The following is a 72,089-nucleotide window of genomic DNA, read 5'->3' on the forward strand; positions in this document are numbered from 1 at the left end:
AATCTGGGGATTACAGCACTCCCCAAAGGACAACTCATAATAACCTTTATATGCATCCACAGTATATACATTTCTACATACCATTCAACTTAACTGACAATCCGAGTTTTAGCAGTTGATTATGAAAATGCCTGCCCTTGAAGACTGACTGATATATGGAAATCATAGTGTGTTAAAAAGTCAACATAATTATTTATCAGGATGCTCTCTGGATTGTTTCTGGATTCATATTGAAATGATTAAGTGAAAGGCCAATGATTAGCTTGAAAAGTTCATTTGTTAATAAAAAGTTAATAAACTGACACTGACACATTTTTTTCTAATTCAATGGCCAAAAGGTTTTTGGAATGAATAAACACATGTTGATGAGTTGGTCTCTTAGGAATATTTTGATACCAAACATGAAGATTTGAATACAAATGAAAGACTAGTTTGCAAAATTCCGCTTCATATCATGTAAATTATTGCCACATCCAGCAAATTGGGAAAAAAAAAAAAAAAAAGTGACCCAGGGTATAGTTATTCAGAAAGTCCCTGAGAATCACAGTAAATAAAATTATTTTGTTTTTATGGCATTCTGATCCAAATTTAGACCTATAAATGTGCTGCAAAATTGCAAATATGCTGTTAGGACCACCAGTGAGTGGGAATCATAGGGCTATGTCTAAAAGTGTCTGGTGCAAAATATAAGCAATAGCAGAAAACTGAAGAAAATCTGCTATTACTTTATTATGTAAACACTAGCTCGTGCAGTAAACACTAGCAGCTATATCAAGAGCAAATGTAGTATACATCTTTTAAAAGTTATTGCTGTTTAAGTAAATAAAGCTTCACCCTGAACTGTTGATTGGCACATGGCAGTCATATTATTTTCAAATGTCAAAATGTTTTTGATAATTATTGAGGTTCAGATTCTTGCAAAAAAAGATTAGGTGAAAATCCCTTTGGTGGAAATGAATGGTTGGGGCCTAGAGAAATGAATGGTTGGGGCCTAGAGAAATGAATGGGTGGGGCCTACAGAAATGAATGGGTGGGGCCTAGAGAAATTAATTGGTGGGGCCTACAGAAATGAATGGTTCGGGCCTAGAGAAATGAATGGGTGGGGCCTAGAGAAATTAATTGGTGGGGCTTAGAGAAATTTGATTTCAATACAAAAGTCTGAAAATGGCGTCGGGGTGGCTACACTGGTGATTCTGGTAAAAAAAAAATATATTTTGAATTTAAATATGTCTTAATATATATAAGACAAAGACATTTAATATAATTCTATTGTAAACATACTTTTTATGCATTTCATTGATATCGACAACTTTGTAAATATAAGTAATTGAATAAATGCAATCATGTTGCTGATGCTTATTGATTGAAGTGTGCACTTTGCAAACTAGGTCTAAGGATTTCATTCAGTGGTCTCAAAATTGACCTTGACACTGGTAAATCTTGTAAAATGAGTTTGAATCTAATTAAAGTTCCTTTTCTGTTCTGAATACAGGAACATGAACAGAGTTAAATCATTTGTTAATACACTTGTTCATGCCTTCTTGTTGAAGCAGTCTACAAAGCCATCAGTGGTGCTAGCAGTATAGCAGTCACTGTACATGGCCTTATTTGTAAAAGCAGGCTCAGACCCTACAGATTGCCACTAGTGGCTAAATTTGTTGTGTATTAAACTATGCTTATATAGCTGGGCAAATTTAACCATGTGTTTCAATGTATTATTTGTGGAATTAAATGTGCATATCTCAAGCAAGGCAAATTTAATGCTACAAACATTCTGTGAGACGTCGTCGGTTAGCTTTATAGCTATGACTTTAAATTATAATCAGCTTTATATTTGACTTTTGTGGAAATGCTCGTTAAAGATAAGCTTTTAGAAAGGCAATGGGGAAATCGATGTACATCAGTCAAATGTGATGATAACTTTGGTTAGATTGTTATTGAATAACATGGATTTCATAGACTGTGAACCTCATTTTAGCCATTAAGGTGGCAGCATATTGAAATATGAGGAGACACATTTACATACAGGACTCTTCTATCAGTTTCACCTTTCCCCTGACAGGTCTACGCCTTTCTGTGAGAGAAGTATTGAGGTTCTACAGGTTCTACAGATTTTTATGGACTGTTTGTTTGTGTGTGTGTGTGTATGTGTGTGTGTATGTGTGTGTGTCTGTGTGTGTGCATGCCCAATCTGCCACATTCACAATTGCTAAATTTGACCCTGAACAATATCTTTTAACCCAAATGATGTAGAGGCTTTATAACATCAAATTGGTCATCTTTAATTTTATACATTGATATCATCACTGAGGAACTTTTCTTTTTAAAGCTTGTTTTAACATGTCTTTGCAATTGATGTGCAAGTAAGTGTCTGTGTGCTGTTTAGTGGTTTCGCATCTCAGAAGTGTTCTAAGCATTTCAAAGAATTTGCCTGTAGCAGGAAGTGCATGTTGAACACTTGGGCATTTCGTGTGGTTTTTTCAGTATAGTACAGAATGGACCAAATGAAGTGATAATGTGGCATCCGCTGATTTTCACTTCCACCTCTCCATTCTTTCGCGTGGTGTTGAGGGCTGTGTCCTGTCACGCCATGTCCTGAGTTTGTTCTGTTTGGGAACTTTTGGGCTGTGCCGTGTTCATGCTTCAAATGACCCATGAAGTGGACCAAGACTGACCTGCTCAAGGGATCTCAGGCTGCTGATTTGGTACACACCAGGACTCAAAAAGCAGCATTCTCTTGCTCTAACAAACAGCACTACTAGAGCAATTGCAACAGGGTTCATTTTAATCAAATAAAAGATATCAAGTCTGAACACACCCATAGATTTGACACAAAACTGAGGAATATTGTATTCTTCAACAGAAGATTTAAAGGTTTGCATGCATCCACAACAGGTATTTTTGTACAGACTCTTGTACATATTTTTACACCAATTTCAAGCAGATTGGGTGAAAACCCTAGGACTAGTTTGCTAAAGCAGATTTTATATATTACACAAATTAACAAAAAAATAATCCTCATGGTGGAAATGAATGAAGGGTTTAGAGCAATTGAGCAGAATTCAGGGATTAACACAAAGAAAAGATTTTTGAGTCTATGAGTGTGAAATATATAATTTCTGCATGAATGAAATTGAAAGAAAAGGTAAGATTCGACACTAGGCCTAACCTTATATTCCTTTTCACGTGAGTTGGGTCATGCAAATTCTAACAAATTTTCAGTCTTGAGATCATGTCATGTAAAAAGTACTGTTGTGAATATTAGACTTGCATCAACAAATTTGAAGAGGTAACATAATTTGAATAGATTCTTACAGCTTTAGAGGCAATTAAACAATCTAGCTCCATGTTATCATTTTAAAAATCGCAGTGCAATTTAACACAGCATGAACTTCCAGAAGGAAATAAATTTCACTGCTGCATACTGTTGACCCTCTGCTACTTTGAAAACCACTTCTTCACTCAGTCCATAAGTGAATTCTGTTGGCAAAAACCAATTACCTGAGCCATATGATCACAAGGACATCCTTATTACCCCGAGATTAGATACTGAATTTACGTTCTAAGTGCACAGTATTGAGGTGATCTTAGAAATATTGATCAAATTCTAAGGAAAAGGTGGATTTCGCTAAACGGAGACATGCTATGGTGAGACCCAGTGCAGCTCTGACTCTGTTCTCAATACAGTGCAGTGCCCATTTAACTGCAGACTGACCCTGATTGTGTTGTTTTGATGACTGCTGCAGCATTCTTTATATGAAACAGAACATCAGTCATGACATTCAAAGATGTCAGCAGCATGTCAGGTGTAATCTGAAAGAGTCTATTTTGGGGTTATATTTAGGACTATATATATATATCCCTTTTGTATTTATACATAGCCCTCTGTTTCATGGCACTAAAAGTAATCAAGCAAAACAACTGCTTGAAAACCGCACCCAACAGAAACAGACATCATGAGTTGCTGAGTATTTTCTCTGCTGTTGCTCATCCAGGCCTTTAATACAGGCGGGTTCCATTTGCCCCCTGTTTTCATTCTTGTTTTCATTAAATAAATTTCATGCTCTGGGGAATTCATACTTGCTAATTGACGGGCAGTAAGTAGCATTCCAACTTTTGATCCTGAGAAACACCACTAGCAGTATATTTTAGGTCATTGTATTGTTGGAAGGTTAAGCACTGTCCTGTAAGGAAGCATGTTTCACTGAAATAGAGCAATTTGGTCATTCTCAATGCTTTCATTAACCTGATCTTTTCATGCTTGTGTCTTACCACTGGCTTTAGTGGATAAACCTTCTAAGGTCTTGCTGGTGTGTTCTTCTGTTCACTTCTTTGCCATGTCAGTGCTTACATGTTCTTGAGCTGTTTAATTTTAAAAGGTTTTTTTCTTTTCATGACCGAACATAATTCTGCTGTCATAGTCATGTGCTGCCACTAAGCATCACACTCATCCAGTGCTTTACCAGGTGTTTCTGTTCACCATGCTCTGATTTTTCAGACATGTGATGGCCTATTTTACACACACACATGCGCGCGCGCGTGCGCACACACACATGCACACACACACGCGCACGCAAACACGCACACACATGCACACACACGCATGCACACACGCATGCACACACACACACGCATATATATATATATATATATATATATATATATATATATATATATATATATAAATGTACCTCAGCCCATGTCAGCTGTCAAACTACAGGCCGATCTCAAACCTTCCATTTATTTCCAAGATCCTAGAAAAAGCTGTAGCTCTGCAGCTAAGCTCATACCTAAATCAGAAGCATGAAGTCTTTAAATCACGGTTTAGGCCGCATCATAGCACAGAGACAGCACTGATTAAAGTAGTTAATGGCCTGTTGTGGACTCCTGACCAGGGTTATGTCTCTTTGCTTATATTGCTTAATCTGAGTGCAGCATTTGACACTATAGATAACAACATCTTACTAAATAGACTTGCAAATGCTGTTGGGATTAGGGCAATAGCCCTTTCCTGGTTTAAATCTTATTTAGCCAGTTGCTACCAGTTTGTTAACATAAATGGAGACTTTTCAGCATACAACAAGGTTAGCTATGGTGTCCAACAAGGATCTGTTGTAGGGCCTCTGCTTTTTCTTTATACATGCTACCTCTAGGTAACATTATACATAAACATTGTGCTAGTTTCCACTGCTATGCTGATGATACTCAGCTATATGTCTGAGCCAAACCAGAGGACATATATAATCTTCATATTATTGAGGAATGCATAAAGGACATCAGACACTGGATGATGGGAAACTTTCTCCCATTTAATCCTAACAAAATAGAGGTGCTTCTATTAGGCCCACAGACAGCGAGATCCTCACTCTCTAATTACTCAATGAACCTCAATAGCCTCCCAATCACATCTTCTTCCAAAGATCTTGGAGTAATTATGGAACCCAGTCTCTCATTTGAAGCTCATGTAAATAATATTTCTAGGATCGCCTTTCTCCACCTCAGGAACACTACAAACATTAGGATCATACTCTCCTCACATGATGCAGAAAAACTAGTCCATGTATTTATCACTTGAAAATTGGACTACTGTAATGCCTTACTATCTGGCTGTACCACTAAATGCCTAAACAAGCTGCAGCTAGTTTAAAATGCAGCAGCCAGAGTTCTTACTAGAACTAGAAAATCACTCCTATCTTAGCTACTATATATTGCCAAGGTACACTGCCAAGGTACATATATAACTGCAAACGTGTGTGTGTGTGTGTGTATGAGAGAGAGAGAGAGAGAGAGAGAGAGAGAGAGAGAGAGAGACAGAGAGAGAGAGAGAGAGAGAGAGAGAGAGAGAGAGAAAGAGAGAGAGAGAGAGAGGAGAAAGATAGAGAGAGACCGAAGTATAAATTAAGATGACTGAAGTTTCTTGCCCCAGTTAGTGAGTGCATTTACATTCACTCAATAATCTGATCCTTGTCGGATTTCTACAGTTATCTGATTATTCAAGTGCTCATGTAAAAAGCACACTCCGATTTCTTAGACCGGATTAAGGTCATAATCATATTTCTTGAAATCCGATAAAAAGAGGTCGATTTCAGCTCAGTAATTGGGTTTCCCAGTATCTACATACACAAATTTCTTTCAAAGTCCTTAGGTTGCGCATGTGCAAAAACACTCCTAGGTTGACAAAGCTGTACCAGAAACTGCAAACAGCCTCCTGAACAACAGCAGAAACAAACAAAAAGGAAACCTCTAAGAAAGGCAGCATTGCACACATGAAGCCATAAAAATCTGCAGGTCCTTGTTTGCTAGAGCAATGATTCCATGCTTTAAAAAATGCTGCAGAAGGAAGTTAAAAATGTCATCACATGCTACTTCTCCTTTGAGTTCACTGGTGGGCTGCACATCAGAAATCAGATTACTGCCAGACTCATGTCGACCCCGAGTTTTCTCATTATCTCATTATCTGATTACTGAAGTGCATGTAAACTAATTAATCGTATTACTGATAAAATCTGCTTTCTTGCCATTACCGAATTATTGAGTACACGTGCAGTGTTCTGTTGACCTCTGGAATGGACAGAATGAATGATCTGAGTGAATGTGACATGTTGGTGCCATAAATGCACCTCCCTAATGTCCTGAGCTTTTCAAGCACAACTACTCCAGGTACAGTTTACCGAGTGTGGTGTAAAAAGTAAAAAGTATCAGTGCATGATGATTTGTGCATGAAACTGCATCAGAGAGCTCAAAGGAGAACCACTAAATTCATGCAAGCAGACAAACCATGCCTGAATCACATCTGAATTCAACATCAGTGTGTAATGTAATCTCAGAACTCACATTCATTGTACATTGTCTTGAATGGGCTACAACAGCCGAAGTTCATGTCGGTTGCTGATCTTGACAGCATAGAATCAGAAATGACATCTCGAGTGGACCCAAGATTTGAATCAATTAGAACTTGTCACAAACAGCGTCTTCGGAGCCATCCTGTCGGGTGTCAACACCACAGACTGGTGGTGATAGAGTGTGATGGTGTTCTGGCACACATTAGGGCCCCTAATACTCATCAATGAACATCTGAACAGCACAAAGTATCTGAATATCGCTGCTCTGTGCATTCATGCTTTCACACCTACACTTAATTCAGACTCAGATCATGATGCACCCTGTTAGGAGACGTGTAACACTGTCACCATATAGTTCTGCAAACATGGCAGCATGTTCTGATTGCTTGAGTAGCTCTGCATCTCAGTCGTACTGAGCATATTTGGGAATGAGCTGTTTGCAGCAACACTGTTCAGCCATCCGGTTTGCAGCAACTGTGTGAGATTGTTATTTCTACATGGTAATATATACGAGCACAACACATCCTTGGACAATCCCTGCTAGAAAGCACACTAGTAGATAGGCAGACATAATAAACTGACATCTCAATATGTGCATACATATATATGATCATAAGGCAATCTCCAACTGACACTGCAGTACGTATATCTGACTAAATATAACCTGCTACAAACCTCATTTGGTTCAATTGAACTTTATCCTGCACAAACAGTGTTCAAGTACAGATGTGACTTAACGTTGATACAACATTGCAGTGTTTGCAGCTTTGATGTAGTCATGGGCAAGCTGCTGCTTTGTATGTCACACAGTGTGTAGTGAGGGGAGGGTTGCAGATGCAACACTTCTCGTTCTAGTATTCTTGTGGCACAAGCCAGTCACCCGGTGGTGCCACTGCATGCACCTGCTCTCATTAGCACGCACACAGGGTGACATATCTGACACCAGGCCTGCCTGAGTAGGTGGGGCTCCAGCTCGTAATATTCAAGAGTTCCACATAGTCAGAAATGTGTTAGGTGTTGAAAATTTGTTTTAAAGGTTTGGTAAGTGTGATATTATCCCTGTCATATGTGCAAATGCTTTTTCTAATAAAGCTAAACATTTTTTTTCCTTGCACCTTGTCAGGAGAAAGTGCTCTGCATGACTTTGAGCATGTGAAATTATTTCAGTAATGCCAGTGAAAGATGGGCCACACCACACACGCTGCAGACTTCTGGAAAATATCATAATCAGAGAAATTTGGGCCGTTGCATCACAAATGTTTGCAGAAGCACAAGAGGCACATGCAGGGAGCTCAGAGGAGTAAATGAAGGGCTGTGTGCTTGTTTTCCACCAGTGCAGGTAGAGCCTCCCATATTTGTATTTCCAGCAGGAGGAGAGGGAGCAGGGACTCATTAGGTTGGACTGCACAGCGGTGGTTCTCAGGCTCCAGGTAGCAGTTTGCTACCATCAATACATCTACTCAGCCAACCTGGCCTGGATTCTACTGAGAAGGCCTTTATGCTGAAGAGTGCAGTTTTCAGAGTTTGTGTGCATATGCATGTCTGTGTGCGTGTCTATACATGACAATCATGGATATACATTCATATTCATATATGCTTGCATATAATTGTGAATATGCTGTCTCATAGGAACATTTCTTGTTGCCAGAAATGTTACATTATACTTTAAGAAGGACCATGCTATGTTATCACAACAATCTATTTAGCAGCTCTTGACAGAGCCTAGCCATTAGCTGTCTGGCAGGAGTAGCTGGCTGCAGGTTACAAGCCAGTGATCTCACCACACTCTTCACCCTCGAGCGAGTCTCTTAGCTGAAGGAGGAAGGAACAAGCAAGAGGGATTTTGTTCTTAAAAAACCTGCCCCAAGCTACTGCCTTTTGCCGAAATATGCCTTTGTGATGCAGTGTTCATCCATTTCTGAAATTACCAGCTTGAACAGTTTAGTGTAGCAACGTGCTGGGCTTAATAAATCTCATTTAGTGAAATGCATATTGAGTGAATAAGTTAACAATACACCCAAAGAAATTAAAGCTTAGCACATCATATGAGTCAAGGAATTTGTTTCATTAATAATTTAGATCAAAAACCCACACATTTCCCCACACTTAATTTGTGAAAAACTGGAAATAAAGAGTAACAGTGTTACTAACATACATAAATATGTATACATAATATTTCTATATAATTGATAAAATACCCTGAAAACTACATTTTGAATTTTATGCAAAGAAAACACAGAGTTAACGTTAGCGATAGGTTAAAATACAATATAGAAACATGAGTCTAAAGTGCCATTTCAGAGCTTTGTTCTGCTTTATCCATCATCACACACAATCTACATTTTAATCAATAATCGGTTTTCACTGATGAGGCTGAACAGATAAATGCATATGTTTACAGTTTGTCAAAGTTGAGGTTTTTTTCTTTCTCATACCACCTCTTGGGAACATTTAAGCTAATTATTATTGCCAGTGGCCTTCCTTTAATTATTTGAAAGTTAATGGATTTTAAATTGCCCTGTCTGTTGAATTTTTAATTTCCAACTAGAATTTCCATCAGACTACAGAAAAAAAATAGACATTTAAGAACACCTCACCTGCAGTTTCTGCCTGGTGTTTTAAATTAGAGTTCTGCTAATTTGCTTAGGAGTCTGAAGCTGCTTTATTATCCTACCTGAACAGACTAAAACTTAAAGCCACTTTAATCAATTTTACAGCCCTTGCTAACTTATACCAGACTTAGCCACAGAAGCAGTTTTCTCTCCTTCAACCCTATGCCACCCAAACCTTTCTTTATCATCTACCCAGAGACATGTGTGCAAAGCCAACTTTGAATACACTGATTGGTGAATACAACTGAATCATGTTGAGCTTTTTAGCTGCTGATGTCAGAACCCAAATCAGTCACTGCTATGTTTTTGTTTCTTAAAGCAGCTAGTTTATTGAAAGCTATCAGGACTTAAAGACAGTTCAGCCTAAAGTTTTTTTAAATAAATAATTCTAAACATTATTCTGAGACAGAGGATGAACTATTTGAATGGAAGCAAAAACACGCACACACACACACACGCACGCACACATGCACACACATACATACACACACACACACGCACACACACACACACACACACACACGCGCGCGCGCGCATGCAGGCTAGAAATACACATACATGTTAACATGCATATTATTACAAACAATAAACAGACTGTTCTTCCCTGAAGATAAAAAAAAGGAATCAAATATATAACTTTTATTCCCAGGACAGCAGAACAGCAAGGAAAAGAGCTGTATCCACCATACGCTGTTATTAAAGCTTTTAGCTTTGGCACCTCCTGTGGTGAATAATTCAATTATTGTGCTTAGAATGCACTGCAGGAGTGGAAGAGTATGTCCTAAGACAACAAGAAACCATGATGGAGTTTCTGCATTTCCCAAAGAGAAGAAGGTTTTTGTGGGATTTTCCTTTTGCCTTTGGAGTAGTGCTAGACTTCATGGACTGGTTACACTGACTTGGCTATGTGTTTGATACTCGGGACATGAACTGAGCCCAGAACAGCAGGCCGGAACAGGTCAGACCGAATCTGCAGAGAGATTCAACAAAAGCTTTTTGATTCACAATCTGATAGGTCCCTGTTTTAAGGAGGATGTTTGACTTCAGGTTTATTCCACTTCTTTTTTTGGGCGGATAAGTGTCCACACCCCTCCTCTGCCCTGCCCCGCTGACACACACACACCACAAACACACACACACGCATACCTCACAAACACATCCCAACCAAACCACCCACCCCCCAATTCCCCCCGACACACCCCGCAAACACATCCCCACTAAACCACACACACAACACCAGACCCCCAACAAACCACCTACCTGCTCACCCCCCACACACACACACACACATGCACACAACCCCAATTTTAACAAATTCCTGTCTCACCTGTCCAGTGAGTTGTCATGTATTTTGCCTCACACTAGGGCGTATTTTTGCTGTTGCTATAATTGCGTTCATCTGGACTGAAATTGATGTTGTCAGTCCTGGAATCTGCTGCAGCCAGATCTTCTTTTTAGGGGTTGTAAACCCAAGTGCCCATGTCACCACGGCGACAACCTTGGTGTTAACCTTCCACATTGTCTCTATTTCTTCTTCCACTCCTGGCTATTTTTCCAACTTCTCATATTCCTTCCTTTGGATGTTTCCATCACTTGGGACTTCCACATCTATTACCACTGTTTTCTGATGCTGTTTTCTGCATCTCACCCACTATCACAATGTCTGGTTGGTTTGTCACTACCTGTTTATCTGTCTGGATCTGGAGGTCCCACGGGATCTTAGTCTTGTTGTTCTCCACCACTCTTTACAGTTCCTCCCATGTGGGGGTGTCCAGCTTGTATGCTCATATATATATATATATATATATATATCAGAAAAGGTGGTTCTTCTGGTTAAAGAGATGCATACAAAGAGCTGAATATGCTCCCTCCCCAAACACAGTTAGCACACAATTCACAACTTGAAAAAACTGTTGCTTCCTTTTCCAACGCCTTCGTTACAAGGGCGTTTTAATTGTATGAAGTGAGTCAGAAAACCTTTTTTCCTGAATCATTTTCTGAATGTACATCCCTATGCTGCCACCTTGTGGATGAACTAATGAACAGCAATTCAGTCTTCAGTAGGCGCAAATATTATGCAAAATATATTCATAGCTGAATCATCTCCCCGGAAGGTAAATGTAACATTTCCCAGAAAACAGAAGTAGAACAAAAAAAATGAGCCATGTGCTTGTGACGTGATTCTTAATAAAGTTTCCTCATCACCCTGTGCAAAAGTGATTGCAGATAAATTAAATCTAGTAGCAAATTTGCTATTCCAGTATACTAGAATAACAGCCATAGTAATATAGTTCTTAAAAGGCAGAAAACATAAACATTGTGAGAAAATGTGTAAATATAGTCCACTGTGACACTGAGGATCCTGTGTATTAAAGTCACACTGGACAGGCCTCATGACACACTTCATGTGTCATATGTGTAATAATACTGGATGAAAGCTCGAGAACAACAAACCTTTTGGAATCTGTCTGGTACACATTGTATCAGCCTTACAGCTCTTACTGTGATGGCTAAACATAAAATGAGCCCAAACTAACAACCAAAACCCAGCCCAGTCTAGCCACACTCTTTTAGCCTCTCAACCTGTCTGTTATAAACATGATTCTAAATAATTAGTGGAAATGAACACTTAAGCAATGAATATATAATCCATATAATAATTCAAAAGTCATTACATCATAATTAGCCATTTTTATTCAATGGTTTCATTTGATTAGCTGAAGGCTTAGTTAGCAAGCTAAGATACAAACATTCTATGAGATTTTGTCAGTTAATTTTATAACTTTAACCTGAATGTAGAACCTCACAGAAGAGGTATTTTCATTCTGCAAATGCAAAATAGTATGTGATCTGTGAATAGAGACAGGATAGGAGTCTGGGGAGGTGTAAATCATACCTACCTTCTTGGTCACTGATATCATGGATTTCATTAACTGTGGACCTCTTTCAGCCATTGTAGTGGCAGTAGATTGAAATATTCACAGAGAAATGTGGGCACTGTCTCGCACAGGACCTTCATATCAGTCTTGCCACTCCCCATATAGGTATGGATGCTTTCTTGCAAGAAATAATAAGTTCTAGAGTGTGTGTGTGTGTGTGTGTGTGTGTGTGTGTGTGTGTGTGTGTGTGTGTGTGTGTGTGTGTACGTGTGTGTGTGTGTACGTGTGTGTGTGCGTACGTGTGTGTGTGCACATGTGTGCGTGCGTGTTTTAACAAAATTTCAGAATACACACCTGTGCACAGGGAGCAACTTGGTAAATGGTAGTCTCCATTTTTTGACCTGTGTAGTTTTAGTACAGGTTCAACACTGGTTTCTGATTACTTGGCTTTCAATTCAAGACACAAGCAAAATGTAATGTGACCCAGTTTGGGGGATAAAAGCTGTGTTTTAACTCATGGGGGAAAAAGGGGGCTAAGATACTAAAGAAACCTCTGTGAACTTCAGGAAATGAGGTATTCACTACACTACAGCACATATCCAATATGTATTCGAAGGCAGGCTGGTTACCCAAACTTCAAATTACCAGTTGCCAGTTACCCTGTTATTAAAGTGTGGAGCCAAAATGGTGAGTTTGGAGTTTCACTGACATCTATGCTCAGGTGCTACTGACATGTGTTTCCTATGCATGTTGCTGTATGAGTTGCTGGAGCAAGCAGAACTAGCTCTGTGAGCTGATTCATGAAGAAGGAGGAGGCGGTTCAGTCCTTCAGTGCTGAAAATTAGGTCAGTTCTTGGAGAAAACAAAGTATAAGCATACTTTACCATATATCTGCTTATCAGGAACGTGTCCCCAAATATGACACGTAGAATGACTGTGTATGCTCAGTATATGCAGTTGAAAGCTCTGTAAACAGAAGAAAGAAGCATTTGGTTACGATCCAGCCGGTGTGAATCAGCCTAAAGTGTTTGTGTTTGTGTATCCACTAAACCCAAACTGACTGATGAGCTCATGTTGTAGATCAAAGGTTGAAAAACTGGTTAGATCATTTTAAGTTGGTTGTTCCTTTAGTGGTATAACAGGTGCTTATATTTACATTTTAGTTCAGGTTCTGCTTTGGTTTCCATTTATTTTGCTTTGGATTCAACACAGAAGCAGAATTTCAAGAAGGTACCAACTGAGGAGATGAGTTCAATAAAGGGCCAAGACACTAACGAGGTCTCTTGGAACTTTAATGAGGGACTTTAGGGTGGTACACGTTATATATGTGGTCGACATGATGATGGTCGTCCAATATTCACATATTGCCAGTTTCACCCCATTCTTATTATATTATTAAGCAGACATGTCAAGTTTGGACTTTCATTAACATCTGTGCTTAGGTGCTGATAATATAAATAGATATTTGAAGACATATATATGATTGTCATAGCCCATATTTTCATTTTCACTGAGATATATGAGGATTTTTTAACTTTCTGCTGATTCTCTCACTGTTTAGATTGTTGTCTATTATTCTCTGATCATTCTGGTTTTCTTCTGTACCACTTTATTAGCATGTCTATATGCAGCTGTTTTTCATGAATGGTTCTAGTCTAATTTTGATGCCTACATGGCTGTCAAAATGTGGCAGTGGCTAAATTCACAGCCATGAAAATCCATCTTCATGGCACTGACCTATTTTAAATGTTCTCACAGGCGTACTGATCTGAAAAAAAAAAAAAACTTCTCTAATATAAGAGCATGTAGATTATTCCTCAGCAGTCCTTACATGTTAGGATGTGCCACACCCCTGAGACCAGCTGCAAGTGTTATCTTAAGGTCTGTTGAATTAAATATCTACTCTGTTGTCACTTCAATTATGTAAACCCTGCAGTTTTTATTTACCATCTTGGGCTAATAAATCTGGATTTCAGTATCTCAGTCCCTGGATTTGTTTTCCCCTGTTATGGCATATCTTGCTGTATGAGGCCCTTGTTTTTGTCATGTTAACCCACACATCCATGCTTAAAATGTATAGTTAGTGTCATGTGTAGGACACAGACTGATTATTAATTAATAGCTTGATAAGAAAAAAAAACATCTCCAAGTTTGATATATGTAAATTCAAGTTTAACTACAACATTATATCATGGTGTGATCTATTTCAATGTAATTTTTCTCATTCCTGCATTATTCATATCTTGCCAATAAATATCCAAAAATGTGAGAGGCTACATATTCATTTCAATTTCTTGCCTTTATAAAATGTAAAATTCTCCCAGACAGAAATCTTGCTTCAGTTACTTACAAAGAAATATGCCAAGCACAAGATGTACCAAAAAGGTTATATATAGACTCATTTCTATATATCTATCCCATTGTTCCAATTATAGAGGGAACCCTGCATGATGTTCATTCTTCATGGTTGTCATGGCATCTTGGGGGTGACCCCAGTTAATGGTTTGTAAGCAATTCTTCACCTTTATCCTTGCCGAGCTCCTGTGCGCACTGCTGCAGCAACATGCCATTAGTAGGATGACAAGCATTACACCCGCATGAGGTAATGAGAACAGCCTGGTCAGGAGCCTGCGTGCCCAGCCTGCTGCATCTGCAATCAACCTCTTCAGTTGCAGGGACAGCTTTAGGCATAAGCTGTTTACATAGGAAATGTGAAGTCCAGGCTAAATGTGAAATGTGAATTGCTTTCTGAATCTGCTGTGTTCAGTGTGAAATCAGGTATGCTTAATTTCACGGAAGCACAAAGCTGTCAAGGGTGCGTACATTGTGCTCACATAAAAAAAAAAAACATGAATTAAAATGTAGTGCTATTGTAATATTGCAGATTTAATTTAGTTTCACTATTTGGCTGTGAAAATTATTTTGCTCTCATTCAAGGGTATGACTCACACACTATTCCATGTGTGACACAAAAGAACCCAAAGAAATGTTAAAAGCACACTATAACATCATACTAACCACACATCAAATAGGCTATTATTACTATTATTAGCCATCCTATAATGAGCTGCAAGAATGGTTCTACATAACACACATCACACAAATCAACCTTTGCCCTTTGAAAAAGATCCTATGTGTTGCGCTGTCCGTACAATTCCAGGCTATGCACTACACCATGTGGTCATGGGGGTAGAGTCCTCCTGACCTCACTATGTAAGCTACCCCTTGCTGAGTTAGAACGAGCACAGTAAACCTTAAGATGGAGGAATGGGAAATGTACCGTTGTGAAACAAGAGAATCCTTATAAATGCCAAACAGTCCCACCCCTGAATAGAAGACTTTCAGTCCTAAAGGATTTGTTGCACCGCACATTGTTTTGGATCCTTTCTAGAACTCCCTTCTTGTGTCATGACATAGCCATTCCTCTGCCACATTTAGAAACCTTCTCTCATGGTTAACCAATGTGTCCCATGAGAGTATGACAAGGTTGTCCACTTTCCATAGATCATTGTAGATCATGCAAGCATCAGGGAGGCTTTGTTTTACACTGCAATGGTGAGAAAGAGCTGTCTTTTTTTTTTTCTCTGTTTGACCCAGATAACAACAAGATCAAATGAGCGATAATGTACAAACCTGCAAGTTGGATATTAAAACAAATATGCAGAATTCAGGGGGGTTCTGCTGAATTTCCTGTGAAATCCTTTTTTGAAGGCTTGTTTAATGACAGTAGTTTTACAACGGTCACTGTCTGGTAGAAAACAAATGATGGAAAAAATTTAATATCCACAGGATAAATGCCATCTTTGTGCCAGGAGGTGGGCACGTGCTTTGATGGGCAGCTTTCATTTGTCTCTTTGTTGGTTCCCAGCAGTCTTTCTCCTCAGTGTCTATTTCAAACTCAGAAAACCCTAGAACAAAAACTGAAGTATCACCTTCAGTATCAAAGTGACCTTCTTTCATCTGCTTTTATTGCCCATCTGATATCACTGAACTTTTGTTTTCTAGGTACATAACAAAAGTGCACATAAACACAACGTTGGTTCCTGACAGTGAAATGGCGTATTATTGGTCCGAAGGGCGTACCTCCTACCAAACATCATAGCCATCCATACATGACCCAAGTTCAGCAGCAGTTTAATCACAAGAGGTCTTGACTGAGGTGTTGAAAACAAAAGTGGGTGGATGATGGGGTGGGTATTGTGGGAGAAGCTGGGGGTCGGTAGAGGTGTCGTCATGTACATGCCAGTCCTCATCAAAGCACAGGGAAACATTACCATCAATAATCTGGATTGCTCATCAATGACCAAGGGGAGGGGCCTCGGACATAAAAAGGGAGGAACAGACACGTCTGACACAATTACTACACTGACACATGGAGTTTCTCTGTAAAGCACAGCTACGAGCCGGTCCCAGCTTTGTAAGTTCACTTTCTTAAAGATTCATTTAGCATCAAATTTCATTGTAAAAAAAAAAAACTGTTCACCATTCTTATAGATATTTATTATGTTTCAGCTATTGCAATGTTTTCAAGACGTGCCATGGACAAAACCATTGTAGTGATTTTGCTTTGGATCTTGTGCAATCTAGTGCTACATTTGGAGGGAGTACCAGTTGGGTAAGGGGATTTGTAACTACAACAAAATATTTTTTAGTGATTTCAATGTATTCTAACAGCCCAGTTTGTTTCTTACTGCTAATGTTGTTTTGTGACTGACCAATAATAATCCATGCCTCCCACAGCAAGAGGTCCATCAGTGAAGTGCAGCTGATGCACAATGTTGGAGAGCACAAACAAGTGGTAGAAAGACAAGACTGGCTCCAGGTGAAGCTAAAGACTATTCTCATACCTTCCCTCAATGACTCTCAAAAAGGACTAAAGGGAAGAAACAGGACTCTTTTTCCAGTTATTTCACTGCCCAAAGCCCAAACAGGGTCTTGAGCGTATACTGGAAAGTCTTCATGTTTGGTCTTACTAATAAAATACATCAAGAACAAGCAAATTTTTATCAAAATATTCTATCGCTCAAAGTGTTAATTGTCATCACAGAGTCTCTGTGTGGACATTACACTTAAGTCTTTCTTGATAATGTGCACTAATATGCAATTGCTTTATTTATTTTCATTTGTTAATTTATTTCTGCGTTCCACTGTTTGACATAAAGTTAACTTTGTATTTGTTAATTTAATTAATTTATTTATTTTATTTTTTGGTTATTTTATCTTATTTATACAAATGATTTCTAACCATCTAGGGCATGTGAAGGACAGAAATTTTGCTTTGTCTGCCATCCTCTGGTAGTATTTGACAAGTATTTGCATTTTCCATTTATTAAACATTACTTCTAATGTGACCCAAATAAAAAATACTATATCTTTCCTTGTTTACACATAACAAATGGCATTAAAAATACCATCCAAATATGTTGTCCTTAATTTCATGAAATGTCCTATTAAATGATACATGCAATAGACGAATGAATAACTTAGCATATTTACAAAAAGAGGAAGATAAAAGCAACGATGAACTGAACAAGAGTTTAAAGGAGAAACAAAGCAAAACAGAAAAAGGAAGGAAAAAAACAGCAGAACTGCACATAGTGAAAAGTGATCAACTTCTGGATGTTGCCCGCTGCTCTCGCGAGACTTCGATTTGTCATTCTCGTCAGTTTGTGGTTATTTCCTGCCAGCACCAATAGTCAAGGCAGGATCTGTGTTTGCTGGTTTAGAAAATGCGGAGACTTCTCTGGAATTGTTCATAATTTTTTGTTATTTGGTGATCTGATTCTTCTGGCTGAATGCTCTTTCGAATGTCAATGCGTATGACCGTATTAGAGGTAAGTAGTCGTTTTCCTGTGATGAAGATTCGCTGTTTTCATGAATAGCTGTGGTGGTTAACCGTTTGCCTCGAGACGAATTCGTTTTAAATCAGAGCTAACTAGCTAATATAAGCTAATCTTAGCTAAGTGCTAACGAGCTAGCTTAGCTAAATGCTAACGCGTTATCTTAGCTTGCTCGTTAGCATTTAACTAGCGCGTGTCTCAGAGAAAAGCTTTGGCAAACGCCAGCCAGCGGTGTGGCCTGATAGCGTTTCTTTAAGGATGTTAGCCATCATATGTTAGTAATTCTATCTGCCGACATGCTACATGCAACGTTCTGGTAGTCTTTAAAATAGGTTAGCTAGCTGTGCTAACTGTCGTGCGTTAACCGAAAACAGTGACATTAGCTGGTTAATGCCTAGCTAGTTTAGCTACCAAGCTAAATAACGCTAGCTAGACACGTCGCGAAGTTAACTAGTATGTAGCGATACTATTAGCTAGCGTTAGTTAGATGGATCGCTACCCTTAAGTAGAGGTAGATGGCGTTAGCTAACGTTGCTAGCGTTGTTTTTTGTCACCAGCTTCTAGTTTTTCAAAATTCTGTCTTGGTTCACTTTACATTGATTAGGTTTTGTTAGCCAAATCCCAAGTAATGATCTAAGGTTAGTTAGCAAGCTAACATAGCGTTATAGCGTCTATCTCAATAGGATAGCTAGTTAGCTACCTAGCTAACATCCATTGTAATGTCTAGTATAATTATAGGTAGCTAGGTTAGCTGTTATAGATTTTTATATCCTGTTTTTATATGCTGTTAGATTTTTTTCCCCAGAATTTTGTCAAATTAAACTCACATGCCATTGGATGGATCTTTCTCGTGTTGAGTTGATAGCGTCGGCATATTTTATGGTGTTTGAGTTCAGGTCTATAGCTGGCTGGCTAGATAAGTGCAGCCAATGTTTTGGTAACGATACGCCTTAACCTCCTTAACGCTAACTGCCTAGCTAGCTGATTGTAAAAAATACTGTATTGTGCTGAAGAACTTAATCTTGTTTGTTGGACCTACATATATTGACATCACGCCCACTGTCATATGATTTGTGATGGCTGCCTTGCTACATCGGTGACACTGAAAATTGGGAAGTGACTGTCATCGCTTTTTTAAAGTGTGAAACTGTTGAATTTACAGCTATCCTAAATACGAATATATCATAAAGGTTCAAAGTAGGAAAATGCGTTAAGCACAGCAAGTTCCTTGTGCACTTAATAATTATCCATATGGACATGCTTTGAGACGATGGGTTTAAATAACCCACATCCAGGATTCAAAGGTCACTCACTCAAATTTATTAATCCAGGCCTTGGCGACGCCTACGCAGTCTAGATTATTTTTTAAATCTACCGCAGATGCCACACACCTCAAACACTCAAATTGCCTCAAGCCAAGGGGGTTGGAGAGCTGGAACAGAACAAATATATAGACTAGCCTGGATTCCTCAAGAACTGGATTGAGAACCTGAGTTATTGTTTTTAGAGTTATTTAACTAAGAGTTATTGTTTTTAGACATGGTGATTACTCAGGTAAAGATCGATCACACTACAATAGTCTCTCATTTCTGAAAATGTAATTTCCTATTTCCTTTGCCTAACCTAGCAAAGGATTTCCTACAACAAGGAAGAGTAGATAAGACAGAAATCAATGTCTTTAATCAAGGTTGTACCATACTATCCAAATGATCAAATTAATGTCACATTCAACGATCCTGTTTCTTAAAAAGAAACTGAGACTGCTGTCTGAAACGTGGGCACTGTAATGTTGGGTACTGCTTTGGGTACTACTGTCTCTGGTAGTAAAGGAAATCTCTCTCTCTCTCTCTATTTCTACACAGCTTTTGTAATGCCAAGATGGAAACAAATGGGTGGGGATTTTTTTTTTTTTCAGGGTGGTTTAAATAGAAAGGTATCTCTGGAATTTCCTTTTTTTGAAGTTTCAAGGTTTTTTTTTTCTTTTTTCCATTGACTATGAAAGAGCAGTGGCTTTGCTAAAATATTTAATATTTCAACAGAATGTTTTCAGTGTTTTATTTGCAGCTGGTAATATTGGTTTTTGTTAAATTCCTGTTCATAGTATACAGTAATAGTATACACAATAGAACAGAGGTACAGAATACCACGCCATCAGTAGCTGTGGGCTAGGATACGGCCAGGCAGCCCAAACCTAGACAGAAGCAGCTGAGGGTAAAGGGCCTTGCTCAGGGGCCCAACAGCAGCAAATCGGCAGCGGTGGTGCTCGAACCAGCAGCCTCCTAATCATAAGACAAACACCTTAACCCTATTATCATGGTAGTACATTTAGAAGTTAAGATCCCATTTCATGGTATTCCATTAATACAGAGGCAGTCTAGATTCAGACAAAATAAAAGCCAGGACATTTGCTTATAAGCCAGCTCTTTAAGCTTGAATTAGCTGCCCCTTAAACTTTCAAGACTGAAGTACTTTCACTGAATGTTTATTTTCAGACTAGTATTGCTTGTTCCGCTTTGACTGTGTCTCTTTAAAAGGCTGGTTAGGATCCATTCCTTTCATGCTACCGTGTTGCTTAACAGGTGCTGAATTACAATAAGAAGCAACTTGTATGACTGATGTGGTGTTTGACTGATAAGGTTCCTTAATGTAATTTTGTTCTACTAATTGGCATTGTTTGCACATTTTATCTGTGTTTTCCCTCTCATCAGTGAGCCTGCTAGTCGGGATTTAAGACTGACTAGGTAAACATGAGCCTGCACGGTGCCAGTGGAAGCTGTGACCGGTCACGAGATCGCCGCCGCTCCAGTGACCGGTCGCGTGACTCCTCTCATGAGCGAGGCGAGGGCCAGCTCACACCCTGCATCCGCAACGTTACCTCTCCCACACGACAACACACTAGTGGTAAGAGCCCCTTTCCCCCTGTCGCTCACAGCGAGAGAGCATTCACTATGGCTCTGCAGGTGTCTCAACCTAACGTTATTTACCTCCTGTTTGGAAAAGGCCATCATCACCTGTGTTAATAGAATGCCAAATCACTGAAGCAGATTAGCAGATTAGTTCTTTCTGGTGTCAAGTGTTTGGTAACCTAACTCTAGATTCTAGTCCATGTCTGTAAATGGCATGTTGGTCACGTGCTGTTTGCGCAGAGCGAGACGGTGTCTCATCACGACCCGGAAGCCCCAGGCCTCAGAGGGTCTCCCCAAGCAGCTCCAGCAGTAGCAGCGGGGTGGCGAGCAGCCGGAACAGCAGCCTGTCCAGCTCAGAGGGCACCTTCAAGGGCATGGGCGTGGGTGAGATGGTCTTCATCTACGACAACGTCAAGGAGGGGGCCCGCAGCATCCGGACATCGGAGAGGGTCACGCTGATCGTGGATAACACACGCTTTGTAGTGGATCCCTCCATCTTCACCGCACAGCCCAACACCATGCTGGGCAGGTGTGGCAAGAAACAGCTTGGTCCTTTCCAACCATAACATTTGGTCCTGCCATGACTTGGCTCAGTCTCCTAGAAAGGCACCGTTATTTTAGAACTGTTGCTAAAACAGTGAGTAAGTCCTGTTTCTGTCTGTTGTTTTGTAGAATGTTTGGTTCGGGCAGAGAACACAATTTCACACGACCCAATGAGAAAGGGGAGTATGAGGTGGCTGAGGGCATCAGTTCCACTGTGTTTAGGGCCATTCTGGTAAGTTTGATATATCACTGTAAATTTTACAGGAATCTCAGGGAGAAGTGTGTTGCCAAAGATGAGGCATTTTGAAGATTAATTGGCTGAAATTGTTTCCTTATTGGAATGTGGGCATACATGTTTACAACACACAGTGCTGAATTTGGGTGAATCATGAAGGATTATAAAGCCGTTTCTAATGAAGGGCTAATGATTAGACTGTTTTGCTTTTTATGTGTAAGGCATTACATTTGTGTTTTGAAAGCTCACCCTTTTATCAGTTAACAGAAAAAAGGTGAACAAAGTTGATGCTTTTTGATACTAAGACACAAAAATTACCTTGTTGCTTAAGTTTCATGTCAGCGTTCTGTGTTAAATATGGGAAAGTGGCAAGTTCAGTCTATAGTATTCATTCTTTTGGGTAGTATTGCAATAATGTTTTGAACACACTCTCATAGTGAGATTTTCAGTAATCGGGCTAAAACCCCCTTTTTTCAGTATGTGCAAGGTATGGCCTCTGGGCCCTTGGTGCTTAAAGCTGCCACCTGGTACTGCTCCCAAGCCATGGTGTCTTTTACATGGATACAAAGAGGTTGACTTGGAACACTGAACAGAATGCTTGTTTGCTACAGGGCTTTGCTGGAGTGAGAGAGGGAGAGAATCAGTAATGAGACTATTGGGTGCAGTTGACCTCTGCAAAGGGAGGGAGAGTTAAAGTTACGTGTTTGTGAGTGAGAGGTTTTTAACTGCATTTCAGTATGGACACAGAACACAGCAGTTTTATTTGTAATTGAGGGTTCTCCACACCTCCTCGAGTTTAGAACAGAATCAGGACTGTAGGGGCTTTAGCTTCGGCGGTTCTGCTTTTAGGAGCTGATGTGTAAACAGTGCAGCCCTAGTAATGGCTGCCTTTGTTGTCTGTATTATCCCAATCTCACAGGATTACTATAAATCTGGAATAATCCGCTGCCCTGATGGAATCTCCATTCCTGAGCTGAGGGAAGCATGTGACTATCTGTGTATCTCCTTCGACTACAGCACGATCAAGTGCAGGGACCTAAGTGAGTACTTATTTGGATATAAAGTGCAATTTGATCTTGTAATACTATACATAAAACACTGGTAATGCTATCAGATAAAGCCATGTTTCTGCAAAAAACAAAAAAATAGGAGAGGGAGAAGCATCCATCTCTCTCTCTCTCTCTCTCTCTCTCTCTCTCTCTCTCTCTCTCTCTCTCTCTCTCTCTCTCACTCACTCACTCACACCCTCTTTCGCGAGTGCTCTCTCTCACTCTCTCGGCATCTATCTTGATGGTGCTGTTGTCCACAGGTGCCCTGATGCATGAGCTTTCAAACGATGGTGCAAGGCGGCAGTTTGAGTTTTACCTGGAGGAGATGGTGTTGCCACTGATGGTGGCCAGTGCACAGAGCGGCGAGAGAGAGTGCCACATCGTTGTGCTGACCGATGATGACGTGGTGGACTGGGACGAAGAGTACCCGCCCCAGATGGGAGAGGAATATTCACAGAGTGAGTGCCCTCACATGCTGCACTGAGTACCTTCTGACTTACAAATCAGGGTGGTTCTAAATGTTTAATTTCTTTAAAATATTTATTTAATGTTACATTATGTAAATTAAAAGATTTGATTTGGTAGACATTTTAACGGTCTGAAGGTTAAAGTTCCTTAATTTTAAATGTCTTGACCAGAATCATTTTGTCCATAAGTCCGCTTTACTAATCTTTTGATACTTAAGAAAGCCTGAACAAGCATTAATCCCTCCCATTTATGTAATGCAAACAATATATCATTCACTCAGCTAGTTCTGAAAGCAAAAGAGGTACCTTTTATCCATTTGAACTGTTTATATGAGCCATGTTTGACTGTGTCGCTTTGGTTAAGTATAGCTTGCTCATTCGTTTATTTCAGTAATCTACAGTACAAAACTCTACCGCTTCTTCAAGTACATTGAAAACCGAGATGTTGCTAAATCAGTTTTGAAAGAACGAGGACTAAAGAAAATTAGACTAGGAATTGAAGGTAAGCCTCTGTCTTTTATCTGTCCCATTATCTGAATATCTATTTTTTTTTTTTTTAAGAGATTAGTATGCATTTGCTACAATTATATTACTGGAAAAACAATTATTCATTATTAAATTATTATTCATTATTAAGGAAATGCTTTAATATACATAACCCCAGTTACACTGAAGAAAAATAATGATTTCCATAGGGGTCTGTAACAACTTCTCTTAGAATGTGCAGAGAAAAGAGATAAAAATGGGAAATGATGTGCTGTATTACCACCACCAGACAATTTGATTTTAATATATTTAATCGTTCCAATTTTGGATCCTTCCGAGCCGATGTGATGGCTTTAACTTTGCCAATCATCTAATTTGGAGTTTTTACAATGTGTTTTTTAATATAATATTTGTGTTGACTGCACACCACCACCTCCACTGGCACAGTGGCTTAGATAGCTTTTTGTATATGTGCTTTTGTAGGCTACCCCACATACAAAGAAAAGGTGAAGAAGCGTCCCGGCGGTAGGCCTGAAGTCATCTACAACTATGTCCAAAGACCCTTCATCCGCATGTCCTGGGAGAAGGAGGAGGGCAAGAGCCGCCATGTTGACTTCCAGTGCGTGAAGAGCAAGTCCATCACCAATCTGGCGGCGGCGGCTGCGGACATTCCCCAAGACCAGCTGGTGGTCCTGCATCCTGGCCCCCAGGTGGATGAACTGGACATCCTCCCCAACCACCCTCCCCCGGGCCACCACTACAGCAACAACTACAACAACGAGCCTGACCCTGACGCTGCCTCGCCTGCACTCTGAATGCAGACACGCCTCCACCCCCACCCCTCCACCCTCAGCATGCTGCAGCATGGAGCGAGAGTGACACCATAACCGGATTGCCTTCAGCACCTTCTTCACAGCCTTAGAGCCTCAACTATGTAGTCTACTGTACAAGGAAGAAAAAACAACAACAAAGAAATGATCATTAAAAAAAAAAAAAAATACCCATGAGACTTTAGAATACGGGCATGGGCAGTGCTCTCCTCTTTTCTCTTTTTTTACTTGACCAAAGGAAATTTATTTTTTTGTTAAATGTTTGAAATTAAATTAGCAACCTCACTTATTTTGTAATTGGGCCTGTTGTTTATTTTTCATTATATTCCAACTACTATGGTTTGTATCAGAGTGTATCTTATTTGAGAGGTTTGGGATGTGACCTGGGTGGTGCCACTGTGTTATTAATATATTATTATTAGTTTTATTTTGTTCTCTTCAGATGGAAGCTCTCCCTTAATCCCAGTTTGAGAATGTTCCGCAAGACTCCTTTGCACCACACAACCAAAGGAGTTATTTTTGCCTGCTGTATGAATACAGTGTTTAGTTCTTTTTTCCATGGCAGGACATGCATTTGTGGTCAGGAATCCTCTGTTCAGAGCTTGAGAATCATTATATAAATAAAGTTGTAAAACACCAGCTTTGTATGGTATTAAAATTGCAGTGGTTTTGGGTTCCATGTTACATGCACCTTCAGATTGCATGTAAAAGATGATGCTGAAAAGCTGAAGTCATTACTATGCACTTGCATGCTGCAGGCCAAAAAATATCCATTTTTGCTATTTTAGCATCAGTCAGGTTTATTATTGATCAATCATGATTGTGTAGTTGCATTTAGTTTGACAAGTCATATCAACCTTTTTTTTTATATAAAAATACTTAATTTGCTAACCTGGTATCAATATTATGCAGAGGTTTCATGTTCATCGAACCTGCCAAGTCTGAGTCTTTTTATAGTTGAAGTAATTGGGATGTATGCATGTTTAGGTAGCAAGAAACCAATCCCCACCATTGTCAAGCACAAATCTAAAAGATCAAAAATATGAACCAATTACTGAACCTGAATGAATTGGTTATATATATATATATATATATATATATAAAATTAAAAAAAAAACCTCTCCATGTATAATCCACAAAGCTTTGTTTTGGAGTTTTTTTTGTTTGTTTTTGATTCACAGGATGCAGCCCCATAATTTAATATCAAGAGAAAGGAGTACTTTTATATTTGACAAATTTCACTGCCAATACAACATACTTGTTACACCATTGAATGAAATTAGAATTATATATATCATACATTAGAGATTTTTGCATGTAAATACACAAAGTACAGAGGAGTCCAGTGTGATTTATATGAATATACTGCATACGCATGAATAGAAAAAACCTGCAAGATCAAAACGCCTTGCTGTGTGCCTGGATTCAGGACCCTTTGCTTTTCAGAAAGAGCCCAGTGCTTTGTGTTGCTGAACAGCCAGTGCAGGTCTTTCCACAGCTGTAGCGGCTGCAGCTGTCTTGGCTCTGATGCTATCAAAAGCTCTGTCACGGCACGCTATTGTTCTGCAGCATCAGTGCCTTGGAGTACTTCCCCCTCCGTGAGCATTAAACAGCCATGCGTCAGGGGGAAACCTGATCCAGATAAGCAGACGTGTGATGGGACAGGAGCCATACACCCTCAGCTGTACCCAGGGTCTCTCACTCTGGCTTCAGGCAGGAGGGCAGTGGGCGATGGGCTCCTATCACAAGGGCCATGGGAGGTCACTGAAGTCCACAGGTCCCCCCAGTCCTGCGTCGGCCTCCAAAAGGCTCATGATGACGGCCATGGCAGCCTCGTCATTACTGGGGCTGCTGGATCCGGGCTCATCCATGATGTCTCCAATGCCGATGTGGGAATTGTCGCCTGCGGTGAAGCACAGACTGCCTTGACTACATGCTTTTTCCAGCTTGCACTCAGGATTGCTATTCATCTTCATACAAGAAATGGAACTTATTCTGAAGTTTTTAAACTTACTTAAAAGGGAGTTGTTTGAGTATGGGTAGCCTATGGAATCCTGGCCTGACCCCATTCCCACTGACGGAATGTCTGGCGTTCCACCATTCTGAATCTGAACAGTGGGGAAAGAAAGAAAAGAAAAGAAAACAAAACAAAACTTTATTGATTTGTAAAATCCTACCACTAGCAGGCAGGCCTACTTGCTACAAACAGTACCCATACCTTTTTACCCCCAGGAGAGGTGGTGTCTGGAGGGGGCGTGCTGTTGTTGATGTTGAGTGGACTAGACCCACAGCTAGACGGTGACGAGCCTCTTATCCTGCCAATCAGAAGTCAGCAGTCAAAGATGAATTACATTTATACGTCCCAGTGCAACACCACGTTCAGGACCCACCGGGAGAGCAGCTCACCTCTGGATCTCCATCACCTCTTCCGCAATCATGCGACCTATCTTCCCCGCTCCGGCTCTGGTGCCTCCTGGAATACCAGGCACCGTCTGCAGTGCCCGCTTCCCTACAGTTCAGAAAGTTAGAATTTAATGCAGTATTGAATATTAAATTAACAAAATGAAGCAGTTTTTCAGTGTCGACAAAACTGTACTGGAAGGGTTTCCATCCACGTACCATCAGCCGTGAGAACACTGTCCATACTCTGGGGGGACGTAGTGATCTGAGGATAGCTGGGAACTGCCGGCTCCAGCGAACCAGCCCTGAAACACCAGGCAAAGCTTCCTACTGAGTCATATACTTCCAGAGGGAGGCTGGAGCACCCCGTTAGATTAACTACACTTGTATAAAGTGTAGTTAAGACAATGTACAACTGAATACACAGATAAGAATTAGGTGTGCAGTAGACAGCAGAGAACGAGGGGTTGTTTACTCACGAGACGACTGTGTTCGTGGATACGATGTATTCGACTTCTTTGGTCCAAGGGTTCATGAAACTGAACCAGCGACTTCTCAGGGTGATGAAGGAGCCATCTTTGATCTTAAACTTGTAGCAGTTAGTGTTAATCTTCTCTCGCATGTGCAGAACTGTGGAGAAGTCAGACAAGAAGGTCAGAATTAATCTTGATGCTGTCATAATTCCATCATCAACCTAATGGTTGGTGGCAAAAAAAAAACCAAAAAAAAAAAAAACCTCAATGCTGTTGTACATATATTTGGGAGTTTTTACATGGCCAGACATTTTTGCATCCAGTTACCTTGTCTGTGGCATTCAGCAAGGTGCCCAATGTCATCCTGATGGAAATATTCATAAAATGACGTTCCCAGTAACTCCTGGGGCAGATAGCCGAGAATCGCTGTGGCTCTGAAACATCCAGAACTAAATGTTTAATGACAAAAAAAAACCAAAACAAAACCCACAAGACACACCCCACACGTGCCCAAAAACTTGCCAAGGTATCACTTCACACGTGCCCACCTCACATGGTCACCTTCTCACATGTGCCCATAAACAAGCATCTGTAAAGATTCCAAATGCCCTACTGACACACAAACACTTAGCCACAAAGAGACGATATTATTAGGCCTAGCGTCTGCCCTGTACTTCAGTGACTCGTTTGTCTCACTGGAGCTAAACTTGGGTGCTGACCAGCACCACACCCAAGCCTTCATGTTAAATCCTGCTCTTGCACAGGAACAGCCAACCCTGCCTGCCACGCACACTGCCTCTGTGGCATGGACCTCAGATGCCTGGGCCACATGACATGTCATAAGGTCATAAGGTCGACATGTCAGAAGACCTACTTAAAACAGTGCATGTCCACAGTGGCGGCTCAAACGTTTGACGTATAATCGAAGAGTGATTCAGTCACCTGCAGAATAAGAATTTCCAAAAAACACTTTGCCTCTGTAATAATTCATTTTTTTTTCCCAGTAATCCACTAAAATGTAATATTTATGTCTGGAAATGACACTTATTAAAATCCATGAAGGGTGAGCAAGACTGGCACGTGCTCTACTTCTTAAGCACTATTCATAGATCACAGATTAAACTGGTTATTCAATCAAAATGGGATTTGGCCCACCGTTTTACCCTCAATGTTTCAAATGACCGAGCAGCAGAATTTAAAACTCAAATCTTTGTTCGCGTTTCAATCCACAGTTTTTCACAGCATAGTCTGTGCCCCTCCCTCACCTCTGGTCCACGAAGACGAACTTGCCGTCGATGGCGTGGCGGGAGACGTACTCGGTGGGCTTGACGCGGATGTCGCCGTTCAGGGGCTGCGCCACGATGTGGGGGTGCAGGCGGCCGATGGCCACCAGGCAGCTGAGGTTACAGCCCTCGTTGTCGGGCTCGCCGTCCTCGTCCAGGCCCATCTTGGTGGGCGGCCAGCTCTTCAGGTAGCCCGTGCTGTGGATGGTGCAGAAGCTCTTGCGGTCAGCTGCACGGAACCGGGGAGGGGAAGAAAGCACAGTTCAGGGCCAAGGCTGTTCAGCGAAATCAACGTCTGCTGCTCTTTTACGGGAGAGTTTTACTTGGTAGACACAGCAGCATGTTAGCCTGAAACAGAAGCAACGGAAACTTTTTTGCCTTTCTTTTTGGAGCAAGTGGAGGGGAGGTCCTTGTCCTCCATTTTGACGACGGGCCGGTTGCATTTCATTCTACAGAAGAAGGAGCGACGAGCCCCTGAGCACAGCCTGGATGGACCCGGGGCAACGTCAGTCTTCACAGGCAGGCCCGCTGAGGAAGTAACAGCACACACCCTCACCTCCACTCCAACATGGCCAATCTTAGTCAAGCTTTACACAGCCACAAATCTGAAACCTTCAACCACTACTCAACATGGATGGAAAGGAAATTCAAACATAGAGAGACAGGGAATACATGTTAGGAATTTTATACTATGAAATTAGTATTACAGTATGGAAGAGTTGCTTTTTATTCAGATGTGTGACTTTCATACTAGAGCTAAATATGTCTGGCACAGTAAACAATGACATTAAAATTTGCCTTTCCACCTCGCGGAAAAAGGACAGAGGAGTAATCCAAGGAGGCAGATGACATACTTTTGGCATCGATGAGTCGTTCCCGTGGTGCTGTGTCAGAAGAGGATAGCTGTTCCTTGACTTTGGCAATGTCTTTAGGATGCAAGTAATCAAACAAGCTCTGGCCAATCAGGTCATTCTGCCAATGGATACAAGGAGGTTATATTACTGCTTCTGAACATGATGGCTGTCGAGCATTTTCAAATGTGTACTCAGAAATCGTGCAATTTCAGAAATCTTGCAATATGAGAATAACATGAATCATACCATGCCTAGACAGTGGGACTTACTTGGCTGTAGTTCAGGATTTTGTACACCGACTCCGAAACAAAAAGAATCTTCCCTCGATCACAGCCAACGACAAAGAGGAAGCCATCAGCAGCCTGGGGGTCAGACAAAGAACACAGTCAGTCCAGAAGGCAGGCACAGAGCTTGGAAAAGCAGCATTCCTCAGAATCACATACCCTTAGGATTAAATGCTTCAGTTCATCATCTGACAGGAAGGCTGGTTTGTAGTTAGCTTCAGTATAAGGGTTTGCAGCACCTTGTAGATAAATCCATAGTAAACCACCAATCTCTGTATTGCACTATGGATATTAACACAATGTGGTTGTGTCTTGGCTAAAAGCAGTGTTCTGTAAATTTCTAGCAGGTCTCACCTCGTAGTGTTTTCATGTGCTGGACGGCCATGCGTAGCACGGTCAGCTTGTCCAGCTTGCGGGACATGGCGTTACAGGTAGGCACGAGCGAGGCCAGCTCGTCGATGAAGCTGTTCATTTTGTCCCGCCGTCTCTTCTCGATCTGACTGTGGGCTTCCCTGTGAAGGGTCAGGATCATACAAGACAACATAAAGCAAAATCCTTCACACAAACCTTTCAGAGTTCCTGATTTCACAGGAACCCGTCACATAAGTGTGGCAAGGAAGCAGTTTGAGGCAAATCTGCACACACACACTATCCAGCACTGTGATCCACTAAGGCCCTGTTGAGGAGTGAGGATGATGGAAATACCTGGCATTCTTTACCCGGCCTTGCTGATCGACGCAGTCCCTGTTAAACGGGAAAAACTGAGTTAAATTATTTAACACACACACACACACACACACACACACACACACACACACACACACACACACACACACACACACACACACACACACACACACACACACACACACACACACACACACACACACACACACACACCATTGAAATGTATTTCAAACCCAGAGCTAGACCCATTTTATTTTCGCTATTACTTAAAATGGAAATGCAAGTACATTTCAGTTAAATAAGCTGGATAAAGGCATTATTATGGCTGCCATATTTACCTTCCAAGTTGTGTGTCCTTGTCTATGTCCATACTGTCCCTTGACAAATCAAACAGCAGCATTAGTCCAGGAAATAAATTTGCTTAAACCTTAACAAAGTAACAAACTTTCAAGGCACCTCAGCATGTTCTTATGCCTTAGTGAAAACAAACAATCGTTTTTTACCATGAATAGGAGACTGTTTAGTAGACTCTTTAGTTAGCTATAACTTTTTATACAGTTTTCTGTTCTGATGATACAGACAAAAGATACTCAAAGCATGCCTTGGAATTACAGTTGAGACCAAAATTTAAAACCATTTAACTCAAATTTTTCACAACTCCACACATTTCATGTTACCACAAATTTCACAGAGACGGAGCCTTTTGAAGGAGGAATAACTGAATTGTTTGGCCGTGATCAGTACTGTGTATAGAAGAAAAGAGAGAGTAAGGTTTTAATCCACAGAACCATGGAAAAACGGGCATGACCGGATCACACCGTGGGTCTTTGATGAAAAGGAACTAGTGAACTTTCAGAAAATAGATGAGATCACGAGGAAGGAGGGACATCAAGAAATAATCAGAAGCAACACCTCAGGACATTCCAGCTGGACTGCGAACATAATTCCCATTTCTCCAAAGTTCCGACAAAATGGCCAAAAAGTCCTGAACTGAAGTCGACAGAAATCTGTGGACCGAGCTGAAGGAGGCTCACAAATTTGACAGAATTACACGGGTTCGGTCAGGAGGATGCTGACAAGAATGCTGGCCATCTCCACAAATACTGGCAGTGAAATGGGTCACACTGATGAGCTCGGCGACTTTAAACGTGGCATTGTTATAGCATGTCGCATTTACCACAAATCAGCTAGTGAAATTTTTTTGCCCTGCTAGATCTGCCCCTGCAAGCACCATTACTGGAAGAGGGATAATGGTCTGGGGCAGTTTCTCTGGGTCTGGGCTAAGCCCCTTAGTTCCAGTGAAGGGTTATACAAATGGCCAAAAATAACTTGGACCATTATATGCTTACAACTTTGTAGCAACAGTTAGTGGAATGTCCCCTCCTGTTCCAGCAAGATTGTGCACCTGTACACAAAGGTCTATAAAAGACATGGGGCTATTTATGAAGTGTGTGTACACACATAAATAACGTGGGGCAACAATTTGCAGACAAGACTAATAATTATGAAAGTGAAACCTGACAAGTGTGCACTCCTCCACATACACTGGCAGTGGGTTGTGCATATTTTGGGTGAAAATGGGGATTACTGACCCCAAGTGGAAAGGAGAGGTATTGTCCAAAAAATGCCAGAATTCAGATCACATATAGTCATTAATGCAGGTGGTATATGTAACAGTGAAATGCCTGTGCATAATAATGAATATTTATGAGTACTGAATATTGGAGATTAATTCAAATTAGAGGGGAGTGCATCTTCAAAGATTACGCCAATGTTTTGTTAGAACAGCAGGAATGGGCAGTAAACTAGTTTAGATTTCTGAAGGCAGTTCTTTTGGGCCTGTGTACACAGTTGTCAGGGAGACACAGAGAATCCACGAACTACTGGTGCATCTACAGCACTAACCACCCTTAGCTTCCTGGCCAATTGCACTTTTCATTACAAGCTGGTGGACAGAGCCAGGGGCATGACAGCCAACTCCAAGCATCTGATGCCAACAGCCTAGGCTCAATGCCGGGTATATCCACTTAAGTGGGAGCTACGAGCGATGACTACTGGACAAGACTCTGTGGAAATGCTGATATTTTGAGGATAAATACCGTACTCAGTGAGTGGTAGACTGCACAGATGGGTGCTGGATCTGCTCGGATGCTGTAGCAGGAAGATTATTTCATAATTGTATAGTTATTGTATAATGTATATAGTATATTGTGCATCATCATCAGGACTTGTGCTGTCTGCATATTATGGCCAGTATCAATGCTGTTCCCGTTCTCAGTGATCAGCTCAGGGCTCCCTCTTCCTCATGCCCAACCATGGCTCCAGTTACCACCTGCGGCAGCTGCGACGTGTGTGTTCAGGTGAGTGCTATATATTGAAGACAAGCTAGACACTGCATATTAAAAAAATAAAGAGCTTGGACAAGCTCTTTCAACACAGCTGACGTTTCACAGAACAACTTTAATTTCTTTTAGCTCAGATGTTATAATATTGACTGCTACATCTCTGCATCTCCAGTATGGCATCGGTGAGGATCTGGCTTTGATGGCTGCCTATTGACCGTGCCGTGAGAACATGGCTTCACTTGGACTTGTTTCATCAGGACTTGAATTGCAAAACATCAATAAAATAATCACAAGTTTACATGTGTGTATGTTTTCACTGCCATTCATCCAAGCAGACTGAACCCCTTCTTGGGGGTACAGGTCACGTTCTCATTTCAGCTTGCATCTGGGCATCAGTGTTCCATTTGACATCAGAGACGGATGTCAGACACGGCCATTTGTTTGAGGGAATCTGCTACATGGCAGTCGAGCAGAGGGGCTGAGATAATAGCTTTGTGTGCTTTGTGTTCGTTTTTTGGCTTTCCCCTTTTCACGCTCTGCCATTTTCCCAATATTTCCTAGGTGACCCTCTGCAACTCCTTGTATCTACACTGTTCAGGCCTGCAATGAATGTTGGTTTGCATTTTTTGATTTCCTGTTTTAATTTCAATTTTTAAATGTTAAAATTTCACAATCTGTGAAACAGCAATTTTTTGTCTCCCTTACATCTCCCATCGTTTTCAGAATCACCACAACAAACCCGGTCTTTGATGGGCACTGTCTCAGATCACAGATGTTACACATTTTACATTCCATTAACATTTTTGGCATTTAGCAGATGTTCTTATCCACAGAGACTTACAAAAGTGCTTTGTCATCTACTCATAGAATGTTTCCTAGCCAGTACAGTAGGTTAGACTTCAAGATACCGTTGAATGAGAATACTGCTGAAATACAGGAATCAATGCTGATACATAGAAGTGCAAAATAAGCCTAAGCTCTATATCAGAAAACTGATATGTAGTTGCTGATACCTAGAAATGCAATAACAAACAAACAATACTAGCCAATAAGTACTAGAGTTTCAGCTACTCAACATGGGTGCAGGATCAATGTTCATTTAAATATTCCACAAATAGATCCGCACTGGAAAACTGCATGGGACTCTGCTGTGCAGACAGCCAGTGGAAATTTGTTCTACCATCTGGGAGCAAGGACAGAGAATGCATCTCTCAACACACATCTTCCATGAGACTTGAAACATGGTGTTTCAAGCCTCACCATACTTCAGGTTCAAAGTATGGATCGGACTTATGCCCTCACGGTCCGATTTAAGAAACCAAATAGGTGTGCTCTGCTTTTCTAAAATTTCATGAAAAACGTCTACATGAACATAATCAGAGGAAAATCACTTTCATACATTATGGCTCCTGCTGTGATGAGTGTGGTGTGAGGAACTCAAGGGGCCTAAAGTACATAACCTAATTTACTCAACACAGGAAATGTAAGTGAGGTTGTAAAAGAATTGAGTTTAAATGTCTTTCGGCCTCAACTGTACTTCCCGGATTAACTATACTTATATTTAAGAGCATTGGGGGGGGGGGGGGGTCCAATGACACTTCAATAACCATCGAGTCCATGAACTATTAGCCATTTACACACAGCTCTCTCTAAGAACAGCCTAAACCTATAATGTAACCAATTCTATAAATATTACAGCCCTGGAAGTGGCCTGAAGATCTGTTACTGCCCGCTGATAATGTGTCAGTTAATAATTGGTGAGGATTTAATGGTAAATCAGGTAAATCATTTACTCTGCTTTCCAGGTTGGAGTTATTATTCGAGGTGATTATAAAGCTATATGTTTGGTTTACCTTATCTCCTTTCCATTAGAATGGTTATGCATAAATATAACCTACCCAAACTGCAGATATTAAACAACTTAAGGTACTTCTCCACCTGACATTGTTTTCATACTTAAATTAGGGGGGGGGGGGGTTAATACTTACTCAAGTAAAAAATCTTCAATTCTATAAAAGCAAGAAAAAAAAACTTCAGTTAATGTCCTGTTGGGGGCCTACTGTTTAAGGTGGTGTTTCTTCCTGCAAAGTTGATCATTAATTTCAGGTTACTGCAAACAGAGCTTTAAAAAAAAAAATTATTCGTAATCAGGAATTCTCTCGCCTGTATTCAGGCAGGCGAAACAAAACAACTAACAAAAATCAAAAGATCTGGAGCAGGCACACAGGATGGCGCCAGGCAGGACACTGCTCTGAACGGCGGGAGCAGCGGAGACCTTACTGGTAGTCAGGGCAGCTGCCCTTTCTCTTCCGGGTGAAATCCATGCCAGGCGTGCTGATGGAGCTGCTGATGAAGTCAGTGGAGCTGGGTGACATGAACTCATTCATAGTGGAGGAGATGTCCATTCTTTGGTCTGCCATTAGATCATCTGCCACGAAATGTGTGAAATACATTATACATTTTCTCACATGACATTAGACCAGCTCACGCTTTACATATACAGCTCCAGAAAAAAAAATAAGACACCACTTCAATTTTTTTCTTAAATCAGCATCTCCACATGTACAGCAGCCATTCCATTCAAGTGTTTGTTGAGTTCCTTCACACAGACATCTAGTTCTTCTTAATGAGATGCTGAATAGGTGATCACCTGAACAGAATCCTGTTCTAACGAGCAACAGTATAAAAACCACTGCTGCCGTCATCACTATTCTCCTGTTATAGAACCAGCTGGATGGGAAAAGCAGTGCTAGGAATACCCAAAAATGAAGTGTAGTCAAAATACAGCTACAGACCGTGCCAGAAGAGTAGAAAAGAAAGGTTCAATTGTAGCTTTACTGGCAGAAGGATACAGTGAGCGTCAGGTTGCTTTTATCTTGAAAATTTCAAAAGCTACGGTTCATAAGAATAAAAGGTCAAGCAGCAAACACATGGGACAATAGCTACAGACTGGCAGAGGTTAAAAACGACTCTCTACCAACTGATGATCGCCACCTCATTCGAATGTCACTTAACTGTAAGATGACGTCAAGTGACCTACAAAAAGAACGGCATACAGCAGCTGGAGTGAATTGCACAGCAAGGACGGTTTGCAACAGGCTTCTGGAGGCAGGGCTGAAGTTGTGCAAAGCTAGAAAAAAAGCCCTTCATCATTGAGAAGCAAAGAAGAGCCAGACTGAAGTTTGCGAAAGACCATAAGGATTAGACCGTAGAAGACTGGAGTAAGATCATCTTCTCTGATGACAATTTTCAGCTTTGTTCAACACCTGGTCGTGTTATGGTTAGACGGAGACCTGGAGAGGCCTACAAGCCAGAGTCTCTCACACCCACTGTGAAATTTGGTGCATGATCAGTGATGATCTGGGGGTATTTCAGCAAGGCTGGAATGGGGCAGATTAGTCTTTGTGAATGACACATGAATCATGTCAACTCTGATGACTGTTTTTTTTCCAACAGGACAATGCTCCATGTCACACAGCCAGGTCAATCAAAGTGTGGATGAGGGACTACCAGATCAAGACCCTATCATGACCAGCCCAATCTCCAGACCTGAACCACACTAAACACCTCTGGAATGTGATCAAGAGGAAGACAGATGGTCACAAGCCATCAAACAAAGCCGAGCTCCTGGAAGTTCTGTGCCAGGAGCGGTATAAAGTTACCCAACAGCAATGTGAAAGACTGGTGGAAAGCATGCCAAGACGCATGAAAGCTATGATTAAAAATCAGGGTTATTCCACCAAATATTGATATCTTGACTCATCCTTTGTTTATAAATGAATATGAGCTTGTTTTCTTTGCATTATTTGTGGTCTGAAATTTCTGTAACTGTTTTGTTATTTTGACCATTAGTCATTTTCATTAAAAATAAATTAAAAAACTAAAAATTCTCTAAAATACAATATTTTTTTATCTGGAATTTGAAAGAAATGTTGCCAGTAGTTTATAGAATAAAGCAAAACTGCTCAGCCTGGTCAAACACATACCCATCAATTGTAAAACTAGAGAAACTGAATTTTGTAGTGGTCTCATTTCTTTTTTCCAGAGCTGTAGGTGAAAGCAACATTTGATTCTGACAGGTAACGTGTAAAACTAATGAACATAACGGAGGCCAAAAATGAAATCTTTCACAACTCACCACAGAGATTCATGAGAATGGGAGTTTTCAGGCCAGCTCATGAAGTCTTCTGCTCCGTGTGGCCTTCAGGGTCATTCAACTCAGGTGAGATGATGATGCATCTGAACAATACTACTAAACATCCACACCTTAGCAAATAAAACATGTTGTATTTATTATAAACTGTATACAATATTTCTCTATTCCAAAAGTATTCTAAAATAATCCAGCCTTTTTCTATATTTTTTTTCTCCATTTAACAATTATATTTAAATTACCTTATAGATAATTTAGATTTTTCAGGAAATACATGCTTACAGGAAGTACAATTATCTGGAAATGCAGTAAGATGTTTATTAAAAGAATAAATGTTATTAGACAGACCACAATTAGTTTACTAAAAATGATAAACGGTTTGAATAAGCTCTTAATTTTTGAATAACCCTAAAACAGGAAATATAGGGCTTACATTCAAGATAGCGTAACATACAAGTGAATGTATCTTTTTTTGCCTCATGGAGAATGCACAGACCTCCTTACATCCAGTCAGGCTTCAAGACGTGAAAGCACTACACTCACTGGCAGATCAGAGCAGAACAGCTCCTGACCAAAATCTCCCAAGATACACTAACATGCATGACTCACTTAACTGCCCCTCCGCTAGTTTCATAACGAAGGCACAATCCTAATTTTTAAATGTGCATCAATTAACATTAATGATTAAAATAAAAATAAAGACTAATTACAATGCAACGCATTTTAAACTAGTTTCCCATACTTAAAAAAACAAAACAAAAACAAAAACTAAAAAAACCCAAGGGCAACATCAGAGGCTACATAAGCAAATATTACCAAAATCCTGAGCTTGCTAGCCTTGGTCAACAAATCTAGTCTTTCAACCCTTCTGAAATGTTTAACACAACGACACTAAGAGCTCCAGATACTCTAAAAGACAGGACATCCTTATATTGTACTTGATTAGCTAACACTGCTAGGGTGGTCTGGTCCACCGGTGTGGAAGAACTTATTTTTAGCAGAATATTCTCACTCCCCCAATAACAAAAGCCTAGACCAGGGTTCCATAAAGCAGAAGACCCCAGCTTAGCAACTACAGTGAGAACTGAACTGGTACAGATGTTCTTCAGTGGCCGAGTTGTCTTGTGACCACACTCTCCAGTGACCTAGTTTTCCCTTTTACCACCTCTCCACCCTGAAGCTGATCCACATGATTCCAGGGTTTCATGGCGTGGTAACACTGAATCAGACATGCCACGTACCAGCCCCCACAACCTCCACACCCAGTGACGCACTGTGACTCCAAATGAGCAACGTCACATAGTCGCCTCTAGACTTGAACATCCCAGTGCGGCTGACCTTAAGCCAAGGTTTTGCCCTGCCATTAATATCAAGCACAGGCACATAAACATACAGCTATAAAAACTTCTTTGGATTCGCCTGGCAGAGCGGATGATTTACGGTTGCCTGGATACGGCAGTGGGGCAAACGCTGTGTGAGTCTCTTGTGTTATGTACCTGCACACAGTCCAGAGCTGCTGTGGTGGGAACAGTTTCTACTGGCATTCCCAGAAGGAACGGTCTGCTGCAGCACTATCACAGCTGCGAGCTGGGTCTGAAACGCAAGCCGCACACAGCACCGTCACGTTAGACAAGGTGGCTGGATCACGTCTGCACCTCCTTCCAACAGACTCTATTGGATTGTCGGATAACAGAAGGTTTTAAAATTCCTTTATTCCTAATTAAAGGACATGCTCAGAGTGCAGGCAGATGGAAAAGACAAAGACGTGGGCAGGGACAACATGCAACTCCAACGATCCATTATTGCCTCCCTGCCAGCGCATATCCTGATGACAAACTTGGCTGGTTGCATTCGCTTGGGTGGAAATAAAAGGTAATAAAGCTGGCCTGAAGTGCACTGCGGTCAGTAGGAGAAGGCAGGCAGTAACAGCTCTGACGGAGTCACTGCGCAGGTGAATCGGTCATCTGCATCAGTTAGAGCTTATGAGACAACAGAGCCTAAGATGCACCCTCTCCTCACTACGGCCTCAGGACCCCGCCACTTCAGCTCGGAAAAGTTCAAACAAGATGAGAGCGCAGGCCGCGTTCCCAGCTGCAACACTGGGATTAGAACGCAGCCTTTGTACACTATCGCCGGCTTGCAGTGCAGTAAGGTCACAAGTTACCACTTGCATGCGTTGCGAGTTGTATGTCGAAATGAGAACGTTTTTACCGGGGTTTTTCAGGGATACACTGCTGTGTGTGTGTGTGTGTGTGTCACTAATTCTGACAGACAGTTAACGTTAGCAAAACTGATGTACAGTAACAGTCAGTCACGCACAGAAGTAAGTAAGTAAATAAATCGAACCAAACCAAATTGCTGCAATGTCGCTCACTAAATCACCTGCTGCACGCTCGCGATCAGGGCCTAAGAATACAAGATCAGCTTTTAACTAAAGAAGCCAGGTTTAAATATTTTTCCAACATTATCTCAAATTCCCCTTGCCCTAAAGTACTGCTCAGTAACGGGTTCGTTCATCAATGTTCTACAGCATTTCCGAAATGCAGTACACAATTCTTTGAAGATTTTTGCAGCTTCTTTGTGAACAAGGTTAACAACATCAGGTCTTTCATACCGCAAGGTATGCATGATCCCTCTGTACTAGGCCCTCCATCTACTACACCTTTAAATCGGTTTAAGATGGTTTCTCTTCATACAATGGGTGATACTGTATCGCAGATACAGGCCTCTACCTATTCGCTGGACGCTGCTCCCTCATAATTCATGAGACATTGGGCTCCTTAGTTTTCAGCATTCTAAACATCATAAACCAGTGATCCAATGGCATTAATCCAATTAATCCAATCCAATTAACCAAAGACACAGTCCCTGCCTGCTTTAAACATGCAGGTTTTTTTCCCCCACAGCTTTCTCTCAATGAGCACAATATTTCAGAGAAATGTCAGTTTGTTTTAGGCAAAAAGAGCACAGAATTAAAACTGATTAAAGTCCCTAACGACATACTCCAGTCTGTAGATTATGGAGGTTGTGAAGTTTTAATTCTCCTGGATCTGACTGCAATCAAAGCATTCCTTTAAATCGGCCTGAGCGCAGAACTTGAAACAGTTATTCATGCATTAATATTTTGTCCAGCCTCGACTACAGTAACTCACTGTATACTGCATGTGTTGGTCACATCTGTCTAGTTTACGATTAGAACTAAACACGGCAGTCAGCTTCCTCACTAGGTCTAGGGAGAAACTTCATATTTCCCCACATACTTGCTTTTGTTTGTTTTAAAAGCTCTACTTGTCTGACCACCTCCATCAACACCCAATAATCAGGGCCCAGTTTCTCCAAATCATCAGAGAGAGAGAGGGAGAGAGAGAGAGAGGCAGGGTGTTCCATGTAAAACTTACTCTGCCATTTAAAAGATTATATTTGTTTTATGATGCTTTGGGAAACCCAGCCCAGGTCTCTTAGATCTTCTGACTTCTTTAGTCTACTCCACGATCTTGCCTAAACACGAAGGGTGATTGAGACTTCTGTGACCTGCTCCCAGACTGTGGAACAGATTACTTCAGTTTGTTAGATTACCTCACTTAAACCGCAGTTGAAAACACACTTTTTCTCTTGGGCCCAAGAGTCCCCCTGAGCATGTTTAGATTCTGAGTTCAATGGTTTTTGTTTTTTTTATATACAATTTTAGCAGCTTTGCTTTTTCCTTGCTTTTGATTTAAATGTAGTTACCTTATGTACATGGGTTTGACTTTAAATGATAAGTGTCTATATTAATGGATGTAAAGCATGTTGGTCCGCTATGGCTGTTTTTATGTGTTTTATAAATAGATATGACTTGACCTGACTATCTCTGGCCGGACACTCCGTCTGTGGGGCGCCTCAGAATTGTGTGCATGGCAAGGAAACATAACGGTTCTCTGATGCCCCTATTAATGTTGTCGTGTTGGTGCCATTGTGTGATTTATTCATTAACTTTGTATATTAAAGTTTTTGTTTTTGCATTTGTATTGCTTTTGGTATTTGTTATATATAGAAAATACACATGTTCTTCTCAATTAATAAATATGTTTTTAAAACTCTGTCTATGTTTATGTAACAGAAACTGATCAGTATTAAAAATAACCCCAAAAGAGGACCTGAGGTATTCCCCATTCTAGGTGAGCTCAGAAAGTGTAATGCTCCCTGAAAATATTTTGCTAGAAGTAGATGTTGGGAACCAATTCATTTCCAAATAATAATGCACCTTTTAAGTTTATTATTCACTATATCATTCTATTATTATTAACAATAATAACAACAATCTTTCCTTGTTCATTTGCAACCTGTTCCTATATGGAGCTATTCCAAAGCATTTGGCAGACAATCAAGACGTCATCTCATATGGTTCAAAAACACACGCTAAGCCTTCTGTTCTCAAAGATAGATGCAACACCATTGTTATTCTCATCTACAAACACTCTGCTTTTATTCATACCGAAGCATTTATTCTGGAAAGGTTTTTTCCCTCCCACTAAGACATTTAACGTGGTTCTGATAAAATAAAAAGGCAAGTTTTATGCATTTTTACATTTCTTCAGACAACATCAGAAAATGTGTAAAGCATATAATTGAGCTTGTAAAGTACATTTCTTTAATATATATTTTTAAAAGTACGAGTGTAGCTATTGGTTTACATTTGGGATGCTGTGCCGAGTCTGTGCTGAGTATATGCCCCTGGTGTGTGGGGGTATGGTCCTAGACCAAGAAGTGATATGCAGCATGGCTTGAGGGGAATTGGAGAAGCTGGTGATAAAATGCAGGGATATGCTAGGTGACAGTTCCAGTTAGGAGGAAGTGTTCGGCTGGGTAACAGCTTTGGGTAGGTTCCTGGGGCTGGTTGTGCAGGAACCCATGTTCTTGTAGCACATGACTGATAGGATGGGAGCAAGCACACAGCAGTTGAGGCCAACAAGGACTTCCATGATGCTGAGGGGTCTCCCCTGAAATGAGCCGTCAAACGTCCCCAGCGGTGGTAACTGGGACCCAAGGACGTGTAGGGTTAATTCAGTTTAGATTATACACCTTTCTTAAATACAAGCCAGCTGAAGCCAATTTCTTCTTCAGCCCATTTAATTAGCCTATATAAAAAGCTCTGTACAAAAGAGTAAGTACATCAGAAGTAGGCAGCTTGTTAATTTAATTTCTTATTGCCAAGAGCTTTAGTTTTATCATATTAAATTTTCCCTATAAAATCCCATTCAGCTTAATGTATGGTATACTGAGATATGTAGTTCTCTCAAATATTGCCATTTAGACAGGATAAAATGCAATTTCAGTGTTTTAAACAAAGGTTGAATTTTTGGCATTTTGGGTCTCGTAGGAAATGAAAATCCTACGTGTTTAAAAAAAAAAAAATCTGACAAGTACAAACTGTACCATGGTGTTAAAAACAGTTCCCTGCCGCAAACGGAGTAAATTAGGGCAACTTCCTACGTTTAGCAAGTTTCGGCCTGTGTGTGTTTGCAGATGCCCACAGATGACAACATAACCATCAGGCACACTCCGAAGAAAGGATCTGATTGTGTTGCGTTATTATAACCCAAGGAAAAACGGTGACCTAAGCACACTGTAACATGGTGCTAGACAACAGAGGGTGCTTACACAAACCTAGCAACCCATTTCCTGCGAACACTGCACAGCGGACCAGGGCACCGCACTAAAAAACAGGAGCGATCAGTCAGACAGACAAAACCATCCCTGATCATACCAGGCAGAGTCTGAACCTCAAACCCACAGAGACCTGCTGGGTTGCGCCAGTACAACCAATACCAGTGTCTGGGGCGCTGAGGGAAGCGGAGTGCGAGGCTGTTTATTAGCCTGCTGCACCAGTACGTGTCGTGCATGCAGTGCCAGAGGAGTCGCCCACATGGCTTTGTCTGCATAACCAGACCAACAAGTAGATGGACAACTCGCCATAGTTCACGTTAGAAACACGGTTCATTCCGTGATGTGTCCAGCACAAAGGGGACGTATACGGAGTTGAAGAAAACCAACTAATAGGATACGACGTAAGGATCAGTTACTGCTCTGTGCGTGCAGATATCCTAGAAACGGCTGCCCTGCTGGGCTTGCTTGCCTCCACATATAAACCCTAGATGGTAATCCGGCATGGCAAGCTCTCACTGTTTATTTTATAGGCTTTGTTTGACCTGCATAACCGCGAGGTGCAGGTCTACTTCAGATACAATTACATTTGATTCAACGCAAGTATTAAATCGAGCGATGTCAACATACTGCTCGCGGTGGAGGGCTTTAAAAGTTCTGCAGATAGCCAACACGCTAGCTAGTAAAGTCGAGTGGCTATTCAACTTCACACCAATCTGCCGCTTATTATAGCTAAAATAAAGAAAACAGACCAAATTGCACGAGTGCACTGCATAAAATATACGCACTAGAGGATGCTGAGAATCTATTATTTTAAAAAGGTCATACTCACATAAAGAAGGCAGGAAAACACTTGTATTATCACGATAACATGGACGGCATGAGACAGAAGCTACCAACATATTTAGCTACTGACCTACTTTCCTCTCCCCTCTAATAACTATTGCACCACTAACCTACTTACTGGACCAATCGCGTTCGACCAAAGAGGAAGCTCCACCTTGTTTGGCAAATGAAACCACGCCTCCTTGGTGTCACGTCAAACCAGACCACGCCTCTTCAATGGGCCAACCAATGGCGAGACGAGTGGCACGAACGCAGCCAATGGAATTTCACAAAAAGGTCATTACCGATTCATAACACATACAAGTCGAGCCTGATTTCCAGAAGAAAACAAAACAAGAGTGAAACATTTTACTGTAAACGTATTAGAAAGAAAGAAAGAAAGAAAGAAAGAAAGAAAGAAAGAAAGACGTGAATAAATTATTGTTTTGACATGTTGGATACACCACTTGAGAGGCAGACTCAAAAACAAAACAGAAAACCAAAGGCACACAACATGCGATACATCGGTCTGTTTAGATTTCTTTAGGCATACTAAAGCGTGATGACTTGGTATTTAGTCCAGATTTTTTTTCCCGCTTCTTTTGCATCTCCAACACAAGGGGGCAATACAGTGACGTTAAAATGAGGTAAAAATAAAAACTAATTATTATTATTATTATTATTAGTAGTAGTAGTAGTAGTAAATAATTTTTCAAACAAGCATAGGCCTACCATATGAAGCTATGTGAATTTCAAACAGCAAGCAAGTTATAATTAACTTTTGATATTGTAAAATTATGAAAAGTCGAATTAATTGTACCTATTGCCAAGTAGCCTCTGTAAAATGCTCAAATGCCCTTGTGCAATGCTATGGTAGGGTTTGTTAAAGATTTGTTAAAGAAGTAATTGAGTCTATTTTATGAGACCTTCGGCACTGAGAATACTGTGAAGCTCTCAGCTGCTTTGCCTACACCAAAAGCCAAAGAAATGGTGGGCACTCTGGGTTTGAATACTTGTAGCTTTGTAGCATGTGCCACAACAGAGAGAATGTTAATGGTTTAGTCAATAAGGACAAAAGTGGGTCTTATTTTTTTCTCTTCTGTTAAAGTCCTATGCAACATGTCTGACACCCAGGACCCTAGAAAGAGTCCCCTGACCTTCATGAAAAAGTTAGGTTGCCATGTTTAGGAAAGCAGAGAGCAGAATATTTCCAATATTAACTATGTTTTGTAGCTTTTTGCACCATATATTAAACATAAGGTAAACACACACACACACACACACACACACACACACACACACACACACACTATGGTTTGTTACTGAATTTAGATCTGTAGTACACTGCAAATAATGTGTGGTTAAAAATTAATTTGTAAAAAACATTCAAAAGAAACATTTAGAATCACAATTATACATGTTGCCAAATCCTATAGCGCCCATAATTAGGCACAGTCATGTGATGACTGTGATGCTTCAAATGTTAGGTGCTAGCAGGCACTCTCAGAGTGCCTCACTAGATGGCAGTCAGATACTCTTCTTCCAGAAAGATGCTTAGTGTCTAGGTTTCTGACTTAATGCCTAACAATGGACAACACATCACAAAATAACCATATGGATGTTTTCTAGTTACCACTATTCTCATTATTTAACATTAATTTTGTTTCCGCTGCTAAATTTACTATTATCTGGCAGAATATTTGTTAATTTTTTAGAGTAACTAAGGAATTATCAAGGCCATCATTTATTTCCAAAATAATAAGACAGTCAAAAGCCCAGTTACATTCTCAACAGAAATGAGCAACCCCCTTTTAAAGGTTTACCAAAGCAAAACTGCAAAGTTGTGCTGGCTTCTATTTTTGAACCAAAGGTTTATACGTCGGTTGTAGAATTCATCGTCTGATGGTGTCACGCAGTAGGGCCGCTGATTTTAGACTATTGGTGGGGTGCAGTTTGTCTCGCTCTACAAGTGATGGAGAAGTGGCAGCTCCTTTGAAAGCAACAGAAAAGAAAAGTGATTGGAGGACAAACAGAGGCCTTTCTTCCCTCCCTGGTCAAGGAGGCATGGCCAGGAGGAGGAGGAGCAGGAGGAGGGCAGTGTCTGACAAACACACACCTGAAAGGAGCAGCTCTCAGTGAGGCCATAAGGGAACGCAGAATGACACGAGTCCCGCAGCACACACGGTGACTAACACAGGAAGCAGTAAAGCAAAACAAACAGTCGCTGGGTAACACATCAAACTCTCCTTTTACTGTGGCCTCTTCTTCTGTGATCTCTGCAGATCTGAGCATACTTGTGAGAACTGGGACAAATCCTAGGTCTCCTCACTCACTTTTACACACGAGGTCTGGGGAGGCCAGGGACACTTTTAAGGGCTATCATTTTATGGTGACTTAACTTATTCCAGGTGATATTTGAACATTAACATTTCAACTTACATCTTCCATGGAGAAGATAAAACCTTTATATTTACATTTCATTTACATACTTTTCATTTGCTCATTTGGATGTACTGAGGACACCAGAAATGTTTAAAAATAATTGATAATGTGTAGCGTAAGAGAACAAAAGCTATCCTTAAGAATAAGCCAGATGACCACATACGTTTCTAAACTTATGAAGCTGAAGGAGACTCTGATTACTTAAGAGACCTGACTGTTACAACAGTCCCTTTTTTGTGAGCAGGTACTGTGTGTTCACCAGAGAATAAAGGGTGTGTTTAGCATAACATGACTTATAGCGGGGCGTTTCTGAATTCATTACACTGAAGCATTCTGGGTGTTCCATGATTACTCCTGCCAGTACTTTGAAGTTTACCATCTACAGTTATGTTTTTCACATACAACAGGATTGGTCATAAAAGTTTGAGATTATGGAATAAAACGACCACAGACACTAACTGTTTCAGCAAATATTAATTTGCCAACATTTGTTCTGCAATGGGTAGTTAATTGTTGATATAAAGAGCTGCTTAAGCTTCAAAGCCCATCTTTCATCAAATGCTTAAATTCAAATTAATAAAACGAATCTTCTAATAAGGTCATAATAAGTACTGAATGCTATACAATAACATGAACAAAGCGTTATGTAGAAGAAAACATTTCTTTCTTCTTTTTTTTTTCCTGTCAGCATTGGTATGTCAGTACTGTAGGGTAGTATGCCTGAGTTGAATAAAATTAACATTCTAATGTTATTATAATGAGGCTTGTGAGGCATTAAAGTATGTATCTTACTTTTCAATCATTGTTTCTATGAAGGAAATCTAATATTTGTTTATTGAATATATGTCTAAGCATTGAGAGCTATATTATTACATCTGAAAGGAAGTATCATATCACATACCATGGGAATGTATAGTGTGAAGACTCTCACAATGGTCTGTTATCATAGCCAATAACACACAAAAAACACATTTACAAATACTGGAGAGTAGAGTGACATAGATAACATTACCAAAATGTAATGTTTTGTTTGTATATTTTCAAAAACAGAATTTGTTTATTGGGTCTACTGACCTAAAAAGAGGCTTGGATAGCTGGGGTGAGATTCAGTACTCCCCAGCCTTTCATCTTGCCCACTAGAGCAGGCCTGCTGGAATCTGAAGGGTCCTCGCTGGCAAATTCCTCAGTGGCTGTTTTAATGACTCTGTCTCTTGGCAGTAACAAGAGAAACATATGCATTCCCTGTTAAGTAGGTTTTCCTCTCCAGTTCTGAATCCTAATCACTGTTGGACCACAGAGGTACCACAGAGTGAAGCGTTGGTCAAATCACAGTGTCTGCAGCTGCTTGGTGATATGCATACAAAAGGAGCATTTTAATATCGTTACCAAACTCAATTTCATTAACCTTTTTTTAACCTTTCTTGAATGCTTTTGAGTTACAAATGCACAAACAATCAGCCTTTAATGAGTTTATTTAAAAGCCTTCAACTGATGAGGTATGATTACTTTTGGCAACACTTCAGGTTATGAATTTTGTGTGTCAGATCCTATCAGCTCTTTCCCTGTAGCATACTGTTTCACCATCCTCTAATCCTTGGAATGTGCCATTTTGTTCCACTATGTCCTGTTGTTCAACGTGAGATGTCGTTCAGGGGTCTGGGGTACTAATGAAGGCAGGGCCTCAAAACTGGCTTTCATTAAACACTCACCAAAGCCACCATGGCTCTACAGGGAGCCAATCCTCCCCAGACAGTAGTCCAACTTGCTCAAGGGCACTTCACCTAAATCAGTGGCTTTGATGGGGGGACGTGTTCCCCACACGCAGTGCAATAGTGCCCGCACACCCTCATCCTCAGTGGTGCATCCACTGGAATTAATTGGAGTTCCATCTCATTAGAGTCCAACTACTAAGGGCTCAACAGGTGTGGTAATTAGTGAGCCCCAAAGTGGACTTGAATACTGTTCCTGGCGCAGAGGAGGCAGGGGCAGTGTCTGGCACAGGGTATTTCCATCCTGCCAGAGGCCCTTCAACCAGTAGAAACATTAATATGCAATGAAAGGGGTACAGTATCATGATACATAATTGACATGCCAGAGAGAATGCATTGCCCTTCGAGGGCTGTTTATAAATCTCATAGATAGTCCAGTGGTTCTGCTGATGGACTGACCTGGCTACAGTCAGAGCTTGTGTTTGCAAGTGATTCAAAACGTCTCCAAATTAGACACACTCTCTCTACCAAAAATAATCGACACCTCAAGAAACTGGCTGGGTGCCATATAACACGTCCCTTCCAGTGGTTGGCAGCTGTTCTAAAAATCTTCAGCAGTGGAGTAATTCCAGTCAAAAATCCATCCACTAATCTGATTAGCACCAGTTCCTTATATCCTGAATTACATTATGTATTTAGCTGGATTAAGCGTGCTTATCCACCGGAGGTGGATGAGCCCACATTTGAAAAGCAGTGCTGCATGTTTGCTTAACTGTTCCTCAAACTGAATAATTCTCCCAGAGCTCAATGCCTTGAGGAAATCTCTCCCTAGCAAGTTAATGAGTCACTGCCCCACTTTGATTACCTGGGATGATTGATGTGCTTAGATTTCCTTGCTCGCCATAACACAGCTCATTCCATAGTCGCCATAACACAGGACATGCCATAGTCAAAACTAAGATAATTTATTCATGTAATTTGTGGTGGTTTGTGGTCAACACCAGAGAGACATGCTGAGGCCACTGTTTTGGACCACTTCATACATCTCCAGATGAGCCCCAGGTGGACTGTCTCATCAGTGGAGAACCTGCACAGCTGGTGGTCTCCTCCACTAGGACAGGCCAGGTCCACAGCTGCCGCTGCACCAGGGAAGTGGTCGCTGGGATGGGTAAGATGGTAGGAGGGCAAGGTATTAGACTGCAGGTCATGTAAACCTCACAGAGTGGCTTTATGGGGCTTCTATCACTGGCTGCCAACACCAATGAACTTTCAAGCGGCTAGAAGCTAACAGAAACTGCATAACAAATGCACATATATAAATAAATGATAATGAATTGATATTTATGGGTTTTTAATGTGAAACATGAAGTTTTGTACAATTTTATCACAGTTTATTCAGCTTTTGTTAAAGGTGCATTAGTCGATTTTCTCCATGTTTCTTAACATGTAGAAATATGTAGAACATAATAAAAATGTTTCAGGAATAGCATAAGCACATGTGTATTTGTTTCATGAGAAAAGCTCTTTGAAAAACTGCCTCCCTGACCAGAGTCGTGTGTCTGTTTACACTGACCTCCTGTGCCTCCACGGTCACTGTCACCTCCACTGACTTTATGAGACACTCAACAGCCCATTAGTCCATTTAGTCAGAAAACATGGTGGAATCCATTAAGCACCCTGCTTCGCTAGGTCAAAAGAACTCATTGTGCTGCCAAAAATAATAATAACAAGGAATACACTAAAACAAAGGATATATTGGAAGTACCAAAATGAAGTGAATTATTATTATTATTATTATTATTATTATTATTATTATTATATGAAAATGGGATGAAATTAGATTCAGAATCAGTGACATTCTTCCTGGACAGGTAGTTATGTAAATGCAATCTGTATAATTTCCTTGAACTGTTTCGGAGACTTTACATAGCGAATTGAGTAGTTAAATCTTTATCACACAGAGAGATATGTAAAGTATTGCTTTGGGTGAACCACATTCAGATAAATATATTTATTTGGCCAACATGATTGCATGATATGTCTCTCTGAAAAAAAGAAACAAATTTGTCATCATAATTTGCCAAGTAGAATAAATCAATTATTCGCTGGGGGAGAGAAGCGTAGCCCTTTCCTGATGCTTATCGCTTACCAAGTTAATACCTTCCACGTGGTTCTCCTTTACTAACAACTTGTTAAACAACTAAGTACTATTAATAAACAGCCTACCTCATCACTCGAAAGTGACTTGAAAAAAGTGATGACAACTTTGATATAGCAGGAAACTGTAACTGAGCTCAGCTCTTATAGGCTTGTTTTGTGTTCATGTGCAGGAATGGAAAGTAGATCCAAAGAGTAAAAAAAACTACTCCAGTGTTGTTGTGTTGTTGTTGTGTCTACTAAACCACAGGTGGTGATTCTTGAATTTTGACCAATGCACCTTTAAAATTGTAAATCATGTGTCCTTGTTATTCCACAGTATGTGATAACAGACACAAACCACAGAAATGTTATCTAGAGGCATCTAGTTAAGATACTAGCTAATAGACTGCGTTATCTCTGTTTCCAAACACTACACAGAACTTGGAACATAGACTGCATTGTAAACTCTTGCCATATTGCAGTCTGACACCTGCAAAGAAACCTTGCATGTGCTGTCCCTGAATTTCTCGGCAGTCCCTTTCACTTAATCAGTACACACCAATCTGAGATTGAACAGAAAGGAGCTCATTAAAGTCCTTCTGTAGGTGTTACCTCCAGCAGCAATGGGCCCTGTGGCAGTGCTCGTTTGAAACTGTCCCTCTGTTAGCCCTGGGTTGACGTTCTCCATCTCTTTAAAAGGCAAGCACAGGTATAAAGGCCAGGGGAACAAAAAAACGCCCAAGGCCATTATCGCGCCAAACGTGTGGTGAACTGGAATAATCCCTTAGCTGACCCCCGATGATCTGGAGCTCGCAGAGATTTTAGCCAATAGCTTACTGACACAGGAACGAGGAGGCATGTCAGGTATGAACAAGCTTCGGAAGCCTTTAGCCCAGGATGTTTTGTCTGTGCTCACAGAAGTGTGACCAGTGGGGTGGAGCAGGAAACGACAGCTGGAGAAACATCATCAGTGCAGGAACGATCACTGCAAACACTGCTGCAAATCACTGCATATTGCAATTTGGGATGCAAGTGAACTTTGCTGCAGCACCTGAAGCCTGGTTTCCAAGTCGGACTGTAGTACGTTTTCTAAAATCTGTGCAGTGTTAAAATTATCCTTAAAGACAGAGAGCACTCAGTGTCTTTTCTGTCATTCTTTAATGTGGAGATAGAGCCTTGTTTTATTTTGACTATTTTTAAATATTTTTTCTTTCAGCCCAGTTTCCTTTTGTAGCAGAGTTTAGTCAGCATTAGTGTAGCGCCAGTTTCTACTGCCCACAGAAACACACACATTGTGTTCACACACTATGAAAGATTGAAAGACTAATTGTCCTATTTTGTGTATGTCTCTTTGTTGAGATTAACCTAGTGATGCTGAAAATGTTGTAAAATGAGACAAGAGAACAAGATACCATGGGCCAGATTAGATTAGCAGCCACACCCAGTGTTGGGAAAAGGATCGTTTATGGTGGTGTCTACAGAATGAGTAAATGTGGCATGCTACAGGTGGCATTATCACGCACAACAGCATGGCCCATCGTTTTGTTATGGTGTGAGTTACAGAAACCATGCTGCCGAGACTCCCAGAATTATCTGCCTTTCCATAAACTTGAATGGATCGGATGGGCCCGAGGCAGCAGACAGAGTATCAGGGATCCAAACTATCGCTGGAGTTGTAGTATTTTACTGGTTAATGGAGGGAAGTTTGTTTTCTGTTACAATAGCGCTAGATTGAGTTGCAGCATTTGTAGGGCAAATTCCTACAACTTACCTGTCACATTTAGTATACACCAGCAGTAGTGAAATAAGACCCACTGCATGCTCGAGCTGTATGTATATGCATAATCCATGTGTTTTTGGAACACTTTTGGCAGAAAAGAATTCATGACAAAATTACTTCCTTAAGAAGTATATACATGTTATATAAACCTGGCTTCTTAAGGAAGTAATGCTATCATGAATTCTTTATCAATTACAATTATGATCAAGACAAGTTAATGCAAGAAGGGTTTCAAAACATATGGTGAATCGGGAACCCAGTATGCCCAGCGGCAAATTCCCAAATCAAGTATTCAGAATCATGTTCAGAGGAAGAAAAAAAACTTTCATTAACGGTATGAGGCCTACCTAATCACATGATGATCATGTTCTATTTATTTATTTAGGTTTGCAGTCATTTTATCAGAAATAAGCTGTCGATGATTTGACAATCATGATTTGACAATGATTCGAATGATATGGTAACTATATTTATAAGAATAAAATCTTAATCAGGCAAACCCTCATAATCCAGCAGGGTGACTGGATATGGAATCTAAAGAGTCCACCACAGTGCAATGCACTAGGTCATTTTACACTACAAAAGATAACAGGTCATCTTCCATGAAATGTGAGCAGGTTTGAAAAAGATGATAAAACTCTATGATTACATATAACCTAAAAGAAACTAAGGAATCCCTATGTATATGGAATGAAATACTGTACAGTATAAAGGAATTTCAATGAATTCCAACCCGACACAGCCCTGTGTTCCATCCCACCCTCTGATCTGGCCACCACTCCATTTTCTGTTCAACTCTGAGACTGAAAAGGTAGCACTGAGGTAAAAGACCCTGAATCAGCACCTGATGTTTAAATATGCCGAATGAACACGGAGCATGTTTGTGTCTAAAGAAAAGACAAAACATCTCAGGGCTGACAGAAATAGCAGTGTATTTAAGGAGCAGGCATTGATATAATGCCGTTATCGCTTCTGGAAGGAACTCTGGAGAAAATATACATGAACATGCATGACCAAGCAAGCAGTTCAAGTCAAAACAATGATCTGTCCTAGGATAAGCCTGGAAAGAAAGAGGCCTTATTTAATATGTGTGGAGTTTAGCTCAACTCGTACTACACAAAAGGAAATTCGCCATAAACTGTTTTGCCTATAAAGTTAGATTCCATTGATGATACTATTTACCAAGGCACCTTAAGCAAAACGCAAGAAAAGATCTTTTCCATTGTCTGGGACATATGACACTAAGAGGATTAACTGTAGAGACATTTTCAGGATGGTTTTAGCATTGTGTGCATAATTTACCTGCACCTGCACTGAAGAGACAATAGAAAGTTAGTGGTTCCTTATGGACTCGGTACAAAGGCAACAGAAGAATGTCTTAGTAAATGAGAGGATACAAAACTTTGTTTTCCTTCCCTAGAGACATGCTTGACCTTTGAAACCACCTTTGATCTTTGACCCTACCTATTCCACAGGCGCTAATAATGGATAAACAGCTGCTGGTAATTATACACTTCTTAAAGGACCAGTGCAAATTCTTTCCATTCACATACTGTTTCACTGATGGTAAAAACAATGATTCTTTGTTTGTTTGTTTTTTTATTTTGGTTTTTGTTTCAGTTTTTGATGTTTTTTAAATGTTGAATTCTCTGGATAATTTATTAGTGTCAATGGCAGAGATTTTTTTCTCAGTGACTCCTTTTCTCTGTGTATTTAAACAGCACTACTAAGCACACTACACGGATAAACACATCATTTCCTCCGAGACTTAGTGCGGCGCAGTTGACCTGTCTAAAGTGACGTGTCAGAGGGTCTAAAAAACACCACCCCATTCACAAATGGAGTTCAAACAGCAACAGTACCTGGAGACTTGAGGTCAGATTCGGCCTAACCAATCAAGCTGTCAAAGAACTGTTCACACAGTAACAGTACATCAACACACTGATTCGGCCTAACCAATCACGCTGTCCTAGAACCGTTCACACAGTAACAGTACATCAACACACTGATTCGGCCTAACCAATCACGCTGTCCTAGAACTGTTCACACAGTAACAGTACATCAACACACTGATTCGGCCTAACCAATCATGCTGTCACAGAACCGTTCACACAGTAACAGTACATCAACACTGATTCAAAGTAAACAGTCAAATTCGGTTACATACATGCCTTTCTTTTCTGTGCTTTTTTTTCGTGGGAAAGAAAGAAAAGCACTGACTCCATGTGTATTTAGGAGACTGGCGACTGAATCGTTATATGAAGCCCAGATTGGTGTTAAAGAGGGTCTGTTTTCCTAAAGCCTTTTTAAAATTCTGCTTGCATTCCTGTGGTGCTCTAATCAATTTAAGAGCTTACTGAATATTCCATAACTGTCTGCCCACTAAAACTGGGATGCCAGTAAGGGTCCACCCAACGAGAGTTCCCACGGTCCACTTCAGCCACCTCATCCTGGACATCCCCACGGCAACAAAAGAAGTAAATCAAGCCAATACTGCTTCCCACAGATGGACCAACTCCTTTGTCGACGAAGGCATGCGAAATAGTATTTACAGACGACAGATTGGGCCGCAGCTCCTCAGCATAAAGGGACTCCTTCTGAGAACCATTTCAGAGCTATGAGAAACCATCAGGGCTGGAGTGCATGCGTGCTCCCTCCCTCCCCACTCACATTGTCCTGCCCTTTCACAGGAGCCTGTGGATTTGGGAGCCAGCTGCCCCACAGACGAGGAACTGCTGTCAGAAACTGCAGAGGATGTGGCATGCATGTTATGTTCAGACCCCACCATCAACCCACCCCAACCACCCCTAACCCTGAAAACCTTCTCAGCGCAGGAGCAGTAACTGGTCAATAAGTAGGTGTGACATTTCCTTGCTTTCTCAGACTTCTTGTGACCCGTATTAAAAAAAATGCAGCAGCCTGGCACACTGCTGAGACTCCGCTCCTTTCTTTTTCCCTCATTCACTTCCTTTTGTTCTAATTCCATAAAGACCCGGTACAGTTCACTGACAAAACAGTGAAGTACACATGGTTGCACAACATCAGTTTAGTGTGGAGAGTTTGTGAGGAGCTATCCTTAGGCAAGTCAGATGTTTAAGAACTTGAATGAGCTCAAGCAATAATTAATGGTCTCAAAGTATGAATGTCATATTGATAGCTACAACATTAGGTCTCTGAAACAGATAGATACAAATATAGATTCAGATTTAGCTATTATATACATTATAGTAGCAATACTTAATACTCTGCAAGTATTTTAGTTAATTACATTTAACCTTCCAAAAATTGGACATAGCTTACTAAAGCCACATGCCACCAAAGCTCACTCAGCTCTTTCCAAAGAAGCAATTGTGCCTTATTTTCCCCGACTCCCGTGCATTTTGGGAACTGTGTCATGGTCCAAATAAATTAGCATGGTGGTGCTTTTTATTACAGACACCAAGAGCAAACCGGGTGGAGGAATTAAGTAGGTTTCAACAATCACATGCTTTATCAGCAACAACACTAAATGTTCCTGGAGGAGTTATTGATGTAATCTTACACGGCAACATAATCCTTTGATGTGAAAGCACCGCGCTGGGGCTTTTTTGAGTTTTGCTTTCTATCGTGAGCATTACTGAGCCAAAGTCTGGACTCTTCCTGAGGTCCTGACATGTGGCGGAATGTCCTGCTAAGCAAGTGGTTGCTGCTGGGTGTGATCTGGCAGGACATGACAGAGCACTGTGGGCCAACACAGTTACCAGGCGGGAATATCTCTGCAGTTTCCAATGGGAATGCAGGAAGTGGGAAAGAAAACACAGCTGGTGTGAAGCCACTTGTCACGGTGAACATGCAAAACTCCATACTTATACTGACAACAAGTGAATGGACTTTTGTGTGTGCTTCATATATTTGGCATAAATGTACCACAACTGCATGGAATGGATAAATCTGCTGAACTGGTTATAGAATTAATTTTTGAGAACCAAACAGCATGCCACGGTTCTAGATGACCGATGCCAGCTGTCAAGAACTGGTGCTGCAGAGATATTGGCTCGAAGACTGGTTCAGTCATGTAAGCCTGCTATAAAGACTCTTGTCAAACTAATCCACAACAAACACTGCATGGTTGTCACAGAGTCCTTTGTCTCCAAGTAGCTAAAATAGTGACTCCGATACTAAGGGAGTAATAACGTACAGATTTACAAACTGTTGATCAAATACATAGCCATGTGCAGGAATGCACTTTATGCATCACAGAGCGGCTAAAATCTTTGTATTATCTGTGACCTGGCTCAGAGTCAGTCACGTGCACTAAAAGATGCTTGCACTTATTAAAGTTTTGCCTTGTGTGCTTTGAAGTTACATTTCAAAATTCAGAGCCAAATTCCAGATTTTCTCAATGTGCAATAGTATAGTCTGACAAGAAAAAATGCATTCAGCCTGTCAGATAAGATTTTTAGATGATAATCTAAGACTTCTAAATTATAGGGTCTTTTTTTCTGGTGTTTCTCACAGTTTATTACCCAAAGAAGAAATGTAACAGAATTTGTTTTGCAGAATAACATATCTACTGTAGTCATGTTTATGAGTTTCTACAATCTCTACTGCTTCTCTCAAAGTCTTATATTTACTGAGAAAACAGCTTTAACTACTCTGGGGTGTGTTCTTCTATAGATAGCGATACAAACACACACTCTTTGACATGGTCATAAACCTACACATACACATTCTCCTGCCTTGCACACACTTGCACATGCACACATGCATACATACACACAGCTGTTGGGTGTAGCAGCCGATTCAAGGCAGAAATTTATGGCTTGTCAAGTCATGGATTGTGGACTAACAGGTAGAAATTTGTCATTATAGAAGGAAGCTCAGTGTGAATTTTCTCACCCTAATCCATGGTTTTAAATAATAAAATACATAAGGCATGTGACTATGTATTCATACATACAGGCTAGGAGATCTGTGGGGTCTGGTTGTGTTCAGAGGGAAGCTAAAGTTCTTGTAGAAGTACTCATACTAACAAATCTGTATCTCTGTTTTCCATAATATTATACATGACTCTTTCAAAAGAAAGTGAAGTTAAAAAAGAAGTAATTTAGAGTGAAAGGTTTTGCAACATCCTCTCACTCCCAGTTTCTATATAGCATCATTCTTGCTTCTGGGAAATTTAGCTAAGAGTCACACACACATACACACAGACACACACAATATGGTGTATTACAAAATTTTAATCTTCAGTCTGATGTGAGAAATCTATATATGAAACCAACATGCGGTAAGAATTTGGACACTGTCTTACATTATCTTATATACTCTCTGTTTCAGGCTATGTTTGCATATTAAAATGTTGACCTAGAATGCAAAGTTTTTGTTTTTCTTGTTTTCCATCATGGAAACCAATGTAAAAGGATTTCTACTGAGAATTCATTATACCAAGTTCATACCAGCTGACCTTTTCGTTTATATAGCTTCCACTGTCTGGTGTCAGGTGTTTATGCATTCTGCTCATATCTACTGATGGGGAGTGGAGCAGGAGGGGCTAGCCGTACACTTTAGCAGTGATGCCGTGATACCAACTGCGGGGCGATCAGAGTCTCTAGCGCTCAAGGTCACCATTCCTGCCTCTCCTCTCCACCAGAGAACTGATAAGAGTAGTAAAGGCCTGAGACTGTAAGCATAATGCATGAGGTCAGATGATGGTCCTGAATCTGAGCTGCACAGACTGTCGGCAAGAGTGTGTGTGTGCGTGTGTGTGTGTGTGTGTGTGTATGTGTGTGTGTGTGTGTGTGTGTGTGGAGGGCATTTCTGTGTATGTGTGATTCCCAGCTGCTTAACTTCATCTGAGTTAGATGCAGTGCCAGATCTCAGGGGGATGACCTGTCAGATCCAGAGAGCTTTGTTACCACGGCGCCCGCTCATTTAAAGCCCACAATCTCGCTAAGAGCTGCAGACTGAGAGACGCAGAGAGAGCACAGGACCTGTACACCGTACACAGAGCTGCACATGGTCTAGATTTAGGCCTATTGGAAATGACCTAATTTATGATATTAAATCCACCAATATCCACTTGCATTTGATGTGGTGAATGGGAAATATGTGATAGTTAATGTTTATCCTGGCAACAGAGGCTAGTAAGACTTGATATATAGGAAGGTATTTCCCCAGGTCTTCAAATGAAAGATGCTTTTTTTTAAATTTGCTGAGATCAGATGAAAAAGGTTATTATGTAAAGAGAACATTTCAGGCTAACACCCACAGCAAACACAGAGTGCAGCATTAATTCTACCATTTGTTACCTGTTGTCTGCTTCTATAGGTTTTTACCCCAGTGATTGTCAAACATCAGCTCTGTACCTACAGCAATAAATCAACCAGGAATGTGCTGCTCTAAAAACACTGCTGACTTCAGCAAAGTGCTCCTACGAGCTTCTACTGAAAAAGGATGACAGATGCACCAGATCATCATTATCAATAATAATAATAATAATAATAATAATAATAATAATAATAATAATAACCTGATTTTTTCTGCTGTTTCTGGGGTATTTGTTAAAATCTAATAAACTCTAACTGATTCTTTATTGCAAGGGTTCCCTTGAAGAGTCTCAAATATTTTAGCATTAATAGTCCAAGTTGAAAATGGTGGTCCTATAACCTTCCCATCTTCTAATGAGTGATAGTGATTAATGACTGTTTTTCAATATGTTCAGGACTCAGAGGTGGCCCTGAGTCACCGCCCTCACAATATCAAGTACTGCAGCTAATAGATGTAATACAACACTACAATAGATGCAATACAACAGTCCATTTTCCACAAACAGATTAGATGTGTTTTTGGACTAAATTATGCTGTAACTGTGGTTACTGCCCTAGAAACCCTGTTGAAGAGCACCACTCTGATATCTTAAGTTCTCCGTGCTCTGCAGACTCTGTCATCTCTGTCAAGATGTTGAAGATACACAGCTGAATTATTGAAGATGCCCCTCTTTGTCAAGTGTTCTCATGCAACTCCATGCATGAAAGGAAATTACACTAGCTTCTACTACAGCTGCTACAGTGTTTTGGGTTAGTGCAGGTCATTAAATGAGTGAGACATTTTTAGCAGAGACCTTGTTAGTTTTTAGTCTATTGGATCATGCTGTCTCAACATTGCTTTGTCTGACTGATTATTTCAAGAGATCTAGAGAGTTTCTTATATAGAATCATATATAGCTTTCATATGCTCTCTCTCTCTCTCGCTCTCTCGCTCTCTCTCTCTCTCTCTCTCGCTCTCTCTCTCTTTCTCTCTCTTTCTCTCTCACTCTCTCTCTCACTCTCTCTCTCTCTCTCTTTCTCTCTCTTTCTCTCGCTCTCTCGCTCTCTCTCTCTCTCTCTCTCTCTCTCTCTCTCTTGCTCTCTCTCTCTTTCTCTCTCTCCCACACTAATGTAGGCCTTTGTTGTCCTAACCATTGCCATGGTATGGTGCAATCTTATCTCCGTGTGTGTGTGTGTGTGTGTGTGTGTGTGTGTGTGTGTGTGTGTGTGTGTGTGTGTTTTCGTTGTTAATCAGGCGAGGGCAAGGTCAGGGCTAACACGGCCTGCTCTCGCTCACCCTGAGAATGAGGCGTGAAAGCAGAGAAAGCAGGAGGTTAGATCAACACCAGCTCCTACCCTGAGGCACAACTGTCACTCAGGAATTTCACACATGGTACACATAAACCTCCATAACCAAATCATGGGAAATATTGAGATCTGATGTACATCACTAAGGAAGGAAACAAAATCATTCATGCTTGAGGTATTGAAATTTATAGCTCGAAGCCTAATAATAATCATAGCCCATTACTACAAAATACATAGTAGTTGAAAAACATATGGGTAATCATTTACATTCGCTGAGCAAAATCTGTATATTTAGTGTGTTCCTCTCATACCTCAGTCACCCAACCACTTACAATAATAGATAAGCAATGTTGTCCTGGCGAACTAAGAGGCTCAGTGGGGAAAGAATGCTGTAAACTGGAGATAAAAAAAAGATGAAGTTTTCTCCATGCATGTGGTCTCCAAAGTATAGGTAGACCAACCTCTTTTAACTCATTAACACCTGAAGAGTCCCCTGAAGAAGAGGTTTTTCCCTCCGGAGCTGTGGTGACTGCATTAATACAGATGCAGTCAGTAATTAAAGAGCTTTTAAACTCCTTTCAGCATGCTAGGGCAGGCTAAAGGGGGGTGGGGGGACTCATTTTGTTCAGGTTATCTTTCTGCAAGCCTTCAGCACAGTTTTATTTATAGTGCACTTCCCAATCACAGTCTGCAATCACACAGGGTAGTGTAGTGGTAGCCTGGAGAATGTGATTTTAGGCTATCAGTCGGAAGTTTGGGAGTTCACATCCTGGTTCTGCCATGCTGTTGGGCCCTTGAGCATGGTCCTTAACCTCCTCAGTTCTAGGGGTATGTCTAATGTCTAACCCTGCACTCTGAAAGAAGTCGGGCTACACAAAGAGAAACATTTAATTGTACCGTACACATGTATATATGACCAAATAAAGGCGTTCTATCCGCTCCAGATCTTAATACAGCTTCTTTTAGCCATCGTCTACCTCTTCATCTGCAGTCTGATCATCACACCACTGTTTGATTGTGCAAGTGGCTGACCACTCTCAGCTTGGTAATGACACTGACAGGTGTAAAAATACACTTGTGCTGATATACCTGAATCATATCACTACTGTGTCAGTACCGTCCCACTACTATATCACTACCATGCCACTACTGTACAACTACCATGCCACTACCACACCTCTAAAATGCCACGACAGTACCACTACAGTACAACATATATGTTAATGCTGCATTAAGAATGGACTTCCGCCAAAATATCCAGTCTAGTTGAGAGTGGCTGACAAATTGCATATGCCAACAGATGGACTGCTGTCTGGAATAGTAAATGTGTAGGTTGCTGTAGGTATTTCAAGGTAAGTGTGTTTAAAATGGCTGGTAAGTGAGTGTGGCTGGTAAGTGAGTGTTGCTGGTAAGCAGGTAATTTTGCATCAAATTCATAAAATGTTTTAAGTGAATTCAGGAATTTAAGAGCATTAAAGCAGTAAAGCTAGGACACACACTACAACATCATTCTTCAGTCAGTCAGAAACAGAGATGGGAACTCCCCACCTGAGACTCACACCACACTAATACACCCAACTCATCCAGGATCAACCCAGAACTGAGACCGAATGCAAGAAGCATAAACAGAACAAGAATCTTTCACAGTTCTGCACAGATCTGTGTGTTTAGCAAAAAAAAAAAAAAGATTTTGAAACTGTTATTTCCATAACACCAACTGAATTCTTATGTTGTTTATAAATGTATTTCCATAACATGAATTCATTTCTTATGTTGTGGGAAGGGTCCCCAATGTTTATTCCCACGGCAACTTTCCTAAACAACTGATCCATGGAGCTTAACACTATAACACCTGTAAGTGGCTTATCCTCTGTCCACATTTTTCACCTACAACTAATAACCCAACGTTCATTCATCCTTCAAATAAAACTAATGGAGTTATAGAATTTCAAGGTCAATGCATTGTGTCAGTGTTACAAAACAAATACTCTAACCCGATTTGGAATACAGCTCAAACCAGTGTATCACTAAGCACAGTTACGCCTTTGATCATGACAAGAGATCAAATCAGAGCCATTAACAAAGAATTTCTGAAGGGCAGGACAAAAGACATGTGACTCTTTTGTTCATTAGTACTATGTTAAGACCAAATCATGTTTTTTGGAATATACATTTAATTAACAAATCCTACCAAGTATTCCACCAAAATGTCATCTCATCAGTCTCCTCCTGAATACTGAAGTGGGCTGCTTTGAATGGCGAGGAAGGCCTGTCCCTCCTGATGGATGGGCTCCTCACCTCCCCTCGCTCAAACTCCTCCATTAGGAGTGTCTGGTAACACATTAAGCTAGAGTGTGAATGGCTCACGACTTCTAGCGGCTATGCTGGCGGGTGCCTGCATCTCGCTCTCTCAAGGGGGGAGGCCTTGAGGAGCATCGGTTGGTACAAAAGAGACTCGGGTGTGGCATGAAGGGCTTTTGTGCCTCTTTGTGCCGACCTGCTCCCTTGTCTGTCAGCAGTGGGCAGTCCCTACCTAATGGGCCTCCCATCAGTTGGGGGCTCCGGTGGTCATCAATCATCATGTCTGGGCCCATTTCCCCCAGTCTGCTTGTTCAGGCACTGGATTGCAATGCCAATTCACCTGCATGCACCAGTGCAATGCAAACATCACCTCTTATAAACCCTCTGCTGATAAGGGTCCTCCCTGCGGCCACTGCTCCTAAAACAACTGTGGGAGGATACAAACAAAGGAAGGATACAAATGTGAAATGAATAATAACTGAGTTTCGAAGGTCTTTAAATCTGCATTGAGTGATCCAAACAGAAATGATGGAACTGTTCAAGGAACTGCATGTGATTTGGTTCTTGACTAAATGTGATCTAAAAGGCCTGGAGGTGTGGCCTTGTCTGGAGGTGTGGTCTAGTCTGGAGGTGTGGCCTGGTCTGGAGGTGTGGTCTAGTCTAGGATGTGGCCTGGTCTGAAAGTGTGTTATAATTTGGAGGTGTGGCCTTGTCTGGAGGTGTGGTCTAGTTTAGAAGTGTGGCCTAGTCTGGAGGTGTGGTCTAGTCTAGGATGTGGCCTGGTCTGAAAGTGTTATAGTTTGGAGGTGTGGCCTGGTCTGGAGGTGTGGTCTAGTCTAGGATGTGGCCTGGTCTGAAAGTGTTATAGTTTGGAGATGTGGCCTGGTCTGGAGGTGTGGCCTGGTCTGGAGGTGTGGTCTAGTCTGGAGGTGTTTAAAGAAAATCAGTGCAGTAATAGGTAGCTAAAGATTACTAAAAATTCATGAAGAAAATCTGTTGAGCAGATCAATAACAGTATGTAGGAATAGCTACTGTAACAATTTAATGGATGTTTTTCATAAAAGCATTTTAATCTAAAATTGTAAGCCTAAATTTGTTTCTAAGACAAATCTAGTGAAGTAGATCCTTATGCATGCATTTATTTCTTTATTTCTAACAAATTGCACAGAGACAAATACAATGTGAACACTATTTTTAGTCTTCTAGTTTCCTCAGATAGAATATGTTACATAGTTTACATTGGTAGAACTTTTTTGTGACTGTATGCGAGGGTAACTGAATCTATTTATATTATATTAATTATAATGAATTCATAAATAAATATATTAATTATTGTATTACTTTCCTGTGTCAGTTTATATTATTTATAAATATTATTATTAAATCATTATTGTATTAACAATACTGATTATAATTAAAAGAATATTTTATAATTCTTTTTTATTGTTATTTTATTAATGCATTTCTGGTCAAGCTTGCCAGTAAATGACTCTTGCATCCATGAAAGTTCATGCATAAAAATTATATACGTGAATTTATTACCCCCATTATTTCATAGCCTTCTACTGAAATTAAAGTGATTCACATCAGTGTTCTATCATCTTTTTTTTTAATTATTGGCTGAATTTGTAGAGCAATCCTAAAGGGAAAAAATGTAGTTCATCTACCACACTCTATCTGTTTTAATCTGTTCTAATACCCCATCCTTATTTACCTGTATTTCACCAACCCTATATCGTTGATACTTTCACGACCCATCAAAACTATTTGTAAACACAAACATTCAGTATAGTGTTTTGGGAGATTTGAGTGCTTGTGGGAACAGGATTTAATGCTCAGCACTCTAGTGACACACTTTACTTCAGCCTTTGCTCTAAGACTGCACTGGCCTATTCAGAGATCAAATGGCCTCCAGGCTCAGTGAAGGTCATCTACCCCAGCTGCAGGTCAAATCAGAAAGCCTCGTGTCCTCTGAAGATGAAAGCATGGGTTAAGGCCTTAGGCTCTACCTTTACTAAATATAATAGACTCCTCCTTGCACAGTATACCTAAATCATTCAAATTATCAGTAATCAGACCACTTATTAAAAACTCAAACCTCAGCCCATGTCACCTGTTAAACTACAAGCCAATCTGAAACCTTCCCTTTATTTGCATCTATCCTAGAAAAAGATGTATCCCAGCAGCTAAGCTCATACCTGAATCAGAACCAGATAAATGAAGTCAGGATTTATCATAGTACAGAGACAGCACTGATTAAAGTAGTTAATTACCTGTTGTTGGCTTCCAACCAGGGTTATGTCTCTTTGCTTATGTCTCTTTGCAAAAATGTTGGGATTAGGGGAATAGCCCTTTCCTGGTTTAAATCTTATTTAGCCGATCTTATTTACCAGTGTGTCAACATAAATGGAAACTTTTCAGCATAGACCAAGTTTAGCTATAATGTCCCACAAGGATCTGTTCTAGGTCCCATGTTTTTTCTTTATATTTACATTGTATGTAAACACTGTGCTAGTTTCCACTGCTATGCTGATGATACTCACTTATGTCTGAGCCAAACCAGAGGACATATATCAGCTTAGTATACTTAAGGAATGCATAAAGGACATCAGACATTGGATGTTGAGAAACCTTCTCTCATGTAATCCTGACAAAACAGAGGTGCCAGAGACAGTTAGGTCCTCACAGTATAATTACTCAATGAATCTGAATGGTCTCCCAATCACATCTTCTTTAACAGTTAAAGATCTTGGAGTGATTATAGATCCCAGTCTCTCATTTGAAGCTCATAAAAATAAAATTTATAGGACCATCTTTCTCCACCTCAGGAACATTGCAAAGATTAGGATCATACTCTCTTCAAATGTTGCAGAAAGCTAGTCCATGCATTTACTACTTCAAGATTGGAGTGCTGTAATGCCTTACTATCTGGCTGTACCACTAAGTGCCTTAACAAGCTCCAGCTAGCTCAAAACGCAGCAGCCAGAGTTCTTACTAGAACTAGAGAGTTTAATCTCATTTCTCCTATTTACAGATCCTTTTCCTATAAATTTCCCACACTATGGAATAACCTTCCTGTAAATGTTAGAGACTTAGACACAGTCTCAGTATATAACGCTAGGCTGAAAACCTATCTTTACAATCAGGCATTTTATTAACTACTTCCCATCTTAGGTAAAGGTGTAGATGTTGGGGTCCATGGGTACTGGGAGTACCATTGGGGTAAACTGGGAGCTTGTGATGATGTCACTTCACCTCTATTTTGTCACTCAGGTTTGTTGACTGAGAGCGGTGGAGTGCAGATGTTCCAGGAAGCCCTCATGCCTGTGTTTCCTTCTGCCTCTATCCTTTTAGTTGTCCGTCTATACGAAGATCTGCCGGAGTCCATCTTTGCACATTATAATCGCCTATTTTACACACCTTCATACATGGACATGCCTAATCTGTTCCTTCTTTCTTCTGAGGTGCACGTGCTCCTGATGTGATGTTGTTACTGAGCCTCAATCCGTCTCAGTTGCCATGCCCCCCCCCCTCCCCGATGTCCTCCACACCTCTACCCCACCTACTTCTCCATTGCCCTTAACAGATGTTCTCATGCAAGATGGGTTTCGGCCACGCACGCATCGTCGATACCAGACCAGGACGTCTAGAAAACCGGAACAGACATTCATTGCTTATTTCTTTATTTTCTGTATTATTCCTTTATCTCACTACTTATTCTGCTCTTTATTTTATACTGTTGCTATTGTAGTGTCTGTCGTCCACTTAGAGGACGATGCCCCCCTCTTGAGTCTCGGTTCCTCTCAGGGTTTCTTTCTCGTGCTCTAGGGAGTTTCTCCTTGCACTGCCGCCCTTGGCTTGCTCACTCGGGGCTTGGACTTGGACATTTGCAAAGCTGCTTTGTGACAACGGCTGTTATATAAGTAAATTTGACTTTGGGTTTGGCGTTGGCTTCTGTGAGGATTCTTCTGTTTAACTCGTGTCTTTTGTTCGCTGTAAAATCACCAGAAACATACAGATTTCAAAGGCTTTAATATATATACACTAGAGGACCTGCAGTGGCTTTCGTCCTAAGCACGTAACAATGACACTACCATCTTCATGAACACACAGGAGCAGTAACACCTCCAGTACTTCTACACACACATTCTTCTTTGTTATGTGTGGCTTTACAGGTCTGCCCATTCATCACATCCTTATAGAAAATGCAGCCAGAGGCCATAGTGAAATCCTATTGCATTACATGGTCCCAAGTAAACAGCAGACCAAGCCTTTTGTTGACAGATTTTCAGTTGATCCATGAGGATTAAGGCATGTTGCAGTGAGAGAATATCTTGAAGGGCCCTGCATCTATTCAAAGCAAATATTGAATTACAGAAAGGCACTTAATTAAGGTTATTAAACTATTGAATGTACCTTATTACTTTTCAAGCGGATTTAGATGTATGTAGACAATAACCACTGTCTCAGCCAGAAAAGTTTGGGATTTTGGGGCAGTATCCTTTTTTAAAAAAAAAAAAAAAAAAAGCAAACATTTACCCTTCCCAGCAGTGTGATTCAACTACCTCGGGCTCTGTTTAAATGTGTCTACACCTCTGGGACAGCTGATCCGTGACCAAACTGGGTTCAGGCAGAAGTCTGTCTGCTCCACATTTGTTTGATATATTGGTGTAATATGGCTTATTTTGCCCCAAGGTCAGGCGCATGCACAATAGGCTGGCTGAGTCACAGCTTGCTTTGAAGAGAAACACACTCGAATTGGGACTTTGGCCTTCTCGCCAAACCTGCAGCTCACAGATTCTTTCTGCAGACAAGATTCCCCCACATTCTTCATGCCACAAGACCTACAAACATCTCCTACCTTTGGAGTTCATGTCAGGCTTTAAAGTCTCTTTTTTATGCTGCAGCCATGAGTCACAACTTCCAGACAGTGGTGTGTGTGTGTGTGTATTACCGGTCCTGTGTGTGCTATACTCCAGGCAGATATAGCCAAGGTGATAATGGGGAATTCAGCTCCTTCTGTTCAGTGGCGAAACATGCTGGTGATGGTGGGTGCAGGTAAGGAGCCACTGAGAAAAGATTTACACTGATGTGCTCTGTAGGTACTGGCAAATCATAACATTAAACAATAATGTGAATGCAGCTTCTGGCATGTAAGTTCAGCAGGACTTCACCACATCAGATTACCATCCCACTATATAGTAGGCTAGGGGTTATAGTGAAGACAAATTTAAGAATGATAATGAGACGCATATGACTTTGGACTTGGTTCAGAGAATCAGACAGAGACTCACCTCAAAACCGCCTAGCTGAGGCATTTACTTAAACACACTTCACGAAATCAACCGAACCCTCTGAGAACAACTCCTCCTTTCTTTTTCCCCTTGATTGTTTCTCTGCCAACATTTTAAAAGCATGTCCTTGGGGAGGGCAACAATGTGTGAGACCTGATGCTATCTGGGCAACCGAGGGCCACAGCAGCAGAAGAATGGTGGCATTGTACCACACCTACAAGCCTGCGGCCACAGCAGAGGCAAAAGCAATGTACACAGCAGCAGTCCAGAAAGGCCTGAGCCACAAGCCGTACCGCTGCAGTCCAGCAGTTTCCAGTTCGCCTTTATGTTAAAAGATTTTTTAAGTAAAGAAGAGATGGGAATTTCCGCAAGCAGCGAAAAGCGCTTTGCAGAATTGTTGATATAGGAGAAAGGCAGTCGAGTGCTGAACACGATGCCTGCACACATTCTCTCCGTCCTCCTTCACTCTGTGGGTAAACGGAGCGGCTGTTATGTCATCGTGCCATTGAGGCGCTTGCATACAAATGCAGGCACAGAGACGGGCTTTGTGGCTTCTCCTCCCCGGAGGTCGTGAGCAAAACGCTCTGACATTTCTCCTGGAGAAAGAAGCCAGGCAGAGAAGTGAAAAGAACTCGCTGAAAGTGCTACTTGACTCTGTAGGCTTCTGCTAATTTATGGTCACTGGAGGATCGAGGCGTGGGCCGTAGACGTCGTGTACTGTTACATATGTCAGACTTTAACACTTGACCCCTCCGTCTGCTTGTTTGCAAGTCTCGTTTTGCACTGGTAGCACACGCAATGCGATCTGCTGTGTACCTGTTTGTACATTAATGATACACGATAGGCCCCTGATGTGCACACATAGCTACATGAGAGGATGGGGCAGTGTGGTAACACTGGCAAGCAGCCTCATGGTTAACGGGAATTCAGTATTAAACAGACTTGATAGATTATATTTTAGAACGCTCCTAAGAAAAATGTGCATTCCAGTGCTGGTGAATGTTGATGAGAACAATAGGAAAGGTTTCAGGGTATAAACAGAGGCACTGTGGCTGGTATGTTTTATTTAGGCTTTTATAGGACACTGTAACTAGAGGCACACAGCTAAAAGTCTGCCATCCATGCTGCAACGGGGACAGCTCCAGGGCTCCTGGTCTCCATTCCAAGGGCCTTGGAAGGACACAGTCATCTTTTGTTTAAACAAACTTGATTTTGAAGCCTCAAAGCACACATCCTGACTTAGACTACTGCCAAAAGTCCAAATACAAATCATACGACATTCAACGCAATGACAGCAAGAGTGCATTTGATGTTTCAAATTTTATATAAAATTTTTATATAAAATTTTTTCTTTCCTTTTTTCCTCTGAGCCTGTGCACGCAGCCATTAGTCTCTTAGCTCTGACAACAGAAGTCACATTTGTCGTACTTTTCAGGTGACATACAAGCTAACTGAAGCTTCTGCTTAATTCCAAGAACACAGATGTCAGACCATACGGATGGTGCTGATGGTGGGGGGATTTAATCTGCTTACAAGTATACTGTTGCTTGATCTAACAGCACTGGCTGACAAATATTGAATTAGACAGGTGAAGATACGTGTGTGTGGGTGTGTGTGGGTGTGTGTGTGTGTGTGTGTGTGTGTGTGTGTGGGTGTGTGTGTGTGTGTGTGTGTGTGTGTGTGTGTGTGTGTGAGAGAGTATATGATCATCTGCTGAAGAGTTTAGGTTTTCTCTAGCTTGTAAAAAAAGAAATATTGGGAACTTGCGATCACAAGGATAAAGGCTTGCATGGATAAGTGGCAAACTTGTGACATTTCAGTGGTCAAAGTCTTTAACTTAAGGCTCCTCCACTAAGGGTAGGGGTGAAAGTGAGCATGTGCACTGCTACTGTAGATCACATGTTCGTAACTGTATCCTGTGTTTTTAGAGAAGAATCTGCTTAATGCTTTAGTTTTGCCAGAATCACCCATTGCTACATTGCCGGAGCACTGCTCCTGCATGATGGACTGTTTCCAACACTGTGTGCATTCCATTGTAACAAGCTGAAAAAGGACTTTACTCTCCAGCATGAGGTGGGGGTGTTCTTTACTCTCCAGCATGAGGTGGGGGTGTTCTTTACTCTCCAGCGTGAGGTGAGGGTGTTCTTTACTCTCCAGTGTGAGGTGGAGGTGTTCTTTACTCTCCAGTGTGAGGTGGGGGTGTTCTTTACTCTCCAGTGTGGGTTGGGGGTGTTCTTTACTCTCCAGTGTGGGTTGGGGGTGTTCTTTACTCTCCAGTGTGGGGTGGGGGGTGTTCTTTACTCTCCAGTGTGAGGTGGGGGTGTTCTTTACTCTCCAGTGTGGGGTGGGGGTGTTCTTTACTCTCCAGTGTGAGGTGGGGGTGTTCTTTACTCTCCAGTGTGGGGTGGGGGTGTTCTTTACTCTCCAGTGTGGGGTGGGGGTGTTCTTTACTCTCCAGTGTGGGGTGGGCAGGTAGAATTAATTAGTGAAATCATATGGGTTGAAAAAAATTACAACCCAGATTTTAGACTTTGAGCCTGAGTGTACAGCCTACACTTCTGACCATTTTCACTGTATTCATGAGTACAGTACCACACACTCCATATGTAATACCTCCCCACATAGCATATTTCCTGATGCCCCATACATATTGACAGCAGACAAGAGTGATACCACACTGACTTCAACAGTGAGACGTTACCATCAAGGTTAGAAATGGGTTGTACTGCCTGTCTAAACTCGGATTTTCCAGTTAACATCTACAGAGCTCAGTGCACATCAGCGTGGCCATCTGCCACTGAATTAAGGTTAGAACAATAGAGACCATTAAGTGTAAGAGCTTATATGAGAGAGGAATTTTAACCTTGTGAGGCTCCCATCTCACAGGAAGTAGAAGATGGTGTGAGGGGTTGTGAGACTTGATTACCTTCATTTGTGGTTCACTGCGGTGTGACTGGATAGTTAAGTAATTCCAAATCAGTTTGTTTTGACTCAGAAAGTTTTCGACTTAACTTTGAAATGTACATATTACCGTGCAGAGAAAAGAGTATTGTAACTGCTCAAACTGTCTTCTCTGGCATGTAGTGATTTGTGAGTTTGGTGTTGAGAATACATCAGGGGATCATATGTGTGAAGGTGTGTGTGTGTATATGTTACCCATCCTGTGGTGGGGGCACAGCTGGGTTGTCTCTTTTTCTTTCAATCCATTTCCCCTCATTCAACCATACACTGAAACCTTTATCCTCCCCCCCCCAGACACACACTGAATGACCGCTTGACTGTCTCTTTGGGAAGATTCCTCCTGAGGTTTGAGGTTGCCAACCATGTGACCCATGAAGCCTCACTCTGACCTGTGCTAATAGTGGTGGGGTGGCTAATTCAGTAAGCCTACAGAGAACACGAAGCTTTTAGGGCCAACTGCTTTAACACAATTTTACACTTAACTTTTTATCTTACATAGAATTGTTTGTACACAAAAGTATAGAATTTAAATATAAATAAATAATAATAAAGAAATATTTGACATCTCTTAGTCAAGAAATTAAGGAAATTTTAAAAGTGAAATGAATTTTATTAGAGGAGAGTAATTGCTTACTGGTTATTTTCTTTGTAAAGACTCATTTGGTGGAAACGGATTATCATTATCACATTTCACATACATTACCTGTGTCTGTCAGTTGATTTGATTTCTAGGAATGTTGCAGCCTCCTGGCATAATTTGTGAAGCTCTCATTGTTTTGGTTTTAGGGCCTACAAACTTTGAATGAATCAAGAATTGCCCTCAGCATGTAGAGGTGCTTGGATGTGCCCCCGATCTGAACTCTGCTTCTGTGATGATGTGTGCAGTTCCTGGCTCATCTACGTGTTCCAGTTAGAGTACTAAACATGCAACATGCTGATCAGCTAGCTCACTCTTTCTGCTTGCTGGAGGAAGGTGAAATTCCTTTCTGCATTGTTACACACAAACACAGCAAGCTTGGGTGGCCACAATAAAACCTTCCCAGAAGCCCAGTAAACCCTCCCACATCCTCTGAGATGCAGTGGTCAGCAGTTGATTCACTCCTGACAGCTACAATATGGTTCAGTACCATTACATGAAGCTTTGAAAAACAATTTTATCAACATACACTGTAGCAAAACTGGTGGAATGGCCAAGGACATCTTATTATCTAGTCATCCTCAACTAAAGTATATTAATATTAATAATATATTTATTATATTATAATAATACAAATATAATTATTATTGTTCTTATTAGTAATAATAGTTATTGTAAATTCATCATTATTACTGTTTACTGAGCTATGATTGGGACCTGGTATTTTTGTCCCCACCACGAAGAGGAGAAACTCTACTACAGTATAAGCAATTTTCAAATGTTTAGGTGAACTACACACATTTATACAGTTGTCACCCAAATTGGTGAGTAGCTGTTCACAAAAAACTAACGTTAGAATTGTAGAATTTGGAGGATGTTTCCTCTGTGTATATTGCTGTTGATTTCTCTTGCACATGATAATGAATCAGCAATAATCATGTCATTCTATGTATAAATATTTGGAGTTTTGCTCATTGAGCTGGAAAAAGTGCTTTGACTAAACTAGTTTTGTGTCTCTGACTTTCCAAAATAAATAAATCTCCCACAGGGCAAAAGTGCTTAATGACTTGACTGACACCTGCCTCTCATATACAAGTTCAGTGATCTGAGAGCCAGAGGACTTGCATGTACTGAATGCATTCATGTGTGTGGGTGTGTCTTTGCAGATATACGCACACTGCCATGAGTGTATGAGCAGGTAAGCATGGAGGGGTGTTTATGATTTAACATGATGTAGTTTAAAAATGCTCTTACATACAAACTGGTATGTAATATTCAGAAATTAAATTGATTCTCTTATTTTTCATAATTTTTCATGTTTTGTTATACAGAGCACAGTTAAGTAAGAATAATGTCAGTGAGCCCAATAAACACTACAGCACACTGAAGGACACGACCCCAGCTGGACTTAGTGAGCATGAGTTTTGTGGGTACCTTTACGCTAAACGACTGTAACACACACTACAGCAAGATGTGAGGAATTTGTCCACATTGCTGTTATTTACATTCTGACAAACTGTCTAGCCATATCAGAAGAGCTACACAGACACAACGAGGCTATGTGTGTTGCAAGTACATTCCCCGTGGTACAGACATAC

The 72,089-nt window shown here is 40.8% G+C and overlaps 3 protein-coding genes across 5 annotated transcripts; 2 read left to right on the plus strand and 1 right to left on the minus strand.

The window, feature by feature from the left end:
• Positions 1–16,650: 16,650 nt before the first annotated feature.
• pth1b (parathyroid hormone 1b) lies at positions 16,651–17,752 on the plus strand. Its single transcript, XM_027012279.3, has 3 exons — positions 16,651–16,750; positions 16,846–16,948; positions 17,074–17,752. The coding sequence occupies exons 2-3, from the start codon at positions 16,854–16,856 to the stop codon at positions 17,270–17,272; spliced, it is 294 nt and encodes a 97-aa protein (XP_026868080.1). The 5' UTR covers positions 16,651–16,750; positions 16,846–16,853; the 3' UTR covers positions 17,273–17,752.
• A 249-nt stretch (positions 17,753–18,001) lies between these two features.
• btbd10b (BTB (POZ) domain containing 10b) lies at positions 18,002–25,328 on the plus strand. Its single transcript, XM_027012567.3, has 8 exons — positions 18,002–18,167; positions 20,882–21,074; positions 21,320–21,608; positions 21,752–21,854; positions 22,777–22,897; positions 23,167–23,364; positions 23,765–23,875; positions 24,343–25,328. Exons 2-8 carry the CDS (start codon positions 20,921–20,923, stop codon positions 24,672–24,674), a joined length of 1,308 nt encoding a protein of 435 aa, XP_026868368.2. The 5' UTR covers positions 18,002–18,167; positions 20,882–20,920; the 3' UTR covers positions 24,675–25,328.
• Positions 24,776–43,755, minus strand: bmal1b (basic helix-loop-helix ARNT like 1b). Of its 3 annotated transcripts, XM_081709541.1 has the most exons (20): positions 43,644–43,745; positions 38,665–38,761; positions 37,154–37,281; positions 35,296–35,443; positions 35,004–35,024; positions 31,009–31,047; positions 30,689–30,727; positions 30,338–30,495; positions 30,143–30,222; positions 29,969–30,061; positions 29,700–29,817; positions 29,224–29,373; positions 28,828–29,074; positions 27,890–27,996; positions 27,569–27,719; positions 27,309–27,394; positions 27,096–27,198; positions 26,908–27,004; positions 26,704–26,797; positions 24,776–26,592 (listed from the first exon to the last, which is right to left on the minus strand). In XM_081709541.1, exons 3-20 carry the CDS (start codon positions 37,164–37,166, stop codon positions 26,432–26,434), a joined length of 1,905 nt encoding a protein of 634 aa, XP_081565667.1. In that variant the 5' UTR covers positions 37,167–37,281; positions 38,665–38,761; positions 43,644–43,745; the 3' UTR covers positions 24,776–26,431. The 3 variants fall into 3 exon arrangements, with proteins under 3 accessions (XP_081565667.1, XP_035383384.1, XP_026867250.1); XM_035527491.2 differs by lacking the exon at positions 38,665–38,761 and having other exon boundaries at positions 43,644–43,755; XM_027011449.3 differs by lacking the exons at positions 35,004–35,024; positions 38,665–38,761 and having other exon boundaries at positions 43,644–43,755.
• Positions 43,756–72,089: the final 28,334 nt, after the last annotated feature.

This window comes from Electrophorus electricus, chromosome 3 (assembly GCF_041902795.1).
Source record: "Electrophorus electricus isolate QZ-2024a chromosome 3, ASM4190279v1, whole genome shotgun sequence".
In the NCBI taxonomy this organism is placed as follows: domain Eukaryota; kingdom Metazoa; phylum Chordata; class Actinopteri; order Gymnotiformes; family Gymnotidae; genus Electrophorus; species Electrophorus electricus.

Coding starts and splice junctions, on each gene's coding strand:
- pth1b (XM_027012279.3), top strand. CDS start 16,854: ATGTTTTCAAGACGTGCCATGGACAAAACCATTGTAGTGATTTTGCTT. Junction 16,949..17,073: donor TTGGAGGGAGTACCAGTTGG/GTAAGGGGATTT, acceptor TGCCTCCCACAG/CAAGAGGTCCATCAGTGAAG.
- btbd10b (XM_027012567.3), top strand. CDS start 20,921: ATGAGCCTGCACGGTGCCAGTGGAAGCTGTGACCGGTCACGAGATCGC. Junction 21,609..21,751: donor CCCAACACCATGCTGGGCAG/GTGTGGCAAGAA, acceptor GTTGTTTTGTAG/AATGTTTGGTTCGGGCAGAG. Junction 23,365..23,764: donor GGGAGAGGAATATTCACAGA/GTGAGTGCCCTC, acceptor CGTTTATTTCAG/TAATCTACAGTACAAAACTC.
- bmal1b (XM_035527491.2), bottom strand. Junction 30,496..30,688: donor GGCCGGGTAAAGAATGCCAG/GTATTTCCATCA, acceptor GACCCTTCACAG/GGAAGCCCACAGTCAGATCG. Junction 26,798..26,907: donor CCTCTCCTGGGGGTAAAAAG/GTATGGGTACTG, acceptor CCCACTGTTCAG/ATTCAGAATGGTGGAACGCC.